The 72,089-nt window shown below is 34.0% G+C and overlaps 1 protein-coding gene and 1 pseudogene across 2 annotated transcripts; one reads left to right on the top strand and one right to left on the bottom strand.

Annotated features, from left to right (window-relative positions):
* Nucleotides 1-2,613: 2,613 nt before the first annotated feature.
* On the bottom strand, nucleotides 2,614-6,149 carry LOC127538658 (60S ribosomal protein L31-like; annotated as a pseudogene).
* Nucleotides 6,150-26,366: 20,217 nt separating this feature from the next.
* LDHB (lactate dehydrogenase B) lies at nucleotides 26,367-56,239 on the top strand. Of its 2 annotated transcripts, none has more exons than XM_052000646.1 (8): nucleotides 26,367-26,482; nucleotides 32,807-32,941; nucleotides 39,155-39,272; nucleotides 43,034-43,207; nucleotides 44,446-44,619; nucleotides 46,271-46,388; nucleotides 53,053-53,176; nucleotides 55,771-56,239. In XM_052000646.1, the coding sequence occupies exons 2-8, from the start codon at nucleotides 32,813-32,815 to the stop codon at nucleotides 55,936-55,938; spliced, it is 1,005 nt and encodes a 334-aa protein (XP_051856606.1). In that variant the 5' UTR covers nucleotides 26,367-26,482; nucleotides 32,807-32,812; the 3' UTR covers nucleotides 55,939-56,239. The 2 variants fall into 2 exon arrangements, with proteins under 2 accessions (XP_051856606.1, XP_051856607.1); XM_052000647.1 differs by having other exon boundaries at nucleotides 26,460-26,477.
* The last annotated feature ends 15,850 nt before the right edge of the window (nucleotides 56,240-72,089 follow it).

Consider the following 72,089-nt stretch of genomic DNA (forward strand, 5'->3'; position numbering starts at 1 on the left):
GACCTTGACCACCAGATACTGCAGCATACAAATGTAATTAAACATTGTTGCCTTCTGGTTATTTTAATTGTGTCTAACTCTTTGTTTGGGGGTTTTCTTGGCAAAAATACTGGAATGGCATGCCATTTCCTTTTTCAGCTCATTTTACAGATGAGGAAACTGAGGCAAATGGAATACAATGACTTGCCCAAGGTCACAGAGCTAGTTAATGTCTGAAGCTGTAGTTGAACTCGGGTCTTCCTGGCTCCCAGCTGTTCACTGTGCTACTTAGCTGGTCCAATTGAACATTAAGCATTGAAAAGAATGACAAATATGAAGTCAGAGAAAGATTTTTATTTTTTTTTTATGATTAAGTCATTACATTTAAAATTTTTATTGTTCTATTTTTAGTTATACATTTATGTTAACATTTTAAAAGCATATTTCCTTATGAATCATGTTGGGAGAGACAAATCACAACAAAAGGAAAAATCCACAAGAGAGAAAAAAAAAACAGAAAAAAGAAGTGAACATAGCATGTGTTGATTTAAACTCAATGTCCATAGATTTTTTTCTGGATGCAAATGGCATTTTCAGAATTTATTGGGATTGCGTAAATCATTAAACCATTAAGAACAAACAAGGCTTTCACAGTTGTTCATCACAAAATCTTGCTGTTATACAGTACAATGTGTTCGTGCTTCTGTTTCATTCAGTATCAGTTTGTGTCAATTTTTCTGGCCTTAGAGAAAGATTTTTAAATGAAATAATACAGAAGTAATACAGAAGAATATTATAAAAATAACACTGCATAGAAATGAATAATATTGATACCATACTATGAAAACTAAAACATATGACCTTAATTTCCACAAGCAATCAGTAAAACTCAAAAATAAAAAGTGACACTATCCCAAACATTCTTTTCGAGCATTCTGCTTAACTATCTTTAAAGAATTTTCTTTACTAGAGGATTTGTCTCTGTTGCAAACTATCACCGTTCAATGAAGAAATCTGAAAAATTAGAGAAATGTATCTTAAACAAATTATAGATATAAATGCATAAGTAACAAATTGATAAAGGTGGTTTTATTACGTTAAAATAAGATGCATCAATTTTTAAGGCATTGATTTCATAGCATTTTTTGGTAAGCATGTTTTTTTATCTAACAGATAACATAACTACCATTCTAATGAGCTCTGCCCATGAATAAAAATTACATTAAAATAATCTTAATTTAAAAAGATTGGGAATTATGTTGCGGAATAATCTTTACAACTACTTCTAGCAATAAATTCTATGTTACTAATTTGAATAAAAATGTAGTCTGTTTTCTCAAGATATAAAGGCATGTTAAAATAGATTCTAATAACTTATCAAAAATTTTAATATATGTTGAAAATTATAATAAAGGAAAAGAAACAAGGCATCTTAAACAGAAAAAAAGTTCTCAAAATAACTTTTTTCTGTTCTCAAGGATTTTGAATATGAAATAAAGTGGGCCTAGGATTTAAAAGTTGAGAATAGCCTGGGGTGGGGAGTGTGGGGGATGAGGGAGTGAATAGGGGGGTAGCAGGCAAAAAAAGTTCAGGTCAAACTTTTTGAAAATTTTATCAAAAATACTTCTACTCAACTTCCACACGATGGCAGTGTTTAAGAATTTTACTAGACTAATGTGCCTGGAAAAGAACATCAATTAAACATTTAGAAATATACGATAGAAAAGCAGAAGGAAGTTTAGAAGAGGACACAGGAAAGCACAATAGTATTGAAGCTACTATGAAATGTAAATACATACGTACATGCATATATGTGTGTATCTATATTTATATTCATAAATACCTTTCTTTTTTAAAAAAGCTTACTGTTTCATGATAATCACAATGTATATATGTATGTAATTCCTAATAAGAATTATTAGATTTTGACACTGTAGTGATGTCCTCTCATGACACAGAGGCAACTCTGAGTTCTTAAAAGTTATGTCAATATAATGCTTTGGCAAATTATAACAAACTGAAAAGAGTTTGGGTATAGTCCTAGAGAGAGTGTATAGCTACAATCCGAAGAGAAACTTGGTTGAATATAAGGAAGATCATCACCAGCAGGTTGACCATTATATAAGAAATTATTCATAATTTCCCTAAAATAATGGCTTCATAAAGGTATTAATATTGATTGAAGAAAAGGGACAGTATTCAATATTTGAGAATAGTGGTCAAAGAAGTTATCAGGTAGTGACTATTAATATGAAATACTAACCATCAATTGTATTTTAACATGTAATTTTCTCTATTGAAGATTTTTATAAATGATACTTCAAACTGTCTTGGAAAAATGAACATATTCAGGGGTATGGAGAAACTATACAGATCAGATATCTTTCTAAACTAGAAATGGTTGTGTGTTAAATAATGCCAAATTTAATAAAAATTTGTTTCTATCAGATTTATGACTAAAACAGAGTATAACATAGATATATTTTTTCCTTGACAGCTTAAATGGTGTCATGACTTAGACTGAAATACCAAAGGGAAGTCAACATGGGTCCAAGATCTCTTCTCTTCAAAAGAACTTCCATAGCCAGATAAAGGTGAAGGAACTTGTATTTTTTTTTTATTTTACAACTTTATTTAAATAAAGTCCAGCTTAATTGTGTGTAAGCTTTTGAAAGTAATGACAATCATATAAGAAACCAACGTATGTAGCTTTTATGGCACTTGTTCGGTGAATTTTCAGCCTCATTGCATTTCCTGGACAAATTCACTCAGATACTATATGGGACATTCCTCATTTCTTTGGGCCAAACAACTTTAAGTGTAGTGTCAATACATCCATCTGGAGTTCCGATTTCTTTCATGGTAAATTTGTGGATTTCTTTCAGAGGCTGAGGAGTTTGTTTTTTGAAGCTTTCCCCATGAATTCTCTTACAAATGTTGATGGTATACTCTCTAGTCACCACCTAGTTGATAGCAGAACCTCCCTTCTTTTTCTTTCCACTTTTCTTTGAGGGAGCCATCCTACCCTCGAACAGTTTGGAAAGGAAGGGCCCAGAGTATTGTGGGAAAATCTAATTGACGAGGGAACTTTTAAACACTCATAGGAAGTTTTTCAGAATAGAGCTGCCCAATCTTACTGACTCCTGATTAGATTTTTAAAATTTGTCTTCATGATTTAAGACAAAAACCAAATCTCTTAGACACAAAAATAGGTATTTGTGAATGTCTATGCATGACTTCATTTTAGCGATCATGTGTGTTATAGAAACTCTTACATTTAACAGCTGTAAATCACCATTCTGTTTAGTACTGGTCAGAATAAATCACACCTGGAATTAGTGGTCAAATCCACAAGCAGGAGATTAATTGCTACAAAACCTGAGATTTCCACAAACTTGTAGCTCTCTGTGAAAAGTGAGGAATTTCCTTTATTCTCATTATCTTGTTTAGTTTGTGAATCTATTCTTGTGTTTAGAGATATAAAAGTCTAAGGAATAAGTAATCTTTAATTATCTGGGAGCAAGATAGAGTTCAGACAGTAGCCCAAAATGCCCATTGCTCAGAACAACCACCACAATTTCTGGCATTTCAGTGATAAATTTTCATTACTGCAACAAGAAAATGAAAGTGGTTTAAGTCAGTATTACTTACTATGTGAATAAATACCTCATAGTGTTGTTATGGAGAAATAATACTTGAGTTTAAGCTTTGAATGTCATGTGTAAAGTAATTTGCTCTTTCAAATAAAAGCAGTAGATTTAAAAAAAAAAGAATAACTGATCTTGAAATTAGCAGATTTTCCACAATAAATAGAACTCAAGGGTCTTTCTATAAGTACATTTTCTTTTGCACAAGAGATCCTTATTTCATTCTGAAGGAATTGGCTAAAATTCGTCAACATTGTTATGTCTAAGAGCGGTTGATTTGAGGATTAGATTCTCAGCATTAGCATTGGAAAATGAAGTAACACTTCTGTGCTCAGAAAAAAGCCCAGGTCCCCCAGAGGTACTAAAAATCAATCATGAGACTTGCTGAGTTTTGAAAACAGGTATTCCTTAACAGCTAGGAATTAAGTGTCTGAGGTTAGATTTGAACTCAGGTCCTCCTGATTTCAGGGCCAATGCTCTATCCACTGAACCATCTAACTGCCCCTATCATAGTATTTTGTAAGGTAAAAGATTTAGTCCTAATTCCTAGTATTGGTGATATAAGAATGGAGCCATATTGCTAGTCAGTTCATAAGCATTCCTAAAATAATACCAAATGTTGGTATAAAATAGAGAATTAGTGAACTTTCTAAGCTTTACAACCATCCAGATGCACTCTATGCAAAATCTTGAAATGAAGATAAAATCTCAATTTTTGATAAGACTTGTTGTATAGGACAAATTATAGCAAGAACACTCCTCAGTTGAATTATGAGTTAGTATATAAACTCAGAATATCTATTCTGTCCTGAGCAACAGATTAGGAGAATAGAGTTCTAATTATTTCTTATATTGGGCCACGTGGATCTCAGTTTTGTTCATCTGGATAGTCTTCTGACTACCCTTCAAGTCAGTTAGAGACTTAAAATATTTCTGAATATAGGTGTTTTTCTCTTTACTCACTACACTGTTTTCTGCATCCCAATTCAAGTCAAAGTCAAGTCAAGTCAATACATCACACTAATTGTTATCATTTTACTATTTTACTATGTTAAAGAAAAACACAGAGAAAACTACATATTTTGAGGAAAACTGGAGTAAAGGATTTTGCAAATGATTAGATAATTTAAAAATGAGAACATCATTAATGTAGATCACACTTTGGATAATTATTATATAAAATTATGAAAATTATGGAAGCACATTTTAAAAACCTTCCTAGTTCAACTAAAAATACTAAGAAATTATATTTCTCTGGTTTAAAAGCTCTTTCTTGATGTGTTTTCACCTTATAAAGATTGTTAATAAAAAACAAAGGTTCTCCTCCTCTTCCTCCTCCTCCTTTGATACATTATATCATCTAAATAAGTATCTTTGAAACATTATATTATCTAGGAGGAACAATGTACTTAATATCAAACAATTTGCCAAATGTAAATCTATTACTGCTGCTGTCATCATCATAATAGTTCAAGGCTCTGAGGCAATGGGACAGAAGACAAATAATTTGAAGGAGAAAGAACCATTTGGAAAACAAGTGAAGAAAGGCTCCTGGTTGTTGTGCTTAAGTATTCTAGATAAACAACAGTCAGTATGATAACACTGTAATTTCTGGAAGGAGATAAAATGAGGAAAGAAAACATAAAATGGTGGAGGAAACAGATTCGATATAATCTATTTCAAAATTTGCTTAGACTCCTCTGTTATTGTTGAATTGTTTCAGTCATACCGATGAGGTTTGTATCCCCTCAATTCCCAGTGGTGATGAGGTTAGTGGCAATTGAGTTGTTAAAATCCCCTTTCAATCGGCTTTCCGTTTAAAGTGAAAGAATTCACTTATCCTGAATTATCCTGAAAGTTTATTGTTGGATAGAAACCAGTTTGCTAAGAGACTGACATCTATAGAGGCAAAGTCCTATTAGGGAAATGAAGTCTGACAGTGAGAAAAAAATGCCTTCTCCTAGCAGCTGAGCAAACTACTTTAGGCCTTCTACAAGGAGTGACTCCAGAAACTGCCCTTTTTAAGAAGTATTGAGGCTTCAGGAAGCCAAGGTTCCCAGGTTTAGATGTTTATCAGTTTCCATCCCAGATCCCACTTCAAAGGGATGCTTTTTGACCAGGATTTCTAATTGAATCAAAGGCTCTGGCATCCTCTAAAGATAACTTATCTGGGAAGATATGCCTTCTCCAGGAGGGGTTAAAACTCCAAAAGGGATCATAGATCAAAAGGAAACACAGTTTCAGAGTGATCATTTTAAAGGGAACACAGTTTCAATAAAGGGAACACACTTTCAGAGTGATAATCTTAAAGGAAATGCAACTTCAGTAAAGGGAACAGTTTCCCTCCCACTTCAATATATTTTAGTGACCCATGTAGAGTTTTCTTGGCAGAAATACTGGAGTGGTTTACCATTTCCTTCTCTAGCTCATTTTACATATGAGGAAACTGAGGCAAACACAGTAAAGTGACTTGCCCAGAATTACATAGCTAATGAGGCCATATTTAAACTGAGGAAGACTCATTTTCCTGACTCCCACTTTATACTGCATCACCTAATTGCCCTTCTTTCTGGATCTAGAATACCTCTAAAATGGGATAAGGCAGTATGGCTCATTCATCTCCATAGGACTTTCTTGACCTTGCCCAGGGCTAATTGTAGTCTCTGAAACCCCTTTAAGCTTCTTTTAATGTATTTTCTTTCTCAAATAGAAACTGACTTTTTTGAGGACAGGTACTTTTGATTATTCAGTCAGTTATTTAACACCAACAAAAGCAAGTCAGTGCTAAGCCCTTGGAAATACAAAAAGAGAGAAGAATCCTTGCCCTCAAAGAGTTTACCATTTAATGTAGGAGACCACCAGCAAACAAGTGTATGCAAACAAGTTATATAGAAGATAATTAGGAAATAAGAGAGGAAAGGTGCTAGAATTAAGAGGGGTTAGGGAAGTCTTCCTGCAGAAGATAAGAATTTTAGTTGGGATTTAAGGAAGCCATGGAGATCAGGTGGGACAATCAGGTGGGCAAGTCACTTAACTGTGTTTGTCTCAGTTCCTCGTGTATAAAATGAACCAGAGCAAGAAATGGCAAACCACTGCAGTTTGCCAAGAAAACTTTAAATGAGGTTACAAAGAGTGGGAGAGAACTGAAAAATGACTCAACAATAACAAGGTGAGCTGTAAGAATGGAGCAAGAATAATATTCCAATAATGGGGAACAACCAGAGAAAAGGCCCAGAGCCAAGAAACAAGGTGTCTGGTTCGATGGACCATCCAGTCAGCCATTGTCACTGGGTCAAAGAACATGTGATGGAGATTAAAGTATAAGAATACCGAAAAAGTTGAATGGGGCTAGGTTATTAAGGGCTTTGAACATCAAACAGAGGATTTTGTATTTGCTCCTGAAGGCAATAGACAGACTTTCCCCTTGTATTTGTATTCATAGTTTAACACAATGCCTGGAACATAGTAAGTGTTTTTAAACTGCTTGTTGAGTGGACTGAAGGAAAAGAGAACTTAATCAGATTTTTTTTTCTTTTAGTTTAGGTTAATGAAATTCACAGGTTGTTGAATTTCCTTTGTTTGTTTTCCTTTTGGTTTGGGTTGAGATTGTTATTTATGATCTTTGTGCTTGGTCTACCATGTGCAATTATGTTATGTAATTCTTCCTACTATGTATACCCATAAATGAGCTCTATATCTGATAAAGGGTTAATGTAAGTAAATAAATGAAGAATTTGTGATTTTATCAATATGAGAAACTCCCACCATGAAAACAGATTATAATTCATCTGTGGATTAATAATTAAGTATAAAGGAGTTGCTCAAAATACATAGAAGCTAATGGACTTTGTTCAGCCAATTAATCTGAGTTTATAAGTATCAGGACTTGAACCCAGGCCTTCTTGACTCCAGACCTATCTACTACATCACCTTGCCTCTAGTATGCATGTGAATTAGTATATTATATATAAATAATTGTGGTATATGTAATAGCATTACATGTGAATGAATGGATTTTTGCCTTAAGTATAACATCCAGAGGTTTCAGAATTTTTCCTAGGAAGAAAGTATGAAGGGATACTCATCTGGGTAGAATCATAGAAATTCAGGGAATTGGTTACAAGTTTTTCCTCCCCCTTCAGTGTTGCTAAGTGTCTCCCTGAGACTTCTTAAAGAGAGATTTGTCAAAAAATTTTGCATAGCTTTCCCATTTGCTTCCAGGAACATGGCAGTTATGGAAAGGAAGTAATACCTCATCTTAAGCTAATCATAAAGCAAGTAAGTGGAGGGAGAGAAGAGAATCGAAGGGATTTGTGGAAGAAAAATAATTATTGACATGAATGGTTCTTTTTTGTGCCAGCCTATGGACTTAACAAAAGATCTAAAAATTTATTGATTAGCTTAAAACATGTATTGACAGCAGTCAAAAAATATATTACCATTCCATTTGAGAATGGAGCCCCAGTAACCAAAGATAACTCTAGGATATGGGAGCAATTTTATGAAAAAATAGCATGTGGTATCATTGGAGGCAGAGAAGAAAACACTCTATACATATGTAGAATGTAGTCTGAGGAGACAAAGCTGATTGCTGAGAGAGGACACATGAGAGCTGTTCCAATGGAGGAGTAATCCTACATGAGTTTTCTAGACGATGTTCACTTTCCCTTAGTAACAGTATTCTGTATGACATGGTAACTTTTTTGGTGTTGTGGGGGAGGGGGACTTTCTCTTATTATTTATTCTGTTATTCTGTCCTAATTCAAAGCTTTGCTTTGATCTGTCTTTCTAGATCCCAATTTCTTAAATTAGTTTGCAACCCCTTATAGATTCTTGTAATTGAATATGGAGGGCAATGAAATTACAATTCATTATCAGTGAATGTTTGGTTTGTATGCCTATTTTATATATATTTATACTGGGGTCACAAAAAATTTCTCAGGCAAAAAAAAATTTCAAGTGAAAAAAGTTTAAGAAGCCCTGTTTCAGATAAGGCCTTGAGACATTGACTATAAAACTCTCTTGAAAAAAAGAAAGGAAGGAAAGAAGGAAGAAAGGAAGGAAGGAAGGAAGGAAGGAAGGAAGGAAGGAAGGAAGGAAGGAAGGAAGGAAGGAAGGAAGGAAGGAAGGAAGGAAGGAAGGAAGGAAGGGAGGGAGGGAGGGAGGGAGGGAGGGAGGGAGGGAGGGAGGAGGAAAGGAGGAGGAAAGGAGGAAAGGAAAGAAGGAAGAAAGAAAGGAAGGAAGGAGGAAAGGAGGGAGGGAGAGGGGGAGGGAGGGAGGGAAGAGAAAAGGAGGGAGGGAGTGAGAAGAGAAGGAAGGGAGAGTGTGGGGTTCCTGACGTGCCTTTATTGTGGGAGGAGTATCTGCCCTCTACTTACCCACCTATCTGGGGTCTTCGGTCGTCACCGGCTTCCAACTAGGAAGAAATGCACTGAGTCGAGCGCCGTGGAGTCAAGATGGTGCTTTATTCAGGGATCGGTTACATGGTGCAGAAAGGGTGCGGCAGGCTTGCTTGCTTGCTTACTTGCTTCCCCCCCAGTCCGGGCATATTACAACTTATATACTCTTTAAGTAACGGCGAGTTCTAATCACAAGACTAAATGTGGAATTTTCCTTTTATGGTGGTATGGCTATATACAGAATTTGATGACTATGTGTCTTATAACTGTATATATAGAATTTAATGACTAAGTGTCTTAACCTAAGGAAGTGTGTACATGTCACATGCCTGTTCCAAGGGCCTCATACTCCCCTCACTCAGCAGGAGATGTAGGTTCAAGTTGACCCTGTCAGCAGGAAATGTAGGTTCAAGTTGACCCTGTACTCCAACAATTCCCCCTTTTTCTTTAATCACGGGAAAATGGCCACATGTTGCTAAGGAATTTTCTAGCCATTGAGTGCTGGCTTGGGTCGCGGAGTCAACCCTTGTATCCAAGGTGCACCTGCCATGCCAGGTCCCGCCATTGGTAGGGTTACTCCAACGTTGCCCGTCATGGCACTGCAATGGTCTTACAGACATGGCTTAGCATATTCTTTTGTACCATGGCACGTGAAAATCCTCATCTGTGAAACAAAGAGGTTCCGGTGAGTTTGGAGTACTAGGTAGGAAGAGATTTTCCATTGAGTCAGAGGGATGAAGCCTTTGGTAAAGGACCTGGACATTCTTCTGTACCACCAAGTCAACTTGACTCTTTATAAAGGTAGTCAATTTCCTAAACATCCAAGGGCCGAATGATATAAGGAAAAGAAAACCTATAAAGGGACCCAATATAGTGGGGAGTAATGTTGTCAACCAAGGTGAAGTGGAAAACCAGTTTTGGTACCAGGGGTCATTCATAAAGCTGCACCAGGCTCGTTGATGTTGAGGTTTTAACATAATAAGAAATATAAAGACACATAAGTATCTGTATACATTTTTTCTTAAATCTTAAAGAGAAAAGTGAAGAACTTCATGTCTTTTATAAAAAGAAAAGACATATCTGTACAAAGTTTTTCTTATGAATTTTTTTAAACGTGTAAAGAAACACTTATGTATCTTTACTTTTCTCATTATTTAAACAATATAAGAAAAATAAAAGAAATGTATTCAGGGCAATGATAGAGATCTAGATTTTCAAGCCTTAAATATATTCTATATCTGAAAAAGAATAGAATTGTTTGCAAATGTGTAATAGTTAAATGACAAAGATATTAACAACACTCAATACTTCCTAGAATGAATCTCTATTTAGAATTGTTTATTAGAATCATTTGACTTCTAGGAACTTGTAAGTGACTTAAAGGTTACATACTTGGCAGCAGTCTTTTATTTTTCTATGGGATAACTGTTACATATTAATAACTATCTAATAATAACATCCACTTCTGTTTCCATGCCAAAGTTCTTTATAAAGACAGTTCCTGTCTGATAAAAATATTTACCTTCAATGGTAGTTTCATAAAGATATAGGAAAGAATAAGCAGATTTAGGTCTGACTTTATAAGCAGGCAATGAAAATGATGTATAATTCAAGAGATATTGCACAGATACTCTCATCAAAAACATTTACTTTTCACAACATCTATCTTAGAGAATGAACTTTAGCCATTAAAAATAGATTCTATATAATGGAAAGATAGTTCTGGATTTCAAGTTAGGAGAGTCTTGAGTTCAAATTTCACTTCAGAAACTTACTAATTATGCAACAATGGGCAAGACACTTAACTTCTCCAAACCTGAATTTTTTATCTCTTCAATGGGACAAAAACTAATTGAAGATTAGGATCAGACTTTTTATCTAGAAGAAATATTAAATATCATCTAGTCCAAATCTCTCATTTTACAGTTGAAGAAACTGAAGTTTTTATAATGACTTACCCAAGGTCTATAGAAAGATAGTCAAGTTTTGAGTGCCCATTAACTCTAATTTATCCATTTCCCCCCATTATACCATCCTACTTACCTCGTAGGATTATTGTGAGGATCAGATGAAGAAATAAGTATAAATAATTTGCAAACCTCATGTGAAATCAGTTATTATTATTTTTATTTAATTCTTCTCATCCTTTTCAATGAGGTCAAATAGGAACAATCTAGAAACACAATTAACTATCTGGTTGATATTATTTTATACCAAATGTCCAAAAAGTCTTAGTACAATTTTAACCTATTGAAACTTTAAAATACACTAAAATTTTTGGTACATCTTATATTTAATGCTTCATGTATGGCTGCACAGGTAGATTTTTAAAAAAATTCCTAGTGTAATTGAATAAGAAAATTAAAATATAAATTCTATAAACTCACTACAATAACTTCCTCAGTAATTCTAATAACAGGTAGATTATTATTTTGAGATCCTCTGCTAGATCACTTTAGTTGGAAATCTTTTTGTTCCATGTAGTTTGAGATTATGAATGTTTGGAATGGTGGCTTTTTAAAATATTCTTGTTTTTTATGGATCAGTATGTCTGGGAGAAAGTAAAAAACAGTTTCATTAAGAAAATGATATAATTCTAGTGTAGTTTATTGGTTGATTGAGTCTTCTAGGATATTTTGAGATCTATAATTGTAAAGTGGGAATTTGTTATCTATTAACCAAACAAGGACAGAAAGCTTCTAATGTAGCACACATATTCTGTCTTTGCCAGGTATTTAGTAGCTGATAACTTTTTTAGTCTGAAATTATTTGCAGTGCAGCTTCTACCATTCCTTTATATAAGTTATATTTATCACTAAATCTGAGCTCAAGTATAACTGTTCTACAATTTTTGGTGGCAATGATCTGGTTCTGAATTGCTGTTTTAAGGTTCACTTTTACCACAAATTCATGATTTAGCCACGTAGATTGTTTTATTTTCTTGGTCAACATATTATTGACTAAATTTATGTGGCTATTACTTATTGTAAGCGCTTGATTACAGTCTTGGATCTTGGCCATCTCATACACTCCCTCCAGAGGTAAACCATTTTCTTGTGCATTCAATAAATCCCAGGTCCCTACCTGTTATTATCCTTAACTCTTACTTAGTGAAATTTCCATTTGTTCCAAACATTTCCATGGATTTTTGCTGTTGTAGTTGTGTAGGGGTTTGTTTGTTACTGCTGCTGCTGCTGTTTTAACATATATAACATCTCTGTTACTTTTTCTGGGTAGTGACTGAAAAGACAACCTTGTGACTATGGTACTAAGAGCCTTATGGTAAAGCTGGCTTCCCCACATGTCCCTTAATTCTCAGTGTTTTTTTTCTCCCAGCTCAAGAAACAGCTAACTATAGGCTTCCCATTGTAAAGTATTCTCTGTTTTTCCCTGAAAGCTGAGATTTTTTTCTTGCCCTTCACTAAGAACTCTTTTTTTCCTTGGTTCATTTTAACCTGTAAAGATTCATTGATGTCTGTTTACCATTTATTTCAACAAATAAGTATGATATTTTTAACAGTCTTTTGTGAAAGTAGCATTTGGTAGGAAAAAATTAAGCTGATCATCGTAAAATACATTTTTTTTCTCTCCTTGAGAACTATAAGGGAAAGTCCCCTTTGTTCTGAACCATTTCTTATAGTCTTAGAGCATCAGTTTGAGCTATAGTAATATAATTAGAGATCAAGACCCTCACAGAGAGAGGTGAGTTGAAGAGAGGATTATTTAGACATGGTTCTTATCTTAATCTCCACAAAGATTTCCATCTCTGTCTCCCTTTGAGAGAAGTATGACAAAGTCAGATTAAATATCTATACATGTCACAAGTGAGTATAGTCACCTTTATATTACAAGGTCTAACCATCTCTTTATCATATGCTCTGAGAATATTTATTCTCTTCCTCCTTTTTGTCCAAGAAATGCTAATTTTTCTATATTGTTTTATGGCAATTACTACTGTTGTTAAAATAAAGAGTCTTAAGGTCTTTTAAATAGACTAATGAGTCTCCCCTCAAAATATAAATAATCCTAGAAGTCTGAAGAAATGAAAATAACTCCTTAGTGGGGATTTTCCTTGTAAAGTAAGAGCAAGGCCCTTAAGAATAGAATAGAAAATAGGTCCCTAGCTGCTATTCTACCAATCTTGAGTCGTGATTAGCTAAGCAAATAGATGCCTAAGATTTTTGGTTTGTGGTGTGATTATCCATATTGGAGATGGCTAATGGTTGGAAGCTGCATAGACCCATTTGTGGTGGGGAAGGTACAAGTAGTAAAAACTAAGAAGAATCGGAGAAAGATGTCATTTATAACAGCAGGTACTTATAAGAAGTTAAGTTCGATGCTCAACTATTGTGAGGATATCCATCAGAGGTTTAGAAAGTAGGAATATCTTAGCAGTTCAGTAAAGGTCATTGTCATGGAAGTTTGGCAACAGGTAGTCTATATCAATAAGGTCAGGTATCGGAATTCAAAAATTCAGGGAAGCAGGCCATAAATAGAAGGGTAAATTTCTAGGCCCTAGTAAGACTGATGAAAAGGAATTAGGCCATATAATACCAGCCTAAATGGAGTATGAAGACAAGAATAAATACAATGTAAGTGAAAACAATTCTAAAAAGTTGCCACAACTTGATTTATTATAATGATCGATCTCAAGCCCAGGGAACAAAAGATGAAACAGAGCTTCCCACTCCTAGAGGGATGGGAGTTAATGAGTCCAGAATGTGAATATGCTGTTATGTATGGTTTTTATTGTTAGGTTTTGCTTATATGTTTTTCTGTATTGCAAGGGAAGGTTCAATGTCAGGGGGTGGGGAAGAGTAGATTGTGAAATAACTGATGTAAAAACAAAAGGCATCAATAAAGCATTAAAAAAACTGGGACACATAGAAATCATTTCTCTTCATTCTCTGACTCTTCTACCTAATCTGCTTTATTCCATTGCTGAAGAGAAGTCTCATTTTCTCTGCCCTGGTGGCTCTTGTCGCAGCTTTCCCTTCATAAGCATCAGATTTCTCCTTTTCCTCAGCTTCAATAAAGATGGTAGTGAGTTTCCAAAGGACTTCTTCTTTAGTTGAGGAGTTAGACACAGTAGGAACCACCAGTCAGGAAGAAAGCAGTGTGCCAAAAGATGCCTTGAATTTTGTCAGTGAGGTGACTGTGATTGATGAAGCAATAGTTGAAGTTGTTAACATTTTTCCTGAAAAGCCAATGACTGCAGCTTGAGTCTCCTACAAGGTGAGAGAGTGTCCTTTTAGGGATCTTAATAATCATATAAGAAGATCCTGAGCTTTGGAATAAATCATTTCAGTGGGATTGTACAATCTACTGAAGATATTCTGTCTAAATTGAGTTAATCTCTTTATTTTGCAGATTAATCAACAGGTCCAGTGACAAATGACAGGCAGATATTTTTTAAAAAGTAAGTTATTTATGTGGGTAGGAGAAAATTGAACATCTTGATGGGTAAGAGTTTGGTTGTGCTTTTATTTTTTTTTAATTGAGACATTTTTTTTTTCTTTCTGGTTTCATACTGCCTGCAATGTGGCCCAGGAGGTCGAAGAACATGCCAGTCTCAGGCTCATTTCATCTCTTACTCTCCATTTCACAGACTTATCTTGTGAGTGCTGTATCCATTTCTGCCCCAACTTTTCACCATTTTCCAGTAATATAAATAATTTGAAGATAATCAAAGCTCATCCTCGCCCCTAGATCAAGGACACCATTTGAACTAATTAAGAAATTCACTTTTCATTTTACCTGCTTTTGGTAGAATTATCTATTATTGTCTTATGATTATGCAAGCTTTATGCTAGTCAAGATAGTAAATCCTCAATTAAAACTCCCTTTCCTCAAATCACAACAACTAGGAATGGGATATGAATGAAGTTAACTGTGAAAGCTATCTCACAAGATGGAGACAGTGTTCTAAAGACTGAGTGAAGGTCACATGTGCCCCAGGGCCAGGTTTCTTTCTCCAGAAATCACATAGTTTACAAGGAGTGGGACCTTTTCTTTGTGAGACTAAATTGGAGCCACCTTGGCATTGAAACTCCCATAAAAGGTAATTTAGTAATCCTAAAGATGTAGTTGGGTTGAAAATCTTTCCTCATTTATGATTTAGAATGGGAGGTCATTTTTCCTGGCTAATCAGGGCAAAGATCCAGGCAATAGGAAGTTGATCCTAGGTCCCTATATAATTCTTACTTGTTAATTGGGCCTTGTCTCTCCTTGCTGAACTGCTTGTGGGGAAGGAGACACCCTTTTTTTGCGACAGCATAATAAAATTCCTTTCTACTTTTGCCTTGAGAGATTTCCTTAATTTATTTGACTTATTTGAGCCGGTGGGCTTGTCATATACAGATAGCATAACAAAAATTTTTGAATATGTAATTGGGGAAAATTTCTTATGTATATATAAACATGAATATTCCCCAGGCATTACTTTGATCCTATGTAGAAAGTGACCAAGAAATTGACTTCATAGATCTCTTCTAGTTTTGAAATTCTGATTGCCCTCTTTGACCTCTCACTGTATATTTGGTATAACACAGCTTGTTTATAAATTGGATTTCCCTGTCTTACTTTTTTAAAAAGCCCAGCCAAACCTCAGATACTTTGGACATTTTTCCCTAATAGTTCTAATCCTGGGATATCTTCCTCTTCTTATCCTCTATAGAATTTGTTACTCATACTCCAACTAGATCAAAAGCTGTTTGAGGCAAGAATTATGTTTTTATTCTCACCTTCTAAGATCATAGGATTATGAGAACATGGACATTAGAGATAAAAAGGATCTTAGAGGTCAACTAATTCAACCCTCTTATTCTACAGGTAAGGAACCCAAGGCCTGAGAAGTTCAGTAGATTGGATAAGGTTAAAGAGATAATCAGTAGCAGATCTGGGATTTTAATTTTAGTCATAATCACCAAGGTCCTGAGTTCAATCTTGTTTCAGCTGTACTATACTCTGAACTTAATAAGTTTTGTTAATTAATGATGATGATAATGACGTTTACAAAGCAAAATTAATGATGTATTATCTTTGTGTCAGGGATTTTGGCATTTTTGGCAGTTCCCTGTACAGCAGTGTCCTTGTGAGTCCATTTGCTAGCAACCACCCAAACGTCTAAGGTTTAGAAAGAGGGATTGTTGCCAGGAAAGGAGATGTGACAGCAATGCATCATTTCTATTTAAAGATTCAGCTTTAGACAGTGGACTGAAGGGATACAGACCAATAGCAAGGTGCAGCAAAGATTGAAGACAAGAGATGTTTGAAGCAAAAGGTTAGGAAGAGGCTAGAATATCCATATTAATGAAATTAATGGTCAATTCTGTTCAATAGCATTTCATATTTCTTATTCTTTTCTCACATACCTGAATAGAGAATTGCATTATAATAATTTGTGAGCTTCTTTTGTCCTGTTACTAACTTGAAATTTCCTTTGGGGTGAAATTCCATTTGGGGTAATGTTTTTGTTCATTAATGTCTTTTCTAATTTAATGGGAGATGTTATCTTTGCATACCCCACAGAAATTTTAGAAAAGGGCCTTAAACATACTAGACTCTCAATTTGTGGTTTTGTAACTGAAAATAACAACCAGAAACTGTCCTTTTAAAACTTGATTTTACACTTCTAAAATTATATTTCAAATGCAATATAAATACACACACACACACACACACACACACACACACACATATATATATATATATGTCAACTGCTTTTCTTGTCTGATGCTGTACAGGACTACATGAATTCAGGAATCAGTAATTCAGTTTATCTGAGACAAGTTCTGAAGAAGAATAGTATGGAAAATAATTAGAGAGATGGATTGGAATTAGACTGTGCAAGAGTCTTAAACACTAACCCCAAATAAACTAGAACCATTCTCAGTAATGGTTTCAGAGGTGAAACAAGGTTGCCCACTATCACTATTAAAATTCAAAATTGAATTAGAAATGTGAATTTTAGCAATAAGAGAAGAAAAAGGAATTAGAGTATGTAATGAGGAAACCAAATTATTATTCTTTGCAGATGATATGATGACACATTTAGACAATCCTAAAGAATCAAATTAAAAAATACTAGAAACAATTCACAACTTTAGCAGAGTTGCAGGATACAAAATAAATCCACATAAATCATCAGCATTAATGTTACCAACAAATTAATTATATATGTTACCAACAAAGTCCAGCAGCAAGAGATACAAAGAGAAACTCCATTTAAAATAATTGTAGACAGATCTAAAACTATATTATAAAGCAGTGGTCATCAAAACCATTTGGTACTGGATAAGAAATAGTTAAGTCGATCAGTGGAATAGGTTAGATTCACAGGACAAAATAGTCAGTGACTATAGTAATCTAGTGTTTGACAAATCCAAAGACCCCAGCTTTTGGCATAAGAATTCACTGTTTGACAAAAACTGTTGGAAAAATTGGAAATTTGTACTGCTCAAACTAGGCATTGGTCCATACCTAATACTGTATACCAAGATAAGGTTGAAATGGGTTCATGATCTAGACATAAAGAATGATATTATAAACATATTAGAAGAAGATAGGATAGTTTACCTCTCAGATTTGTGGAGGAGGAAAGAATTTATGACCAAAGAACTAGAGATCATTATTGCTCACAAAATAGATAATTTTGATTATATTAAATTATAAAGTTTTTGTACAAACAAAACTAATGCAGACAAGATTAGAAGGGAAACAATAAACTGGGAAAACATTTTTACATTCAAAGGATCTGATAAAGACCTCATTTCTAAAATATATAGAGAAATGACTCAAATTTATAAGAATTCAAGACATTTTCCAATTGATATATGGTCAAAAGATATGAACAGACAATTGCCAGATGAAGAAATTGAAACCATATCTAGTCATATGAAAAAATAATATAAATCACCTATTGATCAGAGAAATGCAAATTAAGGTAATTCTGAGATAACCACTACACACCTCTCAGATTGTCTAAAATGATGAGAAAAGATAATGACAAATGTTGGAGGGGATATGGGACACTAATACATTGTTGGTAGAAATGTGAATTTTAGCAATAAGAGAAGAAAAAGGAATTAGAGTATGTAATGAGGAAACCAAATTATTATTCTTTGCAGATGATATGATGACACATTTAGACAATCCTAAAGAATCAAATTAAAAAATACTAGAAACAATTCACAACTTTAGCAGAGTTGCAGGATACAAAATAAATCCACATAAATCATCAGCATTAATGTTACCAACAAATTAATTATATATGTTACCAACAAATTAATTATATATGTTACCAACAAAGTCCAGCAGCAAGAGATACAAAGAGAAACTCCATTTAAAATAATTGTAGACAGATCTAAAACTATATTATAAAGCAGTGGTCATCAAAACCATTTGGTACTGGATAAGAAATAGTTAAGTCGATCAGTGGAATAGGTTAGATTCACAGGACAAAATAGTCAGTGACTATAGTAATCTAGTGTTTGACAAATCCAAAGACCCCAGCTTTTGGCATAAGAATTCACTGTTTGACAAAAACTGTTGGAAAAATTGGAAATTTGTACTGCTCAAACTAGGCATTGGTCCATACCTAATACTGTATACCAAGATAAGGTTGAAATGGGTTCATGATCTAGACATAAAGAATGATATTATAAACATATTAGAAGAAGATAGGATAGTTTACCTCTCAGATTTGTGGAGGAGGAAAGAATTTATGACCAAAGAACTAGAGATCATTATTGCTCACAAAATAGATAATTTTGATTATATTAAATTATAAAGTTTTTGTACAAACAAAACTAATGCAGACAAGATTAGAAGGGAAACAATAAACTGGGAAAACATTTTTACATTCAAAGGATCTGATAAAGACCTCATTTCTAAAATATATAGAGAAATGACTCAAATTTATAAGAATTCAAGACATTTTCCAATTGATATATGGTCAAAAGATATGAACAGACAATTGCCAGATGAAGAAATTGAAACCATATCTAGTCATATGAAAAAATAATATAAATCACCTATTGATCAGAGAAATGCAAATTAAGGTAATTCTGAGATACCACTACACACCTCTCAGATTGTCTAAAATGATGAGAAAAGATAATGACAAATGTTGGAGGGGATATGGGACACTAATACATTGTTGGTAGAACTGTGAATGGATCCAATCATTCTAGAGAACAGTGTGGAACTATGCCCAAAGAGTTATAAAAATGTTCATATCCTTTGATCCAGCAGTATTTCTACTAGGCTTATATCCCAAAGAGAACTTAAAGGAGGAAAAGGGACCCACATGTGCAAAATGTCTATGGCAGTTCTTTTTGTAGTAGCAAGAAACTGGAAATTGAGTGTGGCTCACAACATAGCATTTTCACTACTTTTGTTGTTGCTTTCATTTTTTCTTCCTCATTTTCCCCCAGTCTGATTTGATTTTTCTTGTGCTACAAGATAATTGTATAAATATATATGCAGATATTGGATCTGACATGTATTTTTACCATGTTCAATATATTGGACTCCTTGCCATCTAGGGGAGGGGATAAGAAAAAAGGGAGGAAATTGGAACACAAGGTTTTGCAAGGGTTAATATTGAAGAACTGGCCATGCAAATGCTTTGAAAAACAAAAAGCTTTAATAAAAAGAAATTAGTTTTAAAAAATAACTGTAAATAAGGCTGACCCAAGAGTTGGTATTAATCCTATAAACAACAGGGAGTTGATTGATAAACATTGAACTCATGGCCAACAGCACTGTAAGTCATGTGTGAATGAAATTTATTTAACACATGTATTTTCTCTTTAAGATACATCATAGTTTTCTTGCCCTTAGGAACACTAGATTACTGTTGGGGACCATCTTAAAAACACCAACAAAAAACCCACAAAAGAGTGAAAAACATGGCATTAAATAGACTGTGAAAAAGATATGTGTTAACAATATGAGAACTGAAACAAAGAGGCAAAGTATCAGCAGGTTTGAATGTACTTAACTCAAATTTTTCACAACTCTATGTGAATATCCATGAATAACCAATAAAGCAATGTGAGTATCAATTTTGGGATTACAAATACATTTTAGCAAATAAGGAGATTTGAAAATAAAGAATGCATGAAAAATGAAGATAAACTGTATCTATGTGTATGTATGCATTCTCTGTGTAGTTCTAATCATGCAAGGGAACATTTTGAGGCTTTTTCCAGCTATGTGGTGACCTATTTACTACTAAAAAGATGGAGCTTTTTCAAAAGACATGGTAAATCTTAAATGGTCCATTGGTTTTCCTATCACTCTATTATAGCAGCAGGATGACAGAGTATTTCATCTGCTAAAAGAAAAACATTTCAATCTGCTGCTCTATTTGCCTCAACTCTCTATGTGGTAAAATGTGACTCCAAGGAGTTTGGGAGGTGGGGAAGAGGGACAATAGGACTAGATTCTTTTCCTCTCCAGTGTCATAATAATCTCACCCAGACAGCAGTTAAGTGTTGTGTCCTGCTTTATAGAACCCTTAAGTTGGGGTGACAAAACATACCATGCTTTCTAGAGCCCCCACGCTGGGGTGGTTAAAATATACCTTTCTAGTGGAGAAGTGATGAGGTGGGACTCCTGAGGATGGTAGAAAAATGGAGTCCATTTATTAGAAGGTCTTTTTCCCTTTTATACTCTCATACCCTTATGAAATAAAACCACACTGGGCATGCATCCAGTATATGCTGTGCACATGAGACCACAGGAACAACTTGCTATTGTACATAGTTTGCCACCTGATATTACTCTTCTACCTGGTATCACTCTGCTCCAATCACAACACAGGTTGTCACCGCCCCCTGACTTCTCAGGAAAGCTGACAGCTCTTAGGGGAGATGGGAAGCCAAACCAGACATTGTTAGCAGGTTCCCTCTGGGCTGAAGTGTCTTATACCTTACCCAGAGTTTCCCCACTGTCAGTGACCCTCTAAATCAAGTGCCAAGATTTTCAATTAGGTATACTTGTACTTAAGTTTCTTGAAGTCCCCTTTCTCACTGAAGTACATCATAGATCTATAAAGAGATACTCTCTCACTAAGATTTTACCATAGCTCTTTTCTTGTCCTCCATATGAAGAGACTTGTCTTAAAACTGAGTTTCCTGCATCCTTATCACAAATTCCAAATTCAGGTATAGGAAGCAAAAAGAATGTGTTCTTTTTCTTGGATGGTCTTTATCCAAGAATCCAACTGCTTCTCATTTTCCTTTGATTATGAGCTTATTCAAATTTTCAAAGGCCTTCAGCATTTTGGCTAATTAACAGTTCTCCCCCTAAGGCTATTATTTATTATGTTACTGTTGCCCAGTAGAGGTCACTGTACCTGGCTCAGAGTACAACCTCTTGAATTTTGCTTCTGCTTTTTCAAGAAGTGGGGAAAACCTCAAAGGCACCTGGAACAAAGCAAACCATCTGCTTCATGATAAAGGCATTATTAGCTGGTGAGAGTTTAATATAGAGTAGATCTGGGATGTATGAACTTGGTACTTTTTGATAACTATATTTCAATATAATTTGTTTCCTATATAATCCTATAGATTTTATTTTCTACATTTTAAAACATTATTTTAAGAAGAAGTTTATAGGCTTCTCTAAACATCCAAGGGTTTATGATATTAACAAGACTCATGCTCTAGGGTATATTTCTTTTACTGCAAAGTTAAAAAAAAAACTTTTAAAAAATTCATTCTAAATAGAATTCAAAAAGTATACTCAGCCCTCATGAACCTTAATTGTCAATGTGAAGATATTCTCCCAACAAAATGAATTTAGCTTACTTCAGTTTTTTATGGGGTTTCCCTCCCCTCTTTCATACTCTCTAAAGCATAATACAAATCTAGGCTATACTTAATAGTTATTTTGACTTTATCTAAAAAAAATAAAAATGTAAACAACCAAAAATGAAAACTTTAAAATATATTAGTCAAAGGTGTGCTGGAGGAGGAAAAGCAAGCATCCTAGATATACTTTTAAGTTTAATCTAATTAAGTTAAACTTAATGTTTTAAGTTTAACATTTTCTCTATCATTTTCTTTTAAACATTATTTCATTTCCCTCTCCCCACATTCTAGAGCTCCCATCCAAAAGAAACAATTCAAATATCATGGAGTCCTACTCAGGCTAACACAGGATTTAGCAGCTTCAAAATTAAAGGCTCAGAGGGCTTAGAATACAGTATTTTGGAGAGCAAAAGAGCTAGGATTACTCTGAAGAGATTACAACCTTTATAACAAAACTGAATATAATCCTTCAGGGGAAAATGGATATTCAGTGAAATAGAGGTTACATATCACTATATTACGGAGAAGAGATTAGGTATTGATCACTGCTCAATGTTGCTGATCCTGTCTACAATATTCTATTCATTTCACTTTGCATTAGTTCGTGTAAATCTTTGCAGGTTTTTCTGAAATCATCCTGCTTGTCATTTTTTTAATAGCACAATGATAATCCTTGTAATCATATAACACAATTTGTTCAATCATCCTTCAATTGACTGGCATCCTTTTGATTTCTATTTCAAGGTGCCAAAAATATTTTTGTACAGATAGGTCTTTTGCCCTTTAAAAAAAAATGTCTTTGGTATAAAGGCCTAATGATGATGTACACAATTTTGTAGGTTTTTGAGCATGGTTCCAAAGTGCTCTCCTGAACAGCTAGATCAGTTCACAACTCCACCAACAATACATCAGAGTTCCAATTTTCCCATTTTTGCCATTTTTCTTTTCTGTCACAATAGTTAATCTGATAAGTATGAAATGGTATCCCAGAGTTATTTTAATTTGCATTTCCTTAATCAAGTGATTTTGAATATTTATTCATGTCTATAAATAGCTTTGATTTCTTCATCTGAAAACTGCCTTTTTACATCCTTTGACCATTTGAAAGTTGGGAAATAACTCATATTCTAATACATTTGACTCAGTTCTCTATATATTTGAAAAATGAGGCCTTTATTACTTGATGTAAAGATTATTTCCCAGTTTTCTTATTTCCTTCTAATCTTGATTGGTTTTGTGCAAAAACTTTAAATTTAATATAATCAAAATTATCCATTTTACATTTCATAATGCTCTCTATCTCTTGCTTGGTCATAAATTATTCTCTTCATAGAGCTGACAGGTAAATTATTCTTTATTATTCTGATTTATTTATGGCATCTCTCTTTATGTCTAAATCACATTTCCATTTTAATCTCATCTTGGGATATGATGTAAGATGTCGATCTATCCCCAATTTCTGCCATGTTGTTTTACAGTTTTTCCAGGATTTTTTTTTTTTTTTTATCAAATAGTAAACTCTTATCCCAGAAGCTGGGGTCTTTGGAGTTATCAAACATTAGATTACTAGCGTCATTTACTACTCTGCCTTATATATCAATCTATTTCACTGCTCCACAACTCTCTTTCTTAGCTAGTGCCAGATAGTTTTGATGATTATCACTTTATAATATACTTTTAGTTCTGGTATAGATAAACCATTGCATTTTTTTCATTAATTGGATATTTTTGATCTTTTGTTCTTCCAGATGAATTTTATTATTTTTTTCTAGATCTATAAAATATTTTTGCTAGTTAGGCAGAATTGTTATTTTTATAATATTGGTTTAATGTGCCATGAGCAATTGCTATTCTTCTAATGGTTTAGATCTGACTTGATTTGTGGAAAAGTGTTTTGTAATTGTGTTCATGTAGCTCCTGAGTTCATATTGGCAAATAGACTTTCAAATATTGTAATATTGTCTACAATCAATTTAAATGTAGTTTCTCTTTCTGTTTCTTGCTGATAGGGTTTTGTAGGTAACATAAAAATACTGATGATTTATATGAGGTTATTTCATACCTTGTAACTTTGTTGAAGTTGTTAATTATTTCAAATAGTTTTAGTTGATTCTCTAATTATACCTTCATATCATCTGCAAAGAATGCTGTTTCATTTCTCCAATTTAACTTTCATAACTGTGGAAATCAAATAAATGCCCATCCATTTCTCAATATAGGAAAACTAATAATTGAAACTGGTCAATATTAGGGAGAACATACAAAGAATTGGAGGTCATGTTGATAGCATCAGAGAAAATCTTATAATTCCTTAGTATTTCTCTTTAGAACCCTAAGAGAGATGTGCTAGCTCTCCTCAAGGAAAATGACCAGACCAGTAAGCAATGTTTTTAAGATAGACAGTGTCAACTGGAGTTAGGAAGACTTGTCTTCCTAAATTTAAATTTGGCCTTAAGCACCTTAGCTTTGTCCCAGTGAAATTCACTTAATCCTGTCTGCCTCTGTTTTCTTATCTACAAAATAGAGAAGAAAATGGTAAATCACTCCAGTGTATTTGCCAAGAAAACCCCCAGATAGAGTCATGAAGAGTTGGACATGACAAAAGTGGCTGCAAAAATGTAATTTTTTATGATATTATTTGTTTTTTGGTATCCATAGTACTATTGATAATTTTTTTGAAGAAAGATTTCATGATGTATAGGAATTTGTCTTCTGTATATATTGTAAATCTTTGGTATCTTTTTTTGTTCGTTTGTTTTTGATACTAAGCCATATTTTTCCAGTCTTTTTTTTTTCATTGTTCTTCCCTTTTTCATTGAAGTCATTGTGCTTATATATATGTTGTAATCAGACAGCCTTTTGGAATTCTTTGTGAAATTTCCCTCTATGAAGCCCTGTGGATGCCCCTGCTTACTGGTAACATTGTTTAGATTGTATTGATCTCCAGACCTTTGTTGACATGCCTAGATACTCATAATTATTCAAAAGAGGTCAGCCTAACATTCCACAAGGAAAAACAAGAGCACAGAACATTTATCCAGGCTTTGATATATATGTATAGCCTTATGGAAAATCCATAAAATTGGTCATTAGTTCTTGGATAGACACAGATAGACAATGAATTGGCCACAGAATTGGATGGAAGGGAGACTGTGTTGCTTTTGGGAAGTTAGAATTGCAATTAAAATCAAAACGGTCATTCATTCTAAGGATTAATGGAGAGTTGAATGGTGGACATATATAGGGATAACATGTTACTAGTAATGATTTGTGTACAATAATCTGTATAAAAGACATGATTAATGAACTGACTAACCTGAAAAGAGAGGTGATCTAATTACCTGACCAAATCAAAGAATATACATGATGTAGAAATTCTACAAAGTCCCATTTCACATAGGTGGATGGTTTGTCCCTTTGGAATATTTACAATATGAGCAACAAACATGTCCATAGGATTAGAGGGATGGGTGAGTTGCCAGAGAGTCCCCACATAGTATGCATATTAGATTCTTTGAAATATTGAAGTAATGCTCTTTTTCCATATTGCCTAGCACAACATCCTGCATTTAATAAATATTTGTTCAATTGGATTGAATTGTACAGAAACCTGGAATGTCTTTTCATTATAAGTTTGGGAATTATTCCATTTTTTTGGTATTTGTAACTCCAGGTCCTAGTACTGTGCCCTGCACATAGAAGGTATTTAATAAAAGCTTGTTGATTGATATACTTCCAAAACTTCTGGCCCTACCACCTACTTTTCCTAAAGAAAAAAAAAAGTGTTTTTAAAAGACCCACTTCTAAGGAGATAAGGTGATTATTTTTCCATTAAACAAAATGAAATCTAACTTTATAAGATCAAATGGCTAATTAATTATATCTAAATTCTCATACCATTGAATTGCCACTGTAGTTTCAGGAGCAGCAATTCTCAAGTCTAGTCAATTAAAAATTTTTTTTTTCTGCATTTTAAAAATACCAGCGAAACCTACATGAAAAATCTTACCAAGGAAAAAAAATAGCCTTTGAAATGAGATTATAAAGTGCCAGAGTGTGTGTAAATATGTAAGCACACACATATATACATATATAACTATCTATATCTATAACTTTGTGTGTGTGTGTTTATACACACAGATGTATATATACACTGTATATATGTATATATATATATACATATGTGTGTGTATATACACACACACACATATATATACATACATATGTATGTATGTATATATTCAAGTACATTAAACCTCCCAGTGCCATGGCACAAAATAACTGTAATGAAGTTTGTAGCAATAAAGCTGTAAGAAAGGAGCATAGCTGTAAATCGACCTAGTGGAAACTCTCTGTAGGTGACCTCTTCCTCCTCCCCCCCACCCCCCACCTAAGAGAGGGGAAGGACGATTTCATACTTGAGCCCTTGTCCTTGAAGGCGATTGAGTGAGCCGAGGGCAGGCGTCTCTCGAGTTTCCAATCACAATAGAGAAACCTTAGAGGCAGTGGAGGGTGCTGGGACCCCGCCTCCTCCTTTCTCCTTGTGACTAGGGCACCGCAGTAGAAAGACGTATCTGACTCTCTTCTCTATCTGGGAAAAATTTCATCACTGGCAATCAGCTATTCTTCAGGTCAGGTAAGTTTTGGTCCTGGAGATTTGTCCCTTTGCTTTCAGGAAGGCGAGAAGGAACTGGGAAAACTGCAGTGACTATTGTTATGGTTGTTGTAAGGGGAGTCGGGACAAGAAAGAAGGACCCTGGCAAGAAGGGTATCTTCCCTCTAATTCTAGCGAAGCTTGGCACATCTCGATAGCCAATAGAGTTTTCCTTCCTCCAGTTCTGGGGATGCTTTTCTGGAAAGAAGAGATGCAATTGGAGGAGAGAGGGGAAAGCTTTGTAGAATGTAGGGTGATGGATTTTTCCCTCCCGCACTGCAGCAGAAAGAGCCCGGACTCTGTCTCTTGCTGTGTGAAAAAGAAACCTGTTGCCTGTGGTTCTTTGCAGCCAGACCCTAAAGGCCTTTTGTGTCCCTGAAAGGTTCACTGAGTTCTCATCATCTTGGTGCCTGCTGGCAGAGACCCAGGGCACTGTGCCCGCGGAACAAGGGGGCTGAAAGGGGAGAAGTAAGGGGGTGGGGAAAATTTGCAGAGGCTGGGGGAGGAGATGAAGGAAAGACCGAGAAATAGGACAGAGGGCTAATCATTCCAAAACGGGCCTTTTACCAATTGGAGAGAGGATGGAGAGCAGTCTCTACTCGGGTTACCTATCGGGGATAAAAACTAGTGATGCGGTCCAGTAGTCAAGGGGACTGCAGAAACGTAGGACTGATCTGAAAGCCAATGCTTTACTACATCTAGGGAAGAGGGCAAAGCCCCTTACCCTGTGCATGTCAAGTAATCACTGTCCAGTTCTTTCCAGGCATTACTTGATGGATTTTGTTGATCTACCATCTTCAGATGCTGAGTCGAAATGGCCTAGTCTCTCTCCAGAGACCTTTTTCTGATGGGAGCTGTTGGCTGTTACTGTCTCAGCATCTTCCTCTGCCTTAGCTTCAGTGTACAGTGTGGTGCAGAGCAGAGCAGCACATGGGCTGTATGTGTGGGAGGCAAAAAGCATGCAGGCTACAATTAACAGGCCCCAAGAGTGGGAGGTGGGAGGTGTTTAAACTTGAGAAAAAGGATTTTTTTCTTTTTTTATCCATAAATGTTGTTCTGATGATGCACACATTTCTGCAACTGACTTACCATTAACCCTGAGCCCACAAAATCTAATAGTGAAAACAACAGGACCTGTAAAATGATTGATTATACATGCAATCTAATACTTTAGTTTACAGTTTACAATTATTTAAGGTTTACATGAACTTTACTAACAATGTAACATTTATTAAAAGGAAGTATGGGTACTTAAAAACTTATTAATATTATTGAATTTTTAAATCTAATGTTTGCAAGTTGATTTCATTTTTATAGCTCATGTTAGTGTGCATAGTGATTTCAATTGGTTTTCTTTTTTCATACAAGTCTCCTTATTTCTTTGCATTCTTTATATCAGTCCTTGCTGAGAGTACAACTATATATCTCATTAGTTTTGCAGATATCCCTACTATGCTATTTGTGAACAAATGGATTTTCATTTTCTGTACAAGGGAAGGAGGGGTTCAAGTGCAAGTAATGTGGATTTGGAAGTAAAAGTTTTGAACAAGTAAATATAAATGTATGCATACACACATATTTTAAAGAACTATGTACATGAGAAATCTCCCAAGACTAGGAGGTTTGGCAAATTAATCCCTGGAGGACTCTGAAAGGCCCTAGAGGGATGACAAGAGATAATAAGCATGTTTTCTGTAATAAAAGCAATGGTTCTTAGAACCTTCCTGGCTTGTTTTTATTACTACTTAACCTGTGTCTACTTACATTGTAAAAACGTGTTTGGGCAAATAATGTGAATATGTTTATGTAGGTCTAGGGGCATGTGAGAACTGGGGTTAAGAGACTGGAGTCCAGGTCATCATCCTGCTTGAATATATGTGTACCACTAATTCAGTGAGTTATACTTTAATTAATCCTTAAAGACAATATGTGAGTTCATCACAATTCCCCAAATAAATCTATAAGTAAGACAGAATCATTGGTTACTTTGAAGATCTGTGTTATTAAATGTCCAAGTTAGGATACTTTGCACTTAATGTTACTTTATTTCTATAGCCAAATTTAACAACAATAATAAAAATAAGTAGCAATTTATAGTGCTTTATGGTTTATAAATTGCTTTACAAATTTTATCACATTTTATCCTCAAAACAACTCTCTTATTCCCATTTTACAGATCAAAGTTAACTGATTTGTCACTTGCCACTTCACTAGCCACATAGCTAGGAAGAATCTATGCACTAGTTTTGAATTAAGATCTTTCTGACTCTAGGTCCAGTACTTGTCTCCCAGCACACACTTCTCCCCATCCCTAGTCCAATGGATATTTTAAAATAACAATAATCACTTAAGGAAGGAAACTAGAAAGGGATGTGACATTTTTTTTTCTTCTGCATTTACTCTAGAAGATGTTTTTTATCTGAACATTGTAATTACAGCCTTTGTTTTAGATAGCTGTGCCATCTCTTCCTCTGAAAAAAAAATCTATGAGGTTTTCTAAGAAAGTACAATGTTTATAATTGAAAAGGCAGCATCAGCATATTAACACCTCCACAAAGAATCATGAATTATATATTTTTGAGTTGGTAGGGAGCTTAGAGGTCATTTAAGTGAAGAAACATGTCTTCTTTTGATACTTATAGTGTGGAGGTGACCTTGAGATCTCAAAGGCTGCAGTGGAGGAATATAAAACTCAATATGTCATAGAATGCAGGAGGAGACTTCTGGTATATGTCCTATGCCTAATCACTGGCTTTTAGTCATATGGAGAACTAGTCTAACTAATACTGGAGAACCTTGATCATAACTCCTTAAATGATATAGTGATGTTTCTAAGTGCCTATGATGGAGGTATTGCTATCTGTTTAAGCTAAGGGAATAATCTCAGAGAGGAAATTATAGAAATTTTGGAATAATTCTATTCAACCCCAACTCTTGGGAAGTTAGGCTAGAAAAACAAATAAAAATTACTTTTAAGCACTCAAAACAACTGCTGTAAAATTCTTGTCCGTGACTACATATCTTCTAACATCTACTTTCATACTTAGCATATTTTTTTTAAATTTCAGGTACTTTTTAATTGTTATTTTAACCATTGTACATAAAGGAGAAATTCCATTGATGGTATAGTTTTTTGTGTTTGTTTTTCAATTTTTTCTATCCCACTCCCCTATTAGTATGTAATCAGATATAGATTATATATGTGTGATTATGTAAAACATTTCCATATGAGTCATTTTGTTCAAGAAGACTCAAATGAAAGAAAAAGAATGAAAGTGAAAAATAGCATACTTCAGCCTAAATTTAAACAATTTCACTGCTTTCTCTTGGAAGTGAATATTATGCTTCATCATCAGTTCTTTGGGATTGTCTTGGATCATTGTATTGTTGAGAATAGCTAAGTCATTCACAATTCTTCATCAAAAATGTACTGTAATATTCTCTTGATTTTTTCACTTTGCTATGTATCAGTTCATTTATCCTGGTTTTTCTGAGATCATATTGCTTTCCATTTCTTATTATGTTATATATAATTATATCCCATTACAATTATATACCACAGATTGTTTAGCCATTCCTCAATTGATGAGCATCCCTCCCAATTCTAATTTTTTTAGCCAACACAAAAAGAACTGCTACAAATATCTTTGTACAAGTATGTTTTTTTCCCCTTTTTTGGATGTCTTTGGGATATAGATCTAGCAGTGGGTATTGCTGGATCAAAGGGTGCACATAGTTTTATAGCTCTTTCCTATAGTTCTAAATTGCCCTCCAGAATGGTTAGATCAGTTTACAATTCTACTAACAGTTTAGCATATAATTTTTGAGGAATTTAGTTCCTTGGTCTTTCTGAGCACAGTATATTGGAAGGAACTAACTACATTAGAAGGGAAGTATCTTTATTTATTTTTGCTGAGGCCGTTGGGGTTAAGTGACTTACCCAAGGTCACACAGCTAGGACACATTAAGTGTCTGAGGTTAGATTTGAACTCAGGTCTTACTGACTTCAGGGCTAGTGTTCGATACACTGAGCCACCTAGCTGCCTCCATCCTTTCTCTAAGGTACTTGGCACCTATTGATTTTAGTGCTGATAGATGCAAAGAACCATACATTAAAAGACAGATAATCCCATATGACCCCCATAGGACATATACTCTATTATGTCATTTGCTATTTACCTATAAGGCAAATATATTCACTGAAGCAAATTAAAAAAGCAATTTTGTTTTGAAAATATACACCACCAAAGCAAGTCTATGTACATTTATTTATCCTGCTTAGAGCTATGGGAAAAAAGCCATAGTAAGTAAAAGATAGTCACTGCCTTCCAAAACCTCACAATCTTAAAAAAAAAAAAAAAAAAAGGAAAAAAGGACTGCACTCTGCCCCCAAACCTCATTCTCTAGTTTGACAAATCTGCCTTCCTGATAAAATGTTTTCTTGCAAAATAAAATGTATGATGTTAATATATTTTATGTTTAAATTACTTTCATTTCCCAATAAACTCTTCTCCCTCACAGAGAGCCATCCCTTATATCAAAGGATATTTGTTCAATAAAACTAACTACTGTAGAGAAGTCTGGCATTATATGTAGTGCCCCATATCCATAATCTCCTACCTCTGTCAATGAGTGGGGAATTTACCTTCTCATGTCTCTTTTTTGGGACATAGCTTGGTTATTATCATTTCATAACATTTGGTTCCCATTTTTTTTTCTTATTATTTGTTCCATTTACATTGTTGTAGTCATTTATAGATTTAAAAATGTCATCCAAAATTGCTGCCTCAAATTTGCCCTTTCCCTTTTAACGTTTGAGATAACTGTAGATAAATGACTGGAGTTAGAATTAGGAAGACCTGAATTCAGATCTTCACCAGTATTAATTAACTATGTGAGGACACTTGAAAAATCATTTAACTTCTTTCATTCTCTGTTTTTTCATCTTTGAAATGGATTTAATAGCTTTACAGTGTTATTGTGAGATTCAAATGAAGCAATATTAAAAAAAAAAAAAAGCTCCAGATCTTAAAGTTGTATCTAAATGCTAGCTATTTATTTAGAACATATTTTGGCAATGGATCATGTTTTCAGAGCAGTAACTGGATTTCTTTTAGAGGATGCTGTCCGCATTTGTACTAATATAGCAGTTAAAATCAACTGAGTTTAACAGCTAATTAGCAAGACTGGTTAAAATAGGAAAGTACCAGATGCCTAGTTTGAAGTCTCTCAAAGGAGTTCCTCCCCAGGTTGTCTCCTGTTAAGTATGTTTTGGGGTATTGGCTCCACACATATCATGTTAGTTGTTTTTTAAACTATAAATTCTTACTTGATCCTAGACTGCTTTTTTAGGTCTAATTTAAACTGTTTTGTTACTTGGATTTCATGGCTGAGTACATTATAAATTTCTTTTTAGTGTAGTAGAAATATTGGGGTGATGGAATAATGAATAGAGAACTAGCCCTGACATCAAGAAGATCTTAAGTTTCATATTTAATATATACTTTCAACCCAGGTAAAGAACTAGCCCTGACATCAAGAAGATCTTAAGTTTCATATTTAATATATACTTTCAACCCAGGTAAATGACTTATGTTCCCAGTGCCCTAAGCCAGAGATGTCAAATATGTGGTCTGTGGCTCCTTAGTGTAAACTAAACCAAATTAAAATGTAATTTAGAAATGCTTAATAAAATAAAAATACAATTAAAATAGATAATATTACATTTTAAAATTAAGTCAACTTATGGTCTTCATGTATGGATGAGTGGCTCGATTTCTTTTTGAAATTGAATATCACTGTTGTAGGTAATTCTTTTAAGTCTAGAATCAGCAGGCACTCGGTGACCAAGGGAATTTTTTTCCCTGGTTACTTCCTATACCAATAAAATTATGAATCTGGTCCAAAAGAAAGTGCAGATATCAAGAACCATCTCCAAAATTAAGGCCTTATTGTGAATGAAATTGAGCAAAATTTTGTAGTGATTTAAAAATGCAACAAAACAAGCAAATTGATAGCTATAAAAATGAGAATATTTCATGTTGGAAATGAAGGGGGAAATGAATAAGAGGAAAAGAATTAGAATAATGTTAGCCAAAATGAAATTATGTGTGATTACTTAGATTAAAATCTTCCATTAATCATATCATTTAGTCTTAAAAAAATCTTTAATTTTTTTATAATACCCTTTAAGCACACCAGATCTTATACTTTAGTTAGCAAATTGCCCCAGTAACTATATGAAGATAATCATTTCAGTTCATGTATATATTTGTACATAATGCTTTTTTCTTTTTTTTCTTGCAGAGCAAAATGGCTACTCTTAAAGAAAAACTGATTGCACCAGTTGCAGAAGAGGAGACAGCAACTCCAAACAATAAGATTACTGTTGTGGGTGTTGGACAAGTTGGTATGGCCTGTGCTATCAGCATACTTGGAAAGGTATATTTTCAGAATGACAATTATACTATAATTATCATAACTTAGACTAGTTACACATCTGTGTTCTTTTTAGAAGTGAATCATGTTATTAAAAGAAGATGATTCAAACATTTTTGATAATCTAAAAAAGAACTTAATATTCTCTACTTATTTGGGTTCAATTAATAATTGAAGTCATGAGTGATTATCAAGTTGACAAAAAGAACTTTGGAACTGGTAGAATACAAATAATTATTCCTCTTCTACTCTGTTTCCTGGTCCTATTAAGGGCTATGTTTTATCCAATCCCTATATTGCCTAGCAACTTCTAACTAGTCCCATGCTATAGACCAAGTCTTAAGTAACTTTCCTCTGGTTTAGATTTCATTTTGAAAGAATGTTTGGTACCCTATTCAATTCTTTTTTTCCTAATTTTCTTTCAAAGCTCTGTTTCAAAGCTAATGAATTCCTTAAATGTAGGGAGAGAAAAAAAGCTTTTTTTCTTCCACTGAATATAATGGATCATTGTACTAATTATGAATGATGCTTGTACAATGCCTTGGCCATGCACTTTTAGCATTTTCAGAGTTCAGGTGTTTTAAGTTTTCAATATTTTAATTAGTAGCAGAAATCTAAGAAATGGATCTTAAAAGCATATTATACACTTGGTTCTCATAATAATAAACAGCTCCCTAATAATTATAAATGTCTCCAAATTGAATAACTACTTTTTGTGATGATTCCCAATTAGTTGAAGTGTTTGGGGGGAAGCTGCTTGTTGAAGATGTTTAGTTCAGGATGATGACTAGATTAGGTAACATCTAAATACATAGATTGATTGGTTGGTTGATTGTTGTCCTTCATTCTTAGAGGACCAAAATGATGGCATCATCATCATTATTATTATTGTTAATCTTTACTGTTTCTTTCGTTTCTTTTTTTTTTATCATAGCTTTTTATTTACAAGTTATATGCATGGGTAATTTTACAGCATTGACAATTGCCAAACCTTTTGTTCCAATTTTTCCCCTCCTTTCCCCTATCCCCTTTCCCCAATGGCAGGTTGACCAATACATGTTAAATATGTTAAAGTATAAATTAAATACAATATAAGTATACATGTCCTAACAGTTATTTTACTATACAAAAAGAATCAGACTTTGAAATAGTGTACTATTAGCCTGTGAAGGAAATCAAAAATGCAAGCGGACAAAGGTAGAGGGATTGGGAATTCTATGTAATGGTTCATAGTCATCTCCCAGAGTTTTTTCGCTGAGTGTAGCTGTTTCAGTTCATTACTGTTCTATTGGATCTGATTTGGTTCATCTCAATGCTGGAGATGGCCATGTCCATCAGAATTGATCATCACATAGTATTGTTGTTGAAGTACATAATGATCTCCTGGTCCTGCTCATTTTACTCAGTATCAGTTCATGTAGCTCTCTTCAGGCCTTTCTGAGGCCTGCTGGTCACAAAATGGCATCATTATGTTAGAGACAAATTATGTTGTGTCTGTTTATGGCGAATCCAACAATGTGAATTTGTAATGCTCTACCAGAGTCTAGCACAAATGATTCATGTGAGCATTTGGAGTGGTGTATCTAAATTTGCACATCTTGCATTTCTTTTGAGCTATTTTTATTCTGCTTCACTGTTAAGTACAACACCTTCTTTGATGAGGGCACACCATATTGGGTGGTCCTGTGGACCAGTGTCTCCTATGTCACATCATCAATTCCAAAGTTCTTCAGAGAGATCTTGAAAGTGTCCTTGTATCACTTCTATTGACCACAATATGAGTGCTAGCCTTGTGTCAGTTTTCCATAAAATGGTCTTTTAGACAAATGTATGTTTGGCATTCAAATAATGTGGGCAGCTCATCAGAACTAGTAGAGTTTGAATGCTAGGCAGTTTAGTTTGAGAAAGGACCTTAGTGTCTGATACCTTATCCTGCCAGTTTATAGGAACTATAAGATATATAGGAACTATAAGTTTATAGGAACTATATGAAACTAAAAGGGATCTTAGCAGTCACTTGGTCCCTCATTACCACTACTCTTGATTCTGCTGATGAAGAGACTTATCAGAGATGATGAGTGCATTTACATTTTCTGGGAAAGATTCTTTTCCCACACCCTATCTCAAGCATACTCCTTTTGGATGCAAAACTTAAATGGCTTTCAATTGTTTTTTTCCGTATAAAGTAAGCTCTGAGAAAATGTTTCTTTGCAATATTTTGCTATTGCCCACTGAGAGTACATCTTGGTGTCTTTAAAAAAAGCCTTTTGGGTCTAGCTTTCTCGAGAATGGGGAGAGAAAGGTGGGCTATGCTATGGTGTCTCTTCACAGCAAGGCTATCTGACAAGGTCACACAGGTAGAGAGTGGCAGAACTGGGATTAGATTTAGGTCCTTTACCTCTAAATCTTGTGTTCTTTTCACCACATCATTCTGTCCTTGCTAATTTATAATGTCAGAGAAACTGAGGCAAGATAGAGATTGGAGAGTATTTAACATTTTATTTGAAAGGGAGATATTTACTGGGACCAAATGGATCCATAATTGGTCCCAGGGCTGAATGAGAGACCAATGAATATGGTCTCCAAGAATCCAGCAAACAATGTGAGTTCTCAATGACATATATACATGTGGCTCAGACACAGGGGGTACACTAGGCAAGGGCAGAGTCAGGGTGCTGAGAGCGGGAATGAGACTCTGACAGGGTGGGGTGAGCCACTGGAGATGGGGATGACATAATGGAGGGAGGCATCTTGATAAGACTATATCTGATATTGGGATGGGGAGAGGCATTCTGATATTCTAATATATAAGATCTTTTTTTTTTTATCAAATATTCTCATTAAGAGGGAGGGGTAGCTTTGCAGGATTGAGCAGAATAATTATAAACTAAGGCAGGACAATTAAGGAAACTTAGGACAATTTAGGGAAACAGAGTCAGGACAATAAAAGAACTGTGGCATAACAACTCTATGATATTGGGGGAAATCCAGGACTACAAAAAGCACCAGACTTCCTTTTATTTCTTTCTATTAGATAGAAATGATTAGGTATCTGAAATTTAGTGTAGCTGCAGAAAATTTTAAAAAAGCCATTCCCAAATCCTAGAAAATTTAAGGTTAGTTACACCTTAGTTTTCATTTCCCGTTTGAAAAAACAATTGCTCTAGGTAGACATCTATTTTCTCTCCTAGAATTTAGGTGTTTAAGATATAGAAAGAAGATAAAAGGACCTGAAATATTTTTTCTTCCCTATCCACTTTTGAAAATTTGGATTTTTCATGGCTCTGAGTCTAAGCTTTCCAGATACTGAAAAAAAGAATTCCATATTTTGACAAAGGAACATTTTATTTTTGGTTAGGGACTTAATTCTAAGTTTTCTCTTAAGTAAATGAAAATATTTGGTTTTCAAAAAAAAATGTAAATCAATAGGACTTAACAGATGCATATTATGTACCTATTATGTGTAAAGCATTGTGTTAAGTACTGGAGATCCCACAATAACAATAAATGCCTTATATTACAATTATATTTCTAAATATTATTCAAGAAAGGCCCTTTTTGTTTGTTTTAAGCAGCAGAGAGAGGTGATGAAATTTTAGGTTCTTAGAAATTGAAGGAACCTTAGAAATTTTCTGGTCCAGTCCCTCCTAAAGCATAAAGTTCCCCTTAAATATCCATAATAAAGGTCATATTGCCTTTGATGACAAGATATGTCAAATGATAGAGTAAATTCTCTCTTAATTCTTCCATTACTTTGTATGACTCTAAATTTCTGGTTTACAAAAAGAAGGTATTCTATGTAGTCTTTGGGCGGAATGGTTAAAATTATTTACTCTTTGAGAAGACTGAAAATAAAGTTGGTCATCTTCCTCTTGAAAACGATTTGACTTTGTTATTTAGAAATTTAGAAATCTCTGCTACACAGCTAGGGCTTATAGTTTTTAAGTTACATAATTCTTTTTAATTGAAGTGCAAGACACATATATATTTATTTATAATTGCATATATGTACATACAAATATTTATGCAAATACAAACACACAAAACATCTAGGTATATGAATTGATAGGTTGCAGAATTTAGGAGTAAAAGAATGATTTATTTAAACATCAAAAGATTTTAATATCTAATCACATTTTCTATTTATGTGACTGTAGGCTGTCTAGAATCTTTATTAATGCATCTATATCTAAATTCAGAGCTTCAGTGATGTTTTTAAAGTGTTGGATCTCTTCCTTCCTTAGTTGCTGAGTATGAATTTCTCAGCCAATTTTTTTTTCACACCCACTGAAATAGGAGAACAGGATCTAAGACCATGTGACATCCTCTTGTGCTTAAATGCATTCTTTTGCTCTTTTTATCTTAACCATCACACATGTGGTGCTACTAAAATAAGCTAACATTCATTACTGCTCAGTTTCTTGACACAATTCCATAGATATTATCAAATGATCTATTATTTTAGAGCTTTATTGTCCTTTTGTTTAACAAAATAAGTGAAGAATTTGCCTGGTTGGAGCTAGGGCTGCAATGCAGTACATATAGCATGTTCTAAGATAAATTTAAATGTTTTAATTTAAAGTGACATTTTAGAGGAATAAAACCATTTGTAAGGATTGAGGTTAAATTGACCAAATGATCCAGAAATAGAAAAAGAACAAATGTTGAAAATAGACCAAAATCATTGAAAAAAAGAAACAACCCAGTCTCTTTAACAATAGATCGCAGTGTGTTTTGTGCTATATCAGGTTGCCTTGAATCAAATTTATCTCTAAATAAAACATTTAGGGCATTTATCTGCCTTCTACATTCTGGTTCCACTCTATCTTTCCAGAACTGGAATTGCAACCCTAACTTTTATATATGTAGTAAAGAGTGCATTTTGCTTTTAGATCCTATAACTACTATATATTTCTATACTTAAATTGAATCATCCCACCAGTGAGGGTATTTCTTCTAATGATACCTATCTATATATGTCCATCTAAGATAAACCTTTCCATATTCTCAAATAAATTTTCCATGGGACGTCTGGAGACCTTCTTCTAAGCTCTTTTGAAATCATATGGCTATTAGGACATCTAAACATTTATCTCTTTCTTTTGTTTTGTGTTGGACATCCCTCCTAACGCCCCCACCCTTTTTTTGTTTTGTTTTGTTTTTTTGGTCTTTCATTTCTTTGAGATCATTCTTTATTCAGCTTTTTTCCGAGGAGGTTCCATTTACAATGTAGTACAACCTGTTCATATCCATCATTCTCAAAAGACCAGGTATTGGTTTTATAGACTGAAGCATTGGCTCTGCTCTTACATAACACTGGAATCTAAGGGAAAACTCTTTACCTTTCTGCATCTTAGCTTCTTGCTGAATTGGACTAGTCTCTTTGAAATTCTTTTTTTTTTTTTTTTTTGCTGAGGCAATTGGGGTTAAGTGACTTGCCCAGGGTCACACAGCTAGGATATGTTAAGTTTTTGAGACCAGATTTGAACTCAAGTCCTCCTGACTTCAGGGCTGATGCTCTATCCACTGCCCTATCTAGCTGTCCCTCTCTTTCGAATTCTTAAAAAATAATATAATATTATTTTATCAGGGCCTAATTTTCAGGTTGTAACAGTAATATAATCTATATCTTTTATTTTTCCTTATTAGTATTGTAGTATTTTAAAGGGAAAAGTGAATCTCAATTCTCAAAAGTGTATTCTACTGTATATAATTTAAACTTGAGTTTTTTAATCTGTGGAGTTTGCCAAATCAATAAAAATATTTTCTTATATTAATTGTTTAGAATTAAGAAGTTTCTTTTTAAACAAAGAAACACAGTAAAAAGTTTATTAATAGTATATAAGTATTTTAACATGAAAGTAGAAAATGGAATTAGGTAATAATAAGGGGAAATAGGACTGAATTTAAGCAGTTAATGTGGATTTAAATCCTGGTTTTGTTACTTAATATACCTGTATGACCTTAGGAAAGTCACTGTACTTCTGACTCTCAGTTGTTTCATCTGTAAAATTAAGGGATCAGGTTAAAAACATAAGGTTATGTCCAGTTCAGAATCCCTGATCCTCTGAGGTAAGCAAATTACCACATGGCCATTTATACTTCATCAAGTTATTTGACATTATTGTAAAGCTTCCCAAAACATAATTTTTCTAGGGCAAATGTTGGGTTTTCTTAATATTTTGTTATTCAAAAGTAAACCTTTTGTATTTATAGAGTCTTGCTGATGAACTTGCCCTTGTTGATGTTTTGGAAGATAAACTCAAAGGAGAAATGATGGATCTGCAACATGGGAGTTTATTTCTTCAGACTCCTAAAATTGTGGCTGACAAAGGTAGTTTCAGTTTTGTATTATTATATGTTAATATTGTAAATGAAATTTTCATAATAAAAAAAGAGTAAATGTTCTTTCCCATCTTTAAAAACCTTTATTATACCCTGGAAGTGCCTCAATTTAGTGAGATATTTCTCTTCCTTTTCCCTTGAAAAAAAGCTTTCTGTCCTCTTTGATTCCATTTCCTTTCCTCCCATTCAATTCCTCAACTTCTTGCCAATCTAATTTCCAACTTCATTATTCAACCAAAGCTGTTTTCTCCAAAGTTTAACAACAATCTCTTAAGTGCCTGATCATCTACTCTCAATCATAATCCTTTTTGACCAAGTTCTTCTGAATACCCTCTCCCGAATGAGTGTTCTTGATACTTCCCTCTCTCAGTTCACCTCCTATTTGTTTGAATGCTCCTTTCTTTGTTAGTTCATCATTTATATCAAAGCTTCTTAAATTGTGGCTTGCAACCCCATATGGGATCACATAGCTGAATATGGGGGATTATGAAATTATGATTTATCATCAACAAATGTGTGATTTGTCTTTTTATTTTATATGCTTTATGCCCAGTGTCATATAAACATTTCTTGGGTGAAAAGAGGTTGTGAGTAGAAAAAATTTAAGAAGCCCTGATTTATATTATGCTCTAACCTGTGAATTTCCCCTAACATTTTATCCTAGGCACTGTGTTATTCTCCCTTTGTGAACTTTCAATAATAATAGCTTCCATGTGTTAACTTTAATCTCTATGCAGGTGATTCACAGATCTATAAATATAGCCTATTTAGAAATATAAATATAGGAGCTTCAGTTCCACAACTCTTTCCCGTTGGATATTTCAAACTGGATGTCCTAGAGATATCTCAAACCCAATCTTTCCAAAACCAAACTCATTATTTTCTCTACAAATCATCCCCTTTTCCAAACCTCACTGTTTCTGTCAAAAAACAAGAATCCTTTTCACGTCTAATTCATCATAATAATTACTCTTGCCTTTTCACTCTCTCATTGCAAATGCCAGTTAACAAATCTTGACATTTCTAGTTCCATATCATCTCTCACAACCAAATCTTTCTCTACTCATACAGCTACTATCTTAATTCAGGTTTTCATTACTTCTTACCTAGATCCTAAGTAGTATCCCTGCTTCAAGTACCTCCCCACTTCAATCCATCTTCCATATTATTGCCTAAATGATTCTCCTTAAGTGCAAATCTGACTGTGTCCCCTATTCAGTCACCTCCAGAAACTTTCTATGCCTTTAGCATCAAATACAAATTCTTTGGTTTAGTTTTTAAAGCTATTTAATCATAATGCCTATATTCAATTTATCACTACATTCTTACCATCCCCTCCTTCCCTTCACTTTACAATCTAAAAAAAAATTGCCTTCTTTTTGTTACTCAAATATATGATATTCCATTACTTTTGCACATTATGCTATAATGTACTTCTTCCTTTCCCCTAATCTCATAGAATCCCCATTTTCTTTAAAGACACCCTACCTTGTATTTACTTCTTTGAATATGCTTGTATTTAGTTACTTTATATTTGTGTCATATATTTTATATATATGATCTCCCTTTGGACTATATATTCCTTTAGGGATAATTTCATATTTTCTATGTATATATCTATCTTTAAATGCAGAGCATAATGCTTACTACATAGTAGATTTTAATAATTACTTTTTGATTGGTTGTGATATTGAGACATAGAAAATAAGAATATAGATGGTCTGGAGGGAGAACCATAGTGCTCAATTATTTTAATATTTAATATTGTTAATAAAATGTACCTAATCAATTATAGTGATTTTCTTCAATATCTCACATAAAACTTTGTACCAACTGATTTTGTAGTGGCTATTTTTCCTATTTTCATTCTCATTTTTATATTCTGTGATTTGAAAAAAAAGTTTACTGTTGCTATTTCATTATCTCCTCACTCCCCACTACTAATCCTTTAATTTTATGATACTTTGCCCTTTTTCAAGGAAACCTATTAAAAATAGAATGTAGTTAAAATTTAGAATCTTTGACAGAGACAGAGCAATTCATCTGACTGGACAATAGTGTTTTCTTTTTTGCTAAAGATTAGTTTATGCAGTCCTGCCAAGAGTAAAAGTTTCCCTGCCCACAATTTAAGGATGGATTTGCCTTTCAAGAAAATCAGTTGAAATTAGTTGATATATAGATTTTCCCAAATATATAATATAACTCTTATCAAGTAATTCCTAGTTCCTCTTCTAAGTAAAAAGGTCTTTGCTTATGTCTTTTGATATTTAGCCATCACCCTATAATAAATATACTTTTGAAAAGGGCAATAAAATGTAAAATTAAACATTTTCCTGATTTAAAATGAATCAGATATATCTAAAGGGGAATACAAAGTTATTTCCATAGTAGATCTTCAAAACTCTATGAGAAATGAGAAATTATAGTATTTGAAAAATAAAATAAAATTTGAAATAGTTCTGAAGAAATAATATAATATATTGTTCACTCATTTGTAAAAATGTGATGTCAAACACTTCTAGCTCCAAAATCCTATACTTGTATTTAATTGACAAAGAAATATGATTTTTAATAAACAATTTCAAAATATTTTGAAATCTTCTCAATATTAGAGGAAATTTAGGTTGAATCATTCCCTTTTACCCTCTCAAATCAGGACTGCAGATGAGAGGCCCCAAAATAGAAGACTCCAGGAATGATAAATGATTAAGTAGAGTTTTTTGTGCATAGAGTGTAGAACTAGGAAAAGAAATGTAGAAGTTATTGATTTCAACTCTTTCATTTTATAAATGAGGAAATTATTGTGGCTCAGAGAAGGTAATTCTCTTGAATTACAGGAGTTTAAGAGCCTTTCATCTCTAATGTAAATAATAAAGTACCAACAAATGACTGAAATATTTCATTGAGTGATTGCCTAAAACTGGAAGTTATAACCTCATTTTACTCTGGTCAGATCACATCTCGTGTGCTGTGTTTAGTTTTAGTTTTTTGTTTATTTGTTTTGTTTTGTGGCTCATTTTAGGAAGGTTATTGACATGTTAGGGATTGTAGTGGGGAGCAAAACTACTATGGAAAAGGGCCTTGGGATTATGCCATATGAGAACCATCAGTTGAAGGAACTGAGGGTCCTTAGAAGGGAGAAGAAGAGGAGGTTTAGGGAGGAGGTGATAGCTCCATTTGTTTGGCCATTAAATGGAAAATTGCTTAGTCTTCTACTTGATCTAAAAGGGAAGAACTGATAACTAGGGGAAGAAACAACACACATTTGAGATCAATGTAAGAAAAACTTTTAACAGTTATTCAAAAGTGAAATGAGTTATCTCCTTGTAGAATAATAAAAAATTGACTGAATATGACTCTTCATTCTAGTATAACTGACACTGAAAGTAACTTCTGAAGAATTTTCTTGTTCTGAGCCTTTTTATTAAATCTTTTAAATGAAGATCTTCTATTCTTCCAATTATAGGCACACATTCAGGATTGATGTATTGGCCTATTTTCAAAAATTTAATGACAGGTAATTTTCAGAAACCAAAAAATATAAATCTCAAAGCCATTTTTCCTTGTTTTTGTTTTGTGAAGTTCGATAGTAAAACTCTATTACAGCGTACAGTTATTGGAAAAAGATAAATTTTCTTATGGTTCACTAATTCATTCATGAAACATTTATTGAGCACTTTCCTATGTGTCAGGTGCCAATAGTAATTTTGCAAATATAATCAGTTTAACCCTCAATCTTTTCACTTACAGATTACTCTGTCACTGCTGGTTCTAAGATTGTTGTAGTCACTGCAGGAGTCCGCCAACAAGAGGGAGAGAGTCGCCTCAATCTGGTACAGAGGAATGTGAATGTCTTCAAATTTATTATTCCTCAGATTGTAAAGTATAGCCCAGACTGCACCATAATTGTGGTTTCCAACCCAGGTAAATATAGCACCTTAGCTTCCTTAACCTTTGATTCACCAAGTTCTTAAAAACCAACTCTAAAACTTAGAAAAAAATTAAATCTATGTTAGTTATCCAATGTAATCTTCCCACCCTTTTGAAGTAGTGTAATATCAGTCATAAAGCAGTGAGTCTAAATGGGACAAATTCTTTTTTTTTCCTTCCAAACTTTTAATCTGTTATACTTTGCTTGTCTCTTACTATGAAACAAGTTATATTACATTACTTACACTATGGTTAATCTACAAAATTACATCTAAAGACTGCTAGGAGTAGAGATGCGTAAAAGTTTTCATCTATTAGCCCTGGTATGTTTATATTAACCATTCACATCTTTAAGTCTTAAAACAAATAAACCACATGTGTAATGGGATATATAAATGAATGGTGTCCCAGCTTTAGTTGTTAACAAGTCATTTTATTTATTCATCTTGCTCTTTTCTCTTGAGGAAAACCTGCAAATTTCTGAAAAGGTTTAAAGGAGGCTAATTTTTAAAACAATGACTTTTATTTTTTGTCTTTTAAATTTTAAAACATCAATATGTTCTTTTCTTTTTTTATACCATGCCTACATGTATTCATTTTTTTATCTTCTTTCAAACATATTAAAGTTTTCCCTTAAGCCTTGTCCTTCTCTCATATTATCTTCATACTGAGAAGGTTCACAAACACTCAACTGCATTTTAAAGAACCTACTGTATTGGGTAGCTAGGTGGCACAATGGATAGAGAACCAGCCCTGAAATCAGGAGGACCTGAGTTCAAATCTAGCTTCAGACACTTAGCATTTTCTACCTATGTGACTCTGGGCAAGTCACGTTACCCCAATTGCCGCAGCAAAAAAAAAAAAGAAAAGAAAAGAAAAAAAATCTACTGTATAAAGAGCATTCCACTGAACTTTGAAGGAGATCCAAAGATTACATAAAACCTAATGCTTGTTTCTGTGGTATTTAGAGTCTCTTTGGGGAATATGAAAATATACATGGGTTATATAGAGAAAAATCAGGGAAGAGTTGTGTTTCAATAGAGTTTCAAAGGATATTAATTCACTGAGTGAGAAGAACTTATGAACAATGGGAACAAAGGTGTTAAGGTAGAAAAGTGCAGGATACATTATTACCTTGTTAGCATTTTTCAGTTTTGGAGAGGACATGGATGTCCTAATGAACTAATCATGAATATAATTCTTGTTTTCTTATGACATTCTTTTATTCTCAGTGGATATCCTGACCTATGTCACCTGGAAACTGAGTGGCCTGCCAAAACACCGGGTGATTGGGAGTGGATGCAATCTGGATTCTGCCAGATTCCGCTATCTTATGTCTGAAAAACTTGGCATCCATCCGAGCAGCTGCCATGGCTGGATCTTGGGAGAACATGGGGACTCAAGTGGTATATATAAAAAAAAGATCTATTCATATTTAAGGACTGATAAATACTCTATATTTATTTCACAGAATATCTTTTAACTTACCTCATTCTCAACTGTAAGGAGGTGAAAGGGAACGTCAAGTATGAAACCTTAAGTGTCATGGTCTATATGAAGATAAAGAATAACATGAAATTTTCATTACTATATAAAGTGCTTAAAAGACATTTGTAATTCATTTGTTTAATGTGACTAAGTAATATTTTATTAATCATTCGATAAAAATAACTTTATTCTATTTTCCTTTCCTGCAGACTAATTATACCATGTGGATATATAATCTCATTCATCTACTCTAAAGTGTTTGAGCAACACTGCAAATATATATCTGTAAAATCAATGGAATAGTTACTTTGTTTAGAAATTTAATTAAAAGAGAATGTGGATAAAGTATAAAGGGGTTGAACTGAAAATATGTTATGTTATGATGGCATTTAAAAAAAATTTTTAAGAAGATAAAAGGTCATTCTAAATGTTTCAACATAGTTATTGTCCAAATCATCAAGTGTTTGTGGAACTAAATGGAGATTTAATTTGACAGATAAAATTTAAATTAAATTAAATTCTTTTTGTCATTCAAAAAATATTCATCTCATCTGTGTATCTGCCACAAAAGATTGAAGTGATCAATAATATAGTATGATGTTAGGATTAATTTAGCATAATTAATGAATACAGCATTAATGCTACTGATTAATAAGCAGATAGTTTTTTTCCTAAAATATGTGATCACTAATTTCAGTGAGAGGGATTATGTAAAACCTTCTTGAAATTATTACATGCTACCATTTATGCATTTTAATACCTTGTCTATATATCTTGTAAGGAAACTGAATTTAGAGAGCAAAAACCTTAATCTTAAAGACAGAGTTATCTTTATTTAACAACAGCAGTTTGAGTCTCCAAAAAAGGGCAGCAAAATATATTCATATATGTTTATGATATGCTGAGAAAGCAAGAGATATTCTGGATAAAGAGGCCATTTTTATGGCCTTCAGTAAGTGAGATCATCCTTGACACCCCTAATTATAACTCCATGAACTTTATAGTCATCTCAGAGTTTTTTATTCAGATCCAGGCTAGATAAAAGTATTAATGGGCTTTGAAGTAAATGATAATGATTTGGGCCTCATTCAAATGTTTCTGAAATCCAGAGGAGGCATATGAACAAAACAGAACATCTGCAACTTTTGTCATCTAAGCTTTGATTGAGAAGAGTATTCAAAGGTCTTAAGAATAAAAGTTTAGGCTAAGCTGGAGGTAGTTTTCCTGGTTTTCTTCATTAACTTTCCTAAAGTAATATGAAGAATTTCATGTTGTTGGAATATGAACTAAAAATTTCCTTAAATTTGGGACAATCCTTTCTTGAAAAATTTTGAGTATTAAAGGATAGTCATAAAGTTGTTTTGTTTGTTTGTTTTTAAAGATAAAATCAGCTTCTTCAGAATCTCTACTCTACTCTTAAGGTTACCGTCATGTCATTAGCTCTCAGCTTCAGTGCATAGCCATAACTCATCTTAAAGATAAAGTTGGAGTAATTAAAATAAGAAAGAAAGACTTTCTTTCTAAACTCTTCAAGTAGACAATATTTTTTGTTTTTTTTTTTTCATGCAGTGGCTGTATGGAGTGGAGTGAATGTGGCAGGTGTTTCCCTCCAAGAACTGAATCCAGAAATGGGAACTGACAATGACAGTGAGAACTGGAAGGAAGTCCATAAACTGGTGATTGAAAGGTCAGTGGATATAGTAGTTTATTTTGACTCCTCGATTTGCTGTCTATTACTTGCCCATTGGGTAGAATGACACATGATTATTTTGGTTATTTTTTCAACTAATCAGAGCCATAAGCATATAGATTAGAGAGCTTGGATAGATTATAAATTATCTATTTTTTATTAATCATTTGGGAAAAAGTTCAGTCTCACAAATAGTGGAAGAGATGCAAATTGAAACAATTCTGAGGTACTAATTTATACCCATAAAATGGACCTCTCTCACCACTCTATGTAGCCAATTAGGTAAGACTGGAAGCACTCGCAATACTTTTTTAATGAACCTGAAATACATATCCAAACAGTTATTTTGCTGTACAAAAAGAATCGGACTTTGAAATAGTGTACATTTAGCCTGTGAAGGAAATCAAAAATGCAGGCCAACAAAAATAAAGGGATTGGGAATTCAATGTAATGGTTCATAGTCATCTCCCAGAATTCTTTCACTGGGTGTAGCTGGTTCAGTTCATTACTGCTCCATTGGAACTGATTTGGTTCATCTCATTGTTGAAGATGGCCACATCCATCTGAATTGATCATCATATAGTATTGTTGTTGAAGTACATAATGATCTCCTGGTCCTGCTCATCTCACTCAGCATCAATTCATGAAAGTCTCTCTAGGCCTTTCTGAAATCATCCTGCTGGTCATTTCTTACAGAACAATAATATTCTATAATATATACCACCATTTATTCAGCCATTCTCCAATTGATGGGCATCCACTCAGTTTCCAGTTTCTGGCCACAAGTGCTGATTGTTAACTTTTCTGTCTGAGCATTTATAATTTGGAAATTAGCAAATGTTACAAATTAGGACTTGATTTTATTTATTATCTAGAGTTAACAAAAAGAGCAACATTAGAGTAAGGCTCTCATTTCCAAAAATTATGGAGATCAGGGATAATTTTGTAGTGACGTTTTAAAACAATTAAAATGGCACAATGGATAGTGATGGGCTTGGAATCAGGAAAACCTAAGTTTAAATCCCATCCCAGATGTTTACCAAATAAGTAACCCTGGAAAAGTTACTTAAGCACAATTTACTTCAGTTTCCTCTTCGATAAAATGGAGATAATAATAGCACCTATCTCCTAGAGTTGTTGTGAGGATCAAATGAGATAATAGTTGTAAATGCTTAATACAGTGCCTGGCACATAATAGGTACTATATAAATGTTTACTATGATGAAGATTCTGATGCTGCTGCTTGTATTTTTGCCATGGCTAAGTAATTCATATATTCTCAAAGTGAAGGTTATATTTTTTCCTAGAAGAGAAACTTAACCACTTCCTTTAAAATATAAGAAAGCCTTCACTGTTAAAAACAAAAAAGAAATTTTATTTGAACAGAGGAGATTTTTGACCTGTGTCAAGGAGATTAACAGATCAAAGAATGTTACATTGAGTAGAAAGGGAAAAAAAGAAATCATTGGATAGTTGGGTCTAAGTAACATAGAAGAGACTCTTTCCAAAGGAGTAGGACCTTGACCTTCTGGGAAGGAAATAACTGCTTTGTCTTCCAGTGAATGACGATATATATCTGCATGTCCTGTTAGATGATAATGTTCAGTATGTGTCAAAGAAAAAAGGGACAAGTAGCAATTATTGATAATTCCCTAATGAGGGATTCTGAGGCAGGGTATTTGTGAACTTTATAATAGATCTGCTGACTTTTTGGGCCTTGGATTGATGAGGTAACAAAATAACCTGAAATTTATAAAACTTAATAATCATTTTTCGGTTCTAATAATTCATATGGTTATGTGATACTGTTAGAAAGTATTACTAAATACTTTGAAGTCTGGATACTGAAGACATTGAGACATACATGCATGGTGTTTTCATTACCGCTCCTGATGGAAGGCAAAGACTAAAGAAAAAGAATTTAGAAGTGAACAGCAGATTATAATAATGATATATGAGTATAAGAAGTGTATTTCTGGATCTTTGCTTGGAATATTGAGCTTATGTTAAGGATGAAATGCAGCTAACAAAGGCTGGAACTTGCTGCGAATCTTGTAGATTCAATTAAAAGGACGTTTAAACAAAAGAAAAGGAATGAAAAATAAGGTTTTTGTATATTCAACAAAATCTAAGTAACAAAGAAAATGTATTTCAACATATCTAACATGTTTTTCAACATATTTAACAAGTATTGGACTACCTGCCAGCTAGGGAAGGGATTGGGGGGGAAGGAGGGAAAAATTTGGAACAAAAAGTTATGCAAAGATCAATGTTGGAAAAATTACCCATGCATATGCTTTATAAATAGCTTTAATAATAATAATAAAATGTATACAATATGGAGCAGCTAGGTGGCAGAGTGGATAGAGCACCAGGAGGACCTCAGTTCAAGTGTGGCCTTAGACACTTAAAATTGCCTAGCTGTGTGACCCTGGGCAAGTCACTTAACCCTAACTGCCTCAGCAAAAAAAAAAAAAAAAAAAAAAAAAAAAAAAAAGAATGTATACAGCATAGAAAGAAACAGTAGGAATATTCAGAAATTCATAGGATTAAAAAATGCAAGGAAGGATCTAGCAATAAAACTTATTACTTCAGGTTTCTATTTACAAATGCAAACAGGATGAATACTAAGCAAAGTATATATCCTAACAAGGAGGAAAAGTTGATCTCATGGAACTGACTTGTTGGGTTGGAACCTATAAATGGATTGTGCATTTGGAGAGGGATATGTTCAAAAGGAATTGGACAAGTAAAAGTCATAGTTAAGGTGATAGTAATAGCATTTTATATCAAGATAATATGTATCCTGGTAAGGAAATCCAGGAACCATATGGGGGTAGTGTGATAAGAAAAGTGTGTGGGTGACAATGAATAGAGGAAGAGAAAGAAACAAAGTTGGAAATTTAATACGAAACACACATATAAATAAAGAAGAAATAGATGAAGGCTATGTAAACCGATCTTAGGTCTAGTTCAGAGATAGATGGGAGACATTATGTGGATATTTAATGGAGCCTTCTCTGTCAGAAGTAGAACAACTAGTCATTTAATAATTTGCCTTGATAATTCTATTGTTAAAAAATTTAAAAATTCAATAAGGGAAACTTCTATCTTAAATCTGATTCTTAATAACAAGGAAGAACTGGTTGATGAAATAGAAATATAGGTACTTTGTAAAGAAATGCTTCATCTTATATTGTGTGATTAAAAAAAAGTAAAAGAAAGCCAAGTATAGTTTCACATATATATGACATTAGAAGAAAACATTCCAAGGGATTCTTTGAAAGAATAAATAATGGTTTTTTAAATTTGATTTTTACCTTTTATATTAATACTAACACTTGCTCCATTACTCCCTATCCACAAAGTAAATGCAATCCACACAGAAACCATATCTAACAATGTATGTACTACATATCATATTCATAGTTCAACCATTCTATTGCAACAAAAATACATTTCTTATCAGTTGTTCTTGTGTATAGCTTTGGTAAAAAGTAAAATGATTAACTTTCCTTTAAGAGTAAAGTTTACAACATTTTAATGTAATATATCCTCTTTTTGCTGCATTTATTTATTTTTCATGATTTGGCATTTCCACAAGATTTTGACCCCTATTTAATTCTTCATCATGAAATAAACTTTTTTTTTTTTTTTTTTGCTGAGGCAATTGAGGTTAAATAACTTGCCCAGGGTCATACAATTAGGAAGAAATAAACTTTTTTATATTAGATATTAAAGGTACTTTTGACAAACAGACCCTTTTCCCAAATCTAGCCTTGATTATGTATAGTACATGTATTCAATAGAGTTTAAATAAAGTGTGTTCTCAAGCCATTGAACCATCTCTTTGATAAACTTCTTAACCTTTTTGTTAAATGTAGCACAATATAAGATTGTGTTGCAAAATTCATTTCTATTTGGAAATTTAATTTGGGATTCAATTTAAGGAATTTTGGAATTTAAGCTTTGTCAATAAGTATAGCAATATCTATCAGAATTCATCATCATTGTTAAGGACAAGACTTCAGGTTTACTAAAATTAAAAGAAAATTCCAAAATATATTTTTGGGTGGATGTTTTACAGTGTAATTAAAATGCTCAGATCTTGTAGGCTCACCCAGACTTCTTTTTAACAATAAAAACTACTCTGTCCCAATATGTTAATATTCTACTTTGTATTGTTTTGTCCTATGGCCAATGTTTTTTCTTCATAGTAACAGCTAGCAGATGTTGTTATTTTAAACCAGCCTTGATGTTTTTCCAACTTTCAGGAAGCCTACACCACTCTAAAAAGGAATTGATATCGACCTTTCTAGCTTTCAGTTTTTCTGAAGATCTTTGCTTGTTCTTGGAGGATGAATTAGACTGTTTTACAGCATTGGTCTTTCAGTTCTTGGCATTGTTTTTCACTTTTTGACATCACTTTCCTTTGTACTTCAGTGAAACTGGATCCTGCTTTATTGTGATCTTGAATGATCCTCAAAACACTTCACTTTCCTACACCAATAGAGGCTGCAATATTCCTCACAGTCATTGAAGTACACTCTGTAAGATTACAACTTTAGTATGTTTCCTTATTCATCCTTTAAAAAGACATAATTAAAAACAAACCACAAGAGCATGGACAATAGGAAACAGACCATGACAGTTGACCTGGTGTCTTGATTTACAAAAGGAAGACAATGGAGTCTACAAACTCAATAACTTTTACTTCAATTGAAGACAATGTTTCAAAGCACTTTGCTAAAAGAATCATTAGTTAATATGTAGAAAAGAAAACAATGATCATAATGAGCCAACACGACTTTATCAAGATCAGTGTATGTAAGGCTAATTTCATTTAATTTTCCTTTTACTTATTTATTTATTTTTGGCTGGTTTATTAGGCTGGGATGTTGAAGTAAAAACATAGGTGGAAGTTAGCAAAGTATTTGCTATGGTAGGGGAAAGATAGGGTTAGTACAATTGCAGCATTTTTGAACAAGATTTGTGGAGTTTGGTGGACTTGAAGGACAATCTGCAGTAATAAAGCAGCCAAAAAAAAAAAAAAACCTTAATACAATCTTAAGCAGCTTTAAGAGAGGTATAATTTACAGGATAAGAAAAATGAATAGTAGCCTTACCCATGTGAACTCCATCTTGGTCAGATCAGTAAAATGCCAACTCCTTGAGGCCAGAAATGGTCCTTTTTGTTTGTTTTGTTTTTATACCTAGCATCTTGCACAACTCAGTATTTTTGGATACATTGAAGGACTGATTGATTGATTTAAGTCTATAACAAGGGCACTGATAATTTGGAGATTGTTCAAAGGAGAACACCCAGGGTAGTGATACTGAAGTGACACCAGATTATGCTATATGAGGATCATTTGAAGGTTCTGGGAAATTTTAGATGGGAGAAAAGATGATTGGCCAAGAAGAAGAAGGAAATGGAGGTAGCTGTTACAGCTGGCCTCAAGTATCTGAAAAACTGTCATCTGAAAAAAGGATTGCATTAGATTTATTCTGGTTGGCTTCAAAGGACATCACTAGGTATAATTCTGTAAAGACTAAAATTTAGACTTGATGTAACAGGAAATTTTTCTAAGAATTATAGTTATCCAAAAGATGCATGATTTGCCTGAGAACAGAAGGGTTCACTCTCAGTGGCGAGCATTAAGCAAAAGCTGGATAACTACTAGTTATAAATAAGGGAAGTGAGGCATAGAGAAATTAATTGATTTTCCCACAGACCCACGCTAAATAGTAACAGGGCTAGGATCTAGATGTTTTGACTCCAGTATTCTTTCTCTTCCACCATGCTTCCTCTTTTACTTTTAATTTTGAAGCTCCCCAGCTAATTTCTTGTCCTAGATCAATCAGAATGATTGAAAATTGATAGACAAGGTTTCACCTTGTTTGAAACTTTTTCAAACATACTTACTCCAGTGAGATCTTAGCTTCAAGAAAAGGAAATACTCATTCCATTTGAGAAAAAAAAGTATTTACCATTCTTCTTATTCTTTCTTGACCATGTAGCTAGTTGGGTATTTATCAATATAAATCTGATTTGCAGTGATTATTTTACCACTATCTTATCTTGCAACATTCTAAAAAGTTATAGGATTATATGAAATGTAAACTGAGAACTGAATGGGATATCAGTAATCATCTAGTCCAGCCATATTTACAAGTGAGGAAACTAAGGCTGAAAGAGATTAAGAATATTTGTCCAAAGTCACAAAAGTAGAGCTGGACAAGGCTGTCATTTGAACTTCAACTCTCTGACTCCAAAAACTCAGTGTTGTTTCCTTTGTCTAATATTGCTTTTTGAATCACTGTGAAATCATTCTTGACCAAGCTATTTATAATTATGCTAGAACTTGAGTTATATGTAACTTAAAAGTTATAATTTCATAACTCAAAATTGTTAGTTCTCTGAGTACACCTTTATTTAAAACATATTGATAGCTTGTTTCTTAGATAATCTTAATTTCCAAACATACTTATCTCTCCTCTACCCAGAGAGAGATCCCTTGTAAAAAAGAAAACATGAGATGGGAGAAAATGTAATTTTGCTTTCTGTTTTCATGCTGATATCATTTCAATTGAGTCTAACCAAATATGAAATGTAAGGTTGCATTTTAAGGCATATTTCAATTCTTTCTTTATGTTTTAGTGCCTATGAAGTGATCAAACTTAAAGGATACACCAACTGGGCTATTGGATTAAGTGTTGCTGATCTAATTGAGACCATGTTTAAAAATTTATCCAGGATTCATCCTGTGTCCACTATGGTTAAGGTAAGAAAATACATAGAGAAATAACATAACATAATATAACATAACATAAATAGCATCTCTGTTGAGAGATATTTGATAAGGACAAAAGACTCATAAGTTCATGATGCCAATTTATATTGAAAGACATAACTCACATCGACCGGAAGGCTTGTGCCAATTAGTCTGTGCCTTCTCTTTCCTTTACGAATTCTTTTAGTGAAATAAAAATATCATTAGAAGGTCATTTCATGAGTATAGAGTCAGTCAGATTAATAAGGTAAATACTGTCATAAATCTCTGAGTTCCTAATTTACCTATTTTGATAAGCCTCATCAGCTAATCAGTATACTGGTTTTCTTGAATAGTAATAACAAACCATGACATTTTCTTATTTTGAACTATTCCTTTTTCTAGATATTAGACCAACATCTCAATCTTATCAACAAATTATCTTTTAGAATGGGTTGTTTCTTCAATTGGCTGATCTCATCATTTTTGTATTTATTATTAGCTTTGATTTATATAGTTATTTAATTCTATGCTTTTTATAATATAACATGATATGGGGGCAGTAATTTTTGCTGGATTTAGTGGACATGGTCTTTTCTGTTTTAAGTTTAATTAATTTCCTTTACTTTTACGTCTCTTCTGGATATACTTCTCCAAAACCCATGCTTTCCATTCTGTCCAGGAATTGAACTCTCCCTTATAGCAAAAACAGTTAGCAACAACAACAAAAAGTAATGGATACAATGCCATGTATGCAATATTCTATAATAATAGCATCTCAGTAAGAAGAGGGAGATTTGTTTCATAACATATTCTTTTGGACCATTTTTAATTTTTTTAATCATTTGCTTCCTTCTAGTGGTTTTCATTTACCTTATAGTCTCTTTGTGTAGATTGTTCTTTTGAGTTCTATTTATTTTTCTTAACATAATAAATTAGCCTTTTTCACAAAATTATTTTAACTAAAGGAGATTTGCAAAAAATCTTGTAAAATGAATGTTACTTGGAAAACAAGATATAAAAATAGATTTGAAAGTTATAGTTAGAAGTATAATTTGCATTTATTGATGTGCATGTTTTTAAAAGAAGCAGTATGTCATAATGGATTGAGTACTAGGCTTGGAATCAAGAATATCTGTATTCAGATCCTGCTTCTAACAAAAGCAGTGTGAGTCTGAACAAATCACTTAACTTCTTTGTATTTTAGAAGCTCCATATACCATATCTCCAAGTATGGGAGGAAAAAAGTTCTGGTGAACAACCCAGAAAATTGCTACAGTATATGAAAATGGAAGCTAATTTTCCAGTAAGAATACCATTCCATGATTATACTAATATTAAAAGCAAAAACTCCCACTACTGTTTAGTATATTTTCTAAAAGGAAGTTGGGATTCCTGTTGACTCTTAACCCATTCAAGGGATCCATAAGATTATAAATGTTTTCATAAAAATATTAAGATGTTTTAATTTCCAATACAGAGAAGATCATAAACAATAGTTTTTAAAGGAGATTTCAGTAAAATTGGTGAATGTAAAGAGGTCTTCAGATTAAAGAAAAATAAGAATCACTGAGTTTAATCAGGACTCTACTAACCAAGTCATAGCAAATCAATCATATTTCCATGATTAAATTTTTAAAAAGTATTTGCTGCTTTTCCACTTGTCTCATGAAATCTACAGCAAAGATAATATAAAGCTCAAGCAAATTCACTTATTCATTGTTAATATTGAATGGCTTCCTATTAGATAATATGGTGGTGGGGGGGGTTTGCTCTTAATATCAGTGTAATCACGAAATGGTATACTTACTGGAGACATTAACTTTAATTGTTATATACTATAGCAGTTTTCTGGATTGCTCATCTGATCTTTTTTCCTCCTATACTTGGAAGTATGGTACTTGTCCAGAATCAACTCTGCTTTATAAGGTCACTTCAATTTTGTGGTTCTATTACAAAGTTTTTATTACTTGCACATATTAGTTCTATGATTTTCCAGACAGGATAATCATGGAGAAAATACATAATTTTATAAATACAATAATCAAAGAAGATTTTAGCCCTACATTTCCCAACATTGGAAATTAATGTGGTTGGTTTGTCTGCCCACCACTCTATTGGAGAGATTTCAAGGAAATCTGGTTCTCTGGGTCTTCATCATAATTAAGTCAAATTCAATTTTTATGTGCAAACAGGTGGGATAAAATTTTTCATGAATGATCAAATTCAGTACCAATAGAGATTACATTTTTAAAACTGGAAGGAATTTTATAAGCTTCCTAGTTCTCACACTCCTTGTTTTAAAAATGAGGAACTGAAATTTTCTCAGAATCACACAAGCAATATTTGGACAGCTAGAATTTGAAAGCAAGACCCATTGACTCCAAGTTTATTATTGTAGGTTAGTGTTCCTAAAGAATTTTTGATGAGGAAAGGATTTCTGCGTCTTGATCCAGTTTCCAGTAACCCTAATGCATATTTTCTATTGAAATACATGAATGAAACAATGTTGATTCAATTTTTGAACTTACTCCTTTGAATATATTTAAAAATTTTTATGGCTTTATGTGCTTATTAGACTAATAGATACTATTTGTTTACAAAAGGGAATGTATGGCATCGAGAATGAAGTATTCCTCAGCCTTCCATGCATTCTGAATGCCAGAGGACTGACCAGCGTTATCAACCAGAAGCTGAAAGATGATGAGGTAGCTCAATTGAAGAAGAGTGCAGATACTTTGTGGGACATCCAAAAAGACCTGAAAGACCTGTAACATGCATAATAACATTCTGTAGAAACCCAACCATCATGATATAAATTGCTGTGCCCACTTAGTAATTAGTCAACTTGGTGGATAGAATTTTTCCTGTGAACTCAACTCTGGCCACAGCATAAAAGTATATGATTAAAAGGCTTGCTATATGACCCATGAACCAATAAATAAACTACTGATGTGTGCTTTCTTCCCCAAGCTACATTCATTCTTTTAATATTTCTAGCTATAAAAATAGCTTTTTTCTTTTTAATATAATAGTATGATTAAAAAATACAGCTCTAATTGCTAGGCTAAATAATCTGTCTCCAGAGAGTTTTTTTTTCCTTAAAGCAAATTGTGCTTTTAATGTTACTTGCCGCTCACATTTTTGCCAGATACTGCTTTGTCTGATGGAACTGAAATGTAATTCATACTTCACAAAGAAATGAAAATGGTGTTGAGGTGGAAACATTCTTCATTAGAACATTACTAAAAGAAGTGTTGTTGGACTGGCCCTCCATTATGATAGTAAGGATCTGTCTTTAGACCCAAAAGGAAGCATAGAGTTTAAGCAATGAGGAAGAAACCCATGACAATGAAAAGGGAGGGTTGAGATAGAGAGTGAACTATTGGTTCTTTTCTAGATAGATTAAAATGCATGATTTTCAGTACCTAACACTGACTCCATCAATAAAGTTGTAACAATTTCTGCACCTTACTTTTTTATCAGAAAAGATCTTAGCTGGGGTTTTAGGAAGCTAGAGGAAGGACATTTGGAAAGGACTGATTAAATAAACACTGTATGGGAATTCCAGTTAAGATGGCGGAGAGGAGGCACACAGCTGTGTAAGCTCCACGCTTTCTCTCACTATCCATTTCATTACAAGCCTCTGAATTAATGCTTGACTGAAAAAAAACCCACAAATAGTTACCAAGAGAAGCCATCCTTGAGATTCACCAAGAAAGGTCTGTCTTTACTGGAGCGCTGGGACGGTTTTAGATCAAGCGCAGGCGGCGGGCAGTGGCAGTGAGAGCACGGGAGCAGACTGGAGAGGGGGTGGGGAGTGATTGCAGCCGTCTCCGCGGGGAGAGCTTCGCTACAGGACTGGATACTTTGCTCCGGCAGCAAGTCAGCAGTCCAGCAGAGAAGCTAAAAACACTGGGGCTGAAGAATACAACCCCAAACAGCTGGAGTCTCTCGGGACCTGGCCCCTCCTCCTTCCCCCCCCCACAGTGACTCAGCACGCTCTGGGATCTCAGAGCGCAGGCGCAGCACAGTAGGGCTAGTGCCTCACTGCTGCCCCCCGCAGTCTGTAGAGGAAGCTCGGTAACACACCCAGCCCCTCCCCCAAAGAAAGACTCCAGTTTTTTCTGTTTTTCTTTGGTAGTTTGTCTTTGATTATTAGACAGAATGAGCAAGAAACTGAAGAGGACTTTAACCCTTGACAGCTTCTATACAGATAGAGAGCAGACTCTAAATCCTGAGGAGACTAAAAACAGACAGTCCCCAGGTGAATCCCCAAAGGAGGAGATCATCTGTTCCTCAGCACAGATGAACCTCATAGAAGTGATTAAAAAGGCTCTCACAAGGGAGCTAGAAGAAAAATGGGGAAAGCAGAGTGAGGCCTGGCAAAAGGAGAGGGAAGCTTGGGAAAAGGAGAGGGAGGCTTGGCAAAAGAGCCTGGAGAAATCAGTTAAAGAAAGAGTGGATAAAGAAGTAAAATCCTTGAAAAATAGGATTGGTGAACTGGAAAACAAAATTGGCGAAATGGAAAAAAATTCCACAGAACAAAAGAACTCAATGGGGCAATTTTAAAAAGATTATAAAAAAGTGAGTGAAGAAAATACTTCACTGAAAATCAGAATTGAACAATTGGAATTGAATGACTCGAGGAGACAAGAAGAATCAGTCAAGCAAATCCAAAAAAATCAAACAATGGAAAAGAATGTAAAATACCTTCTGGGGAAGACAACAGACCTGGAAAACAGATCCAGGAGAGACAATCTGAGAATCATTGGAGTTCTAGAAAAACATGATGAAAAAAAGAGCCTGGACACTTTTTTCCAGGAAATTATCAAAGAGAACTGCCCAGAAGTCATAGGAACAGAGGAAAAAATAAACGTTGAAAGGATTCATCGATCACCCACTGAAAGGGATCCTAAAATCAAAACACCAAGGAATAGAGTGGCCAAATGCCAGAACCCTCAGATGAAGGAAAAAATATTGCAAGCGGCTAGAAAAACCCAATTCAAGTATCAAGGAGCCACAATAAGGATCACCCAGGATCTGGCAGCATCCACATTAAAAGATCAAAGGGCCTGGAATATGATATTCCGAAAGGCTAAGGAACTTGGTATGCAACCAAAAATAACTTACCCAGCGAGAATGAGCATCTTTTTCCAGGGAAGAAGATGGACATTCAACGAAGTAAGCGAATTTCATCTATTTCTGATGAAAAAGCCAGAACTTAACAAAAAGTTTGATCTACAAATATAGAACTCAAGAGAAATCTAAAAAGGTAAAGATTAATCTTGGGAACTATATTTCAACTATATAGATGTATAAAGAATACATGTATACCTTGTTCTAGAAACTAGATGTGGAAAGGACATTGTACCAGAAAAAGGGTAAAGTGGGGGTAGTACATCTCATGAAGAGGCATAGGAAACCTATTATATCTGAGAGAAAGAATGGAGGGGGATGAATATAGTGGGTATCTTACTGCCTTCAGAATTGGCTTTAAGTGAAAAATCTTAAGACATATTCAATCTATGGTGAAACTTCTCCCACCTCATTGAAAAGTGAGAAGGGAAAAGTGAAAAGGGAAGGAATAAGCTAAGCGGAAGGGAATACGGAAACTGGGAGGGAAAGGGGTAAGATAGGGGGAGGAACTCTAAGGAGGGGGGAGGGATACTATAAAGGGAGAGCTGTGAGAAGTAAGTGGTGCTCACAAGCTTAATACTGGGAAGGGGGGAAAGGGGAAAGAAGGGAGAAAAGCATAAACCGGGGTTAACAAGATGGCAAGTAATACAGAATTGGTCATTCTAACCATAAATGTGAACGGGGTAAACTCCCCCATAAAGAGGAAGCGGTTAGCAGAATGGATTAAAAGCCAGAATCCTACAATATGTTGTTTACAGGAAACACACCTGAAGCGGGGAGATACATGCAGGTTAAAGGTAAAAGGTTGGAGCAAAATCTACTATGCTTCAGGTGAAGTCAAAAAAGCAGGGGTAGCCATCCTGATCTCAGATCAAGCTAAAGCAAAAATTGATCTAATTAAAAGAGATAAGGAAGGGCACTATATCTTGCTAAAGGGTAGCATGGATAACGAAGCACTATCTATATTAAACATATATGCACCAAGTGGGGTAGCATCTAAATTCTTAAAAGAGAAACTAAGAGAGCTGCAAGAAGAAATAGACAGTAAAACTATAATAGTGGGAGATCTTAACCTTGCACTCTCAGAATTAGATAAATCAAACCACAAAATAAATAAGAAAGAAGTCAAAGAGGTAAATAGAATACTAGAAAAGTTAGATATGATAGATCTCTGGAGAAAATGTAATGGAGACAGAAAGGAATACACTTTCTTTTCAGCAGTTCATGGAACCTATACAAAAATTGACCATATATTAGGACATAAAAACCTCAAACTCAAATGTAGTAAGGCAGAAATAGTAAATGCATCCTTTTCAGACCACGATGCAATGAAAATTACATTCAACAAAAAAGCAGGGGGAAGTAGACCAAAAAATAATTGGAAACTAAATAATCTCATACTAAAGAATGATTGGGTGAAACAGCAAATCATAGACATAATTAATAACTTCACCCAAGAAAACGATAATAATGAGACATCATACCAAAATGTATGGGATGCAGCCAAAGCGGTAATAAGGGGAAATTTCATATCTCTAGAGGCCTATTTGTATAAAATAGAGAAAGAGAAGGTCAATGAATTGGGTTTGCAATTAAAAATGCTAGAAAAGGAACAAATTAAAAACCCCCAGTCAAACACTAAACTTGAAATTCTAAAAATAAAAGGTGAGATCAATAAAATTGAAAGTAAAAAAACTATTGAATTAATTAATAAAACTAAGAGTTGGTTCTATGAAAAAAACCAACAAAATAGACAAACCCTTAGTAAATCTGATTAAAAAAAGGAAAGAGGAAAATCAAATTGTTAGTCTTAAAAATGAAAAGGGAGAACTCGCCACTAACGAAGAGGAAATTAGAGCAATAATTAGGAGTTACTTTGCCCAACTTTATGCCAATAAATTCGACAACTTAAATGAAATAGAAAAATACCTCCAAAAATATAGCTTGCCCAAACTAACAGAGGAAGAAGTAAATATCCTAAACAGTCCCATCTCAGAAAAAGAAATAGAACAAACTATCCATCAACTCTCTAAGAAAAAGTCCCCAGGACCAGATGGATTTACATGTGAATTCTATCAAACATTTAAAGAACAATTAACTCCAATGCTAAATAAACTATTTGAAAAAATAGGGATTGAAGGAGTCCTACCAAACTCCTTTTATGACACAGACATGGTACTGATACCTAAACCAGGTAGGCTGAAATAAACACTGTATAGCACAAGAGACTATAATTGAATAACTTATTATTTAAATTAATCTTTGCTCCTTTTTATCAAGAATAATAATAAGTATTGTTTTTTTTTTTTTTTTTTTTTTTATAGAAACAAGGTCTTTTAGTCTCCAATAAGTTTAGTTACTAATTGGGATTGAGGATGGAATGATAAGCTTTACAATCCCAACCAAAAAAAAAATGTATGGGGATGATTGTACTAATTAGCACAAAGAATCCAAATGGACAGTAATAATTATCCCACCCTAAATGGATTGGGATCATAGAGTCCTATACCTAGCACAACATGGCACTACTACTCCCATGTCTAGATTATGAATGGACCCATACTCTTATTTCTATTGTTCTTGTAATGGTCTAGTTTGGTTCTATAGAGAGCAAAAGTATCTCTGATGATTGCTTACATGTCCTGCAAATAATTGTATGCAGTAGAAAATTTTTCCCATTGGTCCTGACCTCAAAAGGTCATTCAGTTTTATTCTTTCAAGATTTCAGACCACTTGATCAGATTAATAACTACTGCCCTGGAATCAGTTAAGATGGAGATCTTCTTTGCCTCAATTCCCATGGTTCTCTCGTATATTAGCCCTACATTCAGAAACTCAGCCCAATAGAAGAACTTTCTGAAAGCTCAGTTCTCTAAGGTCTACCTTTTATCCAGATTAGTAGTTACTGAAGTTCAGTTATATATAGCTGTCTCATAGCCTATGGAGTCATTGGTAAACCAGCAAAATTGAGTCCCAAAGGAGGCAGATTGAAGTCCTTCAGTCCTGCATAGGAGGAAGGGTTTCTTCAAGCTGTAGGATCCAAGACATGGAGAATGTTTCACAATTTCTGATCCTGTGAGTCTTTTCTCCCTTCAAGGAGTATCCATCAAGTTCACTTTGGAGTGTAATGTCTTCTGTGGATGGGTCAGCAGCTTGCTATCTGAGTTGGCTCTTTTCAGAGCAGGATAATCTCAGCTTAGAAGTCAATTTACTGTTGAGATCATTTTGCTGTACTGGTTCTTGTAGAGGGCTGAAACTCTTGAGTTCATGCACTGAGGTTCAGACAACCAAGCACTTAAGACTAATTACCAATTGGACAATACTCTTTATACTGGAAAATGGACCTTCCCACTATCCTGTGCTGGCTCGATAATTGGTGTATACAGAGAATTGTAGGAGGGACTAGGGGGTGGAGTAAGACTAGCCAGGGTCACTTCTGGGCAGGAGATGAAGAAGGAGGTCGCGGTGATTCTGCTTCCTTCCAATTCAATCCTACCTCTAAAGACCAAGAATAAAGACTAAGGACTTTTTCTTATCCTGACGCTGGCTGATTCTAAGGTATCCAGGATGCTAATGCAGTCATCACAGGTTCTGGTTCTTGTTACTGACTCTTTTTACTGAGAGGCTCTTCAAAGTTAATGAAGTCAATTCCATTTCTGGATATTCACTCACCCTAAACCAGCAATTCACACATATAAATAATCCAGTGCTTAGATAGAGTAGAAAATCCCTCTGCCCTTACCAGCAGCTTTCAGCAATCTTCTTCATTCTGCAAAGAAGAGAGTAAGGAATGATCAGCTTGAAGCATTTTATATGCATTTTCAGTTCCTTTCCAGCACCATCAGTTTTTCTGATTCTTCAGCCAACCAAAAGACTCAGTCCACAGTACAATCTGCGTTTTTGCAGAAATATTGGGATCATAGGAAGAAGAGAGCACAGAACTCTAAAACTAAAGCTTCTAAAGAAACTCCAGGGATAATCTAGGCCAACTTTACAGTTAAGTAAACAAGTGTCACTTACATGTAAATGTCAAATCTGAAATTCAAATTTAGGTCTCATAACTCCAAATTTAGCAACAGTTTGGTGGATGGGGGCTGTTAGGTGGCAAGTGGATAGAGCACTAGCCTTGAAGTCAGGAAGACTTGGATTCAAATGTGGCCTCAGATATTTAACACTTCCTAGCTGTGTGATCCTGGGCAACTTAAACAATTGCCTCAGGGAAAAAAAGAAAGAGTTGGGTGGATGAATAAACAACAGAACTTGGTGAAAGCTAGATTTTGCATTTAAAGAAGTCAAGAATAATGCAAAGATTTTGTCTTACTATTTAGAGAATGTGATATTGACAGAAATGAGGAAATCAAGAATTCCTCATATACTAAAATTTTTAGCTATCTACAGTATGACATAACCTTTCAAATCTCCCCTAAAGGAATTGTACCATAATTTTTCATGAAATTGGATTAATTTATCCCCAAGAAAAGATTGGCCCTAAAACTTAAGAAATTGTGACATGAAATTTCAGCAACTCAATTATACAAATATTTATTACTTACCTACTGTATTTAAAGAATGCTAATAAACCTGAAAGAAGGGGATCCTATAACTTATTAAGACAATTATGAAAATTAGAAAAAAATGAACATGCTTTCCATTCCAGCAATTAATAGCTGCTGTTTCTTTATGCACTTTACTTTGTTTGATATCACAAAAGCTGATGAGAAGTAAGAGTCATGTGATTCATGTACCACAGAGTGAAAGCCTCAACGTTAGTTACCAGAAACATCTGTAAAGTAAAAGCTCAGTAAAGCTATGAGGGATAATGTTTTTGGTAAGTCATAATGGCTTTTCTCTTATTAAATTTCTATAGTAGAAGGATTGCTCACCTACCTCCTGGTTAAACTTTGGCATATAATCTGTATAATCTCTCCTCTAATACCCCACAGATAATGATTGAGATAATGTAGTCTAAATCATGTAGTAACTGGTTTTATTTGTATCATTCTTTACATTGGCAAGGAACAACATATAACAAATAGGCATGCAGTTTGATACTCTTTGTTCAAAGAAGCATTCAAATAATGGCCTTTTCTGTTACTTTCTCTACAGTGTATTAAAGTTTGGTTGTAAGGCAATTTAGGAATAGTATCAGCAGGATCACCCTGAATGTATAACAACTGCTATAACCGTAGTATATAGAGCTGTAATTTTAGTTTTCTAAATACATGTAAAGATAGTTTTCAACATTCATTTTTGTAAGACTTTGTGCTCCAAATTTTTCTCCTTCCCTTCCCTTATCTCTCCCTTCCCCAAGACAGCAAGAAATCTGATATAGGTTAAACATGTGCACTCCTTTTAAACATTTCCATATTTGTCATATTATGCAAGAAAAATCAGACCAAAAGGGAAAAAATCCATAAGAAAGAAAAAGCAAACAGGTGGAAATACTATATGCTTCAATCTACATTCAATCTCCATAATTCTCTGAATGTGGATGGCATTTTCCATCCCAAGCCTATTGGGATTGTCTGGAATGCCCTCACCATGAAGTTTTAAAAGAGTATTATAAGATTTCAATTTAAATTCATCAGCTATTTTTAAAATAGCTGCTATATTCCTAGTTCTATAAGAGTCCTATAGCATAAAGGAAAAATTGTCAATTATATAAAGGACTCAAATGATCACAATTAGATCATAGTATTATAAGTGGTATAATTCCTGTTCCAAAATATATTCTTTCAGATGTTATAGAAATGGTTACTATCTTTTTGAGAGCATAGTTTCAGATGGAATATTGAGAAAAAGCAGTTTGTTATGGCTAGATAAGTATTTCCTGTTACTTGCAAAACTTAATTCATTTTCAATTTTTTATGATTTAAGTAGGCATACACATTACAAAATTTATAAAACATTACGCAATGTTTAAGGAACAATAGGACTCTATGATGACATGCAAAAATGAATTCTCCATTGTTCATCTAAAACTACTATCACATCATAAAATCAACAAATTTAAAAGCTGGAGGAATCTCAGAAGTTATTTAATATAACTTGTCCTTGAACATGAATTCTCTATAAAAAATGTCAAACAGTGGTCATCTGGTTCTTTAAAATCAGTCATTTATGTATTATAATATGGTCTAGCCAAGAAGTACCAAATATGCAGCCTTCTGGCCACATGGGACTCATACTACTCCTAGAGTCAGTCCAAGTCAGATTAAAATGTAAATGAGAAGCCTTAATAAAATAAATTAACAAAACAGACATATTTAAAAGCTAGTCAAAGATCATTATTTATGTTTTAGTGGCCCACTGGAGTTTGACACCATTGGCCTTGCCCATATCTCTTCCTCATGTCTGAGATAACATGAATCTTGCTATACATAATTCAATCTCTTGATGTACAAGTCTAATAACTGCCCACTCAAAAATTAGTTTTCCATGATCTTTCTTCTCTTTTAAGATATTTTCATAATTTTCTAGATATAACCCGTCTTTTTTTAAAAAGAAAACTAATTAAGAAAATACAGCTGACATGATGACCATATCTGACAGTTATTGCAACTTTTCCGACTTGTAAAACTCTTCTTTATCAAAAGGAGAGTTGTATTTCGGTTCTCTGAGACCAAGATTAATCATTGCTCAGAGTTCATTTCCATTTTAGTATTCATTTTTTTCTTTTGAAATTTTATTGTTTTTGTTTTTATATCACAGTCTTTCTCCCCTTTCTTTAGAACACAAATTTCTTTTGTAAAAAAAAAAGCAATTTGGTTTTCCTCAATCTACACAGTTTATATAATTACCAAGTGTGTTAATATACACCTGGTGATCCCTTTACAAAGAGTGAATACTTTTCTCTGAGTATATCAGAAGGTGAAACTTGATTGATTTATGATGGGTTACTTTTTTTTCTTCATGTGAGGCAATCAGGATTAAGTGACTTGCTCACACAGCTAATGTGTCAAGTGTCTGAGGCTGGATTTGAACTCCTGATTCTCTATCCACTGTGTCACTCTAGATGTCCCAATCTTCGTTCTTTCAGATCCTTAAAAAACAGTTCTATAATCATTTTGAAAGTACCTCCAATAGAATCTAACCCAGACTCAGAGAGCTTTGGGGAAGAAGAGGAGGAGCAAGAAAAAAGATTTCTCCCTCTCCTTATCTCCATAGTTCTGGCATTTTGAAATTAAGCCATTCACCCTATAGTCTCCAAAGCCAGGAGCTTCATACTCCACTGAAACACTCTGCTGGGGGTATTATTTTGCTTTTAGAAAAGTAAGAGATTATTATCTAATAGAAACTACCTCAACCCTGCTTCTTTGAACCCTAAATTCCAGTCATTTCCCAAGCTTGCAAAGTGTTATCCTCAATTCATTAACCACCAGCCTCCCCAATCAGTTATCACACTGTGACATTTCATAAAGTCATGACATAGAATCTCTTGTATATTTTCCTTTTCTCCTCTGAAAAAGCAATCACTCTGGCATAGTCCCTTATCATCTCATATGTTGACTATTACAATAACCTGCTGCTTGGTCTCCCTGCTTCAAGTCTCTCCCCTGTCCAATGTAGCCTCCATTGAGTCATCAAACTAATCTTTTCCAATATACAGTCTTAACTAAGATATCCCCTCCTCAATAAACTGCAATGGACTCCTCATCACTTCAAGCATCAAATACAAAAACCTAAAGTTTGATGTTCAAAGTGCTTCATAACCTGCCTCCCCTTTCTAGAGTCTTCTTATACCTTAGTTATTTTATCTCTCCACATACTCTCCTAGTTTTCTTGGCTTCCTTTAAGTTTTAGCTAAGGTGTCATCTGGGAGGAGAGAGTGAAAGTGGTGACTTTGCACAGCCCTTAAATCCAATTCATTTGCAAGTCATGACATCTTCCTGGTTCTTTTATTTTTTTTTCAAGTTTATTAAAGCTTTTTATTTTCAAAACATGCATAGATAGTTTTCAACATTCACCCTTGCAAAACCTAGTGGTTCAATTTTTTTTCCTCTCTCCCTTTCCCCTATCCCTTCCCCTGGGATAAGTATTGCAATATATGCTAAACATGTGCAATTCATCTACACATATTTCCACAAGTATTATGCTACACAACAAAATTCAAATCAAAAAGGAAAAAAAAAGTGAGAAAGGAAACAAAATACAAGCAAATAACAACAAAAAAGTGAAAACAGTATGTTGTGATCCACACTCAGTCCCCACAGTCTTCTTTCTGGGTACAGACAGCCCTTTCCATCATAAGACCATTGGAATTGGTCTCAATCAACTCATTGTTGAAAAGAGCCATGTCCATCAGAATTGATTATAGTATAATTTTGTTGCCATGTACAATGTATTCTTCACTCAGCATCAGTTTATGTAAGTTTCTCTAGGCCTTTCTGAAATCACCCTGTCGATCATTTCTTATAGAATAATAATATTTCATAACATTCATACATCATAACTTATTCAGCCATTCTCCAACTGATGGGCATACACTCAGTTTCCAGTTTCTTAACCTCTACAGAGTTGTTACAACATTTTTGCACATGTAGGTTCTTTCCCCCTTTTTGGGATACAGGTCCATGACTAGGGGATGCAAGCCTAGTAGAGGAACTGCTGAATCAAAGGTTATGCACAGTTTGATAGCCTTTTGGTCATAAGTTCCATATTGCTCTCCAGAATGGTTGGATCAGTTCACAAGTCCACCAACAATGTATTAGTGTCCCGCTTTTCCCATATCTCCTCTAATATTCATCATTATCTTTTCCTGTCATCTTAGCCAGTCTGAGAGGTATGTAGTTGTACCTCAGAGTTGTCTTAATTTGCATTTCTTTGATCAATAGGTGATTTAGAGCATTTTTCATATGACTAGATATAGTTTTAATTTCTTCATCTGAAAATTTATCGGTTGGAGAATGGCTTGTATTCCTATAAATTTAGTAAATTCTCTTTATATTTTAGAAATGAGGCTTTTATCAGAACCCTTGAAAGTAAAAATTCTCCCCTAATTATTTCTTCTCTTTTAATCTTGTTAGCATTGGTTTTATTTGTACAAAAACTTTTTAACTTAATATAATCAAAATTATCCATTCTGCATTCCATAATGAATTCTACTTCTTCTTTGGCTACAAGTTCCTTCCTTCTCCATAAATTTGAGAGAGGCTATCCTTTGTTCTTCTAATTTGCTTATAGTATATCTACATCATGAATACATTTCTAACATGGTCCTTTTTGAGAACTAAGGACAGATAGCAACTTGTGAGTAGTAGTGGCTGCCCTACTGATAGACCCAATTAGCCAGGTCCAGTTGGGCAACATAGTTCTTCCTTCCTTCCTTCCTTCCTTCCTTCCTTCCTTCCTTCCTTCCTTCCTTCCTTCCTTCTTTTCCTCCTCATATTCTTACCTGCAGGCACTTTGCCCAGAAGAATAAAAATTTTAATTGCTGGAACTTAGCAAGATAAAGTATGATTTCTTATGTTGATGGAGGAAGAAGAGGAAGAAAAGGAATGAAAGAAGGATGGATGAAAGGAAGGAAGGAAAGAAATGAAAAGGAATGAAAGGAAGGACAAAGGATAGCCTTTCATATCAATGAGAAGGAAAGAACTCATGGCCAAAGAAGAACTAGAATTCATTATGGAATGCAAAATGGATAAGTTAAAAAGTTTTTCTACAGGTTAGACTTCTTTTTCTTGACCTTTTCATTTCTGCTGTTATAATTATTTTATATATTCTTTTATTTGTTCTGCTTATTTAACTCTTTATCAATTCATATATATCTTTCCATATGTCTCTCAATTTCTTGTACACTTTTTTTCCCTTATACAATAATATTCCATCCAGTTCATGGTGATTTTAACAATCATTTTATTAAGTGTTTACTATGAGTTTTACTATGCTAAGCTCTTTAGATATAAAGAAAAGTAAAAGCAAGATCCCTGACCTCACATTCCAATGAGAGATACAACATGCAAATGACTTTTTATACAATGTAGACAGAATAAATAAAAGATAACTCCAAGGGGAAGGCATTAGCACTAATCTTTTGTCTTCACATCACCCACATTTCTCAATGTATCCCTCCCTCTTGTCTTTATCTCTAGCTATCCTTTATAATGAACAATTTTTAAAAAAGGAAAAAGAAAAGTTCAAAAAATATATTAGAAAAGTCTGATTTTATATGCATTATTCCACACCCATAGTTCTCTATTTCTTCAAAAAGTGGAGTAAAGTGTCTTTTCATATTTCTTATTCAAGGACCAAGATAGGCCACTGTCATTTCTTTGCACTAAATTTTGATTGTTTCATTGTCATCCTTTCCATTTACATTGTTGTAGCCATAATTTGGATATCACGTTCAAGGTTCTGCTTACTTCACCATTCACCCATGAGTTCATGTCTTCTTATGCTTCTCTATATTTATTATCATTTTTATAATGCAGCAATATTCCATTATAAATATTTACCAGAATTTGCTTAGCCATTCTCTAATCAGTGGGTATCTTCTTTGTTTTCATATATTTGGCGCTGCCAAAAAAAATTAGCAATTGACATTAATTTTATGATGAATATGGGTCCTTGGCTTTTGTTTTTGGATGGTAGTTATTGGTTATTGTTGATAGCATTACTTTTACACTAGGTTCCTTTTCGTCTTAATATGAAAAGGAATATATCTTTGAGAGATTGACTTGAAAATGATGGAAGTCAGCAAGAGGAAAGTTGCCATTATCTCCAGGTGTTTTATCTAAATATGAATTATCTTAAGTCAGTGTAACAGCTGGCAGACATTTACAGTGTAAAAAATAACTATAGCTTTAGTTAAATTTAGAGCATAGATACAAAACATCTTTGGACTCTCAAATAAGTACAGTAGATAAAAACCACAAAAATATTTCAGTTAATTAAAAAAAAACCAACCAGCTAAGTTGTTTAAACAGGAGACAGAAAATTGTTAATATGACAAAAGTTGTCAGTGCCAAATATATAATCAATTGCTACTCCTTTAAATGGTCTTTGTAATTTCAGAATTTCAGTAATGTCCTTTTATTCTTTTAAGATATTTATTCTTGCTTGGTTTGAGTAGAACCATACCCTAATTGCCCCCAAACAGAAATTTTACTTTGTAAAGAACCTGGCTTAAGCTACATCTCAGTTTCTAGTGTCCTTGCCCCTTTCCATTGTTTTTCATGACAGTAAGGACAGAACAACTAAAATGAAGTGGCTTTCCTCCTCTGAATTGCCAAGGTGACTGGGGTCTCATGACCAAGACTTGCTCTCTCCTCCCTAATTGTCTCCTACCTCTCTCCTGAAGATATAAGAAGTTTTTGTATGCATCTTGAGAAAGTTGGGAAATCGTTTTTACTCTACACTCATAAGATATCTCCTAGGATGGCATCATACTTTACTCCTCAATTAATGGTTTTGATTTATTTTAGAACTTGATAATGAAAATAATGGTCCAGTTTTGGTTTTGTTTTGTTCTAGGGTTACATATATATATATGAAAGTTAAAGAGCAAAGGAATGGAGGCAAAAGAGCTTCTCCTTATAATCAGGGACCATGGCTAAGTTCACTCACCCTGTTCAATGAAGGCTAGCTATGATCACAAGATCCCAAGAGGTCACGCATCCCTGACAGTGACTAAATATAAGCTAAGATTCTCTTTCCACCCAGAAACAATGTATATTCTATGTGCTAGGAGATAAAGGTCCACTATTCCATTTGTGTTGGTACAATGAAAAAAGGATTGGTTCTGCAGTTGAAAGACCTACTTCAAATCGTATTCCTGATATTTATTACTCGTGACTTTAGATCTGCAAAATGAAGGATTTGTACTAGATGACCTCTATGATACATGGGCACTAGTCCTAGGATCCTGTGAACATTATGCTCTTCTATGATCTGATGACCAATCCTTCTACAAGTGTAAATTGAACATTATGAGAAACTGAATTGTTCTATTCTTTTGGTCTATTGTTTAGGGGAGAGCCCAAGTCACACAATACTTAGGGCTCCTAGGCTAAAATAGCTTCAATATTGTCTAAGTGACTTCCAGAGTTTCAGAAAGATTTGAGCTCACAGCATTATTAGAAAAAAAATATTTTGTATGTTTATTACTTAGAGCTACTGTGTATGTTTATTTGCTTGTAAATTCTGTGTCAGGAACAAAGACTATATGCACAATTTAAACCTATGTATCTACTTCTGTAAAAGGCCAACACCATTATGTAAGACCATGTTACTAGCACCTACTTTAATATGACAAGGGAAGTTTCAATTGTTTAGATCCACAAATTTGCAGATCTCTTGGTATGGGCTATCCTTGGAGGGGAGAAGAGCTGATGGTTTAAAGGTCTTATATCCCTGAGGAACAGAAAGCATATAAAACTTACTAAGGATTCCCACCTAGTAGTGTTGAAAGGAGACACTAAAAGATTGGAGTTGCAGACCAGTGTCATGAGGTGTTTCAAAAGAACTTGCAGGCTTGAACCCATCTCCAAGTCAAGGGGCAAAGTTTGTTGTAATTGTTATGCCAATTAAAGAGGGTTAAATTTCAAAAGAATTTAGCAAGGAAGCAAGAGAAAGAAGATAGATTTATTGGACAAAGTTAGACCAGAGCTTCATGTCACTTATTTGCTAATTTGATGACTTACAGATAAGTTTGAGGGGGTGACCTGTTCACTATTGTCTCAGAAACTTGGTTATCACTGATCAACAGATTATCTATCTGACAATCAGTAATGTTTGTAGGACTATTCTAAGACCAGAAGACTTTAGAATCATTGACAGACAGATTGTTAGAACAATAGCACTCTAAGGTTGAGGAACCCCAGGTTCACTGATTCTAAGGCCAGAAGACTTGAGAATCATTGACAGACAGATTGTTAGAACAATAGCACTCTTAAGGTTGAGGTACCTCAGGATCACTGATTCTAAGGCCAGAAGATTTTAGAATCATTGACAGATTGTTAGAACAGAAACACTCTAAGGTCAGGGGACCTCCTCACTGCTACATTTCCCTAGAAGCTGTACCCCATCACTAAGAGACATACAACCTGCCAGAACCAGCATTAGATTTACTGCTGGCTAAATTAAAAAAAGAAAAAAAAAGATAAAGATGAAACAAAATAAAGTATTCTGCAGTGGGGGAAGTCCTAAGAATTAGAAAGAATGTAAATCTGGCAAGCTCACAGAGACAGAGGAAAAGGAAGAGTGGATTTTCAAAATCTGGAAGCAAAACAAAAACACTCTTAGAAGGGCTAAAAACTCATATCCCTGGGGCTTCTCTCTACTTAACCGTACCTAAAGGAAAGACTGGAGCCAAACAGGTCTGGGGCAATCCAGCTGGGTGGTGGCAAAAACATTCAGTTCTCTTTGTGTCTTCATTCACCTATCAACAGAAGCTTTGATGTTGAGGATAATCAAAGCAGTGAGATGTGAGAAGGTGCTGTGGGGAGGAAAGCTAGTTGCTCTTTATCTTGAATATGTCTTCATTTTGCTGGAAAAAGAACAATTCACTTCAGTACAGCCAAGCCATTAGTAACAGCTTGTTCTGTTTCATTTCGCAAATATGTTTTCATAAAGTGCCTTTCTGTTTGTTAACAAAATTGTAATAGTATTCTTTTGGTTTCACTTTGATATTTTGTAAAGGAAGTGGAGCTGTGATTTCTTCTACACCAAGCTCAGCTAATGTAATCACTGAATGTAGTTACAAATGTTGAAGTTTTAAATGTGTCAATGAGTATATAGCCTGTGATCCCTTTATAAGGCACAAACCTCTTTGAATGGACCAAGAAGA

Source organism: Antechinus flavipes, chromosome 5, assembly GCF_016432865.1.
Source record: "Antechinus flavipes isolate AdamAnt ecotype Samford, QLD, Australia chromosome 5, AdamAnt_v2, whole genome shotgun sequence".
In the NCBI taxonomy this organism is placed as follows: domain Eukaryota; kingdom Metazoa; phylum Chordata; class Mammalia; order Dasyuromorphia; family Dasyuridae; genus Antechinus; species Antechinus flavipes.

Coding starts and splice junctions, on each gene's coding strand:
- LDHB (XM_052000646.1), top strand. CDS start 32,813: ATGGCTACTCTTAAAGAAAAACTGATTGCACCAGTTGCAGAAGAGGAG. Junction 39,273..43,033: donor TAAAATTGTGGCTGACAAAG/GTAGTTTCAGTT, acceptor TTTCACTTACAG/ATTACTCTGTCACTGCTGGT. Junction 44,620..46,270: donor AGAACATGGGGACTCAAGTG/GTATATATAAAA, acceptor TTTTTCATGCAG/TGGCTGTATGGAGTGGAGTG.